General features: G+C 39.4%; 2 protein-coding genes across 2 annotated transcripts; one reads left to right on the top strand and one right to left on the bottom strand.

Moving 5' to 3' along the window:
- The first annotated feature begins 20819 nt into the window (after positions 1–20819).
- On the top strand, positions 20820–36236 carry LOC104241128 (WD40 repeat-containing protein HOS15-like). Its single transcript, XM_009796043.2, has 14 exons — positions 20820–21012; positions 26699–26844; positions 26938–27307; positions 27461–27555; positions 27671–27717; positions 28551–28701; positions 28821–28884; positions 31599–31757; positions 31868–31989; positions 32652–32726; positions 33558–33611; positions 33725–33798; positions 35355–35429; positions 35668–36236. Exons 1-14 carry the CDS (start codon positions 20952–20954, stop codon positions 35885–35887), a joined length of 1713 nt encoding a protein of 570 aa, XP_009794345.1. The 5' UTR covers positions 20820–20951; the 3' UTR covers positions 35888–36236.
- A 3624-nt stretch (positions 36237–39860) lies between these two features.
- LOC104241127 (G2/mitotic-specific cyclin C13-1-like) lies at positions 39861–42360 on the bottom strand. The gene is made up of 4 exons (XM_009796042.2): positions 41816–42360; positions 41021–41253; positions 40455–40926; positions 39861–40364 (listed from the first exon to the last, which is right to left on the bottom strand). Exons 1-4 carry the CDS (start codon positions 42188–42190, stop codon positions 40290–40292), a joined length of 1155 nt encoding a protein of 384 aa, XP_009794344.1. The 5' UTR covers positions 42191–42360; the 3' UTR covers positions 39861–40289.
- Positions 42361–72089: the final 29729 nt, after the last annotated feature.

The raw sequence follows: 72089 nt of genomic DNA, 5'->3' as shown, positions 1-72089 counted from the left end.
ATCACCTCTTACCTGGCAGCAGTTCTTCGTTCTCTTTCTGGAGAAGTACGTGTCGCAGTCTAGTAGAGAGGAGCTGCATAGGGAGTTTAAGTGTTGTGTTAGGGAGAGATGACTGTAACGCAGTATGAGATGAGGTTCTCATAGTTAGCTCGTCATGCTATTTGGTTGGTTCCGACAGATAGAGAGAGGATTTGGAGGTTTGTTGATGGCCTCATTTATCAGCTCTGTATTCTCATGACAAGGGAGATAGTGATGGGTGCTACTTTCGAGGAGGTTGTGGACATTGCTCGTGAGATTGAGTCTGTTCGTCGCCAGGAGCGAGAGGAGAGGGAGGCCAAGAGGCCTTGAGGATCTGGTAGTTATAGTGGTGCTCTGTCGAGAGGTCAGTTTCAGCATGGCAGAGGTCGTCCCTTCAGGCATGCTCAGCTAGCTCGCCCAGGTTATCATGGGGAGTCATCGGGTCATGGTTCTCACAGTTCTCATCAGGGCCAATCATCACTTAGTGCCCTTCTAGCTCAAAGTTCATCTCGTGCTCCATCAGTTCTGGGCTCTTCTATGTCAGGTGCATCTGCTAGTCACTCCGATGCAAGGGGTTCCCTTCAGTCCCCTTCTCCAGCACCTGGGAGTTGTTATGAGTGTGGAGAGATGGGCCATATATGGAGGCAGTGTCCTCGTCATCTTGCGAGTTCATCTCAGTAGAGGGTCAATCATCGGCTTCAGTGCCAGTTACTTCACCACCACCCACCCAGCTAGCTAGGGGTGGAGGTCAATCAGCTAGGGGTCGCCCTAGAGGGGGAGGTCAAGCATGTGGCAGTCAGGCCCATTTCTATGTACTTCCAGCTAGACCCGATGTTGTTGCTTCCGATGCTGTCATCACAGGTATTGTTTCAATTTGCCACAAAGATGCCTTTGTATTATTTGATCCCGGTTCCACCTTTTCTTATGTGTCATCATACTTTACTTGTTATTTGGGTACACCCTGTGAGTCTCTTGCTTCACCTGTTCATGTATCTACACCGATGGGCGATACTGTTATTGTAGACTGTGTGTACCGATCGTGTGTGGTGACTATTGGGGGTCTGGAGACCTGAGTGGATCTTTTATTATTATGTATGGTGGATTTTGATGTCATTTTGGGCATGGAATGGCTATCTCCATTTCGTGCTATTCTAGACTATCATGCTAAGACAGTCACATTGGCTATACCAGGTGTGCCACGAATTGATTGGCGAGGTTTGACTGATTATGTTCTCAGTAGAGTGATCTCATTCTTGAAGGCCCAGCGTATGGTTAGGAAGGGTTGTCTTTCGTATCTAGCCTTTGTGAGGGACGTCGGTGTAGAGACTCCCATTATTGATTCTGTTCTAGTTGTAAGGGATTTTCCCGATATGTTTCATGCAGACCTGCTGGGCATTCCACCAGACAGAGATATTGATTTTGGTATTGACCTAGTGTCAGGCACTCAACACATTTCTCTTCCGCCATATCATATGGCACCAACAGAGTTGAAGGAATTAAAGGAGCAGCTTCAGGAACTCCTTGATAAGGGGTTTAGTGTGTCACCTTGGGGTACGCCAGTTCTATTTATGAATGCCCCAGCAACGTTCATGCATTTGATGAACGGCGTGTTCTGGCCTTATCTCAACTCATTTGTCATAGTCTTCATTGATGATATTCAGGTGTATTCGCATATTCAGGAGGAGCACGCGGAGCATTTGAGAGTTGTGTTGTAGAGATTGAGGGAGGAGAAGCTTTATGCAAAATTCTCCAAATGTGAGTTTTGGCTCAGTTCAGTGGCTTTCTTGGGGCACATGGTGTCCAGCGAGGGTATTCAGGTTGATCCGAAGAAGATAGAGGCGGTTCAGAGTTGCCCAGACTGTCCTCAGCCACAGATATTCACAGTTTTCTTGGTTTGGCGAGTTATTATCGCTGGTTTGTTCAGGAATTTTCATACATCGCATCGCCCTTGATCAAGTTGACTCAGAAGGGTGCTTCATTTGTATGGTCGGATGAGTATGAGGAGAGCTTTCAGAAGCTCAAGACATCCTTGACCACGACTCCAGTGTTAGTTTTGCCATCAGGTTCAGGTTCATATACCGTGTATTGTGATGTTTTGAGAGTTGGTACTGGTTGTGTATTGATGTAGGAGGGTAGAGTTATTGCTTATGTTTCTCGTCAGTTGAAGCCCCATGAGAAGAACTATCATGTTCATGATTTGGAGTTGGCTGCCATAGTTCACGCATTGAAGATTTGGAAGCACTACTTGTATGGTGTGTCTTGTGAGGTGTTTACTAATCATCGTAGTCTCCAACACTTGTTCAAGCAGAAGGATCTTAATTTGAGGCAGCAGAGGTGGTTGGAGTTGCTTAAGGATTATGATATCACTATATTGTACCACCCGGGGAAGGCCAATATGGTGGCCGATGCTTTGAGCCGAAAGGCGGTGAGTATGGGGAGTTTGGCATACATTCCAGTTGGGGAAAGACCTCTTGCAGTTGATGTTCAGGACCTGGCCAATCGATTCATGAGGTTGGATATTTCGGAGCCCAATCGGGTATTGGCTTGTGTGGTTTCTTGGTCTTCCTTAGAGTTTAACACGGTGATACTAGAGATGTGACTATTGGTGATGATGGGGTGTTGAGGATGCAGGGCCGGATTTATGTGCCCAATATAGATGGGCTTCGTGAGTTGATTCTGGAGGAGGCCCATAGCTCGCTGGATTTCATTCATCCGGGTGCCGCGAAGATGTATCAGGATTTGAGGCAACATTATTGGTGGAGGAGAATGAAGAAAGACATTGTGGGATTTGTAGCTCGGTGTTTTAGTTGTTAGTAGGTGAAATATGAGTATCACAGACCGGGTGGCTTGCTTCAGCAGATAGATATCTAGAGTGGAAGTGGGAGCGAATCACTATGGACTTTGTAGTTAGACTTCCACAGACTTTGAAGAAGTTTGATGCTATTTGGGTGATTGTGGATCAGCTGACCAAGTCCGTGCATTTCATTCCTGTATGTACTACTTATTCCTCAGAGCGGTTGATAGAGATCTACATCCAGGAGATTATTCGTTTGCATGGTGTCCTAGTTTCCATTATTTCCGATAGGGGCACTTAGTTTACTTCGCAGTTTTGGAGGTCTGTGCAGCGAGAGTTGGGTACTCAGGTTGAGTTGAGCACAGCTTTTCACCCTCAGACGGACGGGCAGTCCGAGCACACTATTTAGATATTGGAGGACATGTTGTGCGCTTGTGTCATTGATTTCAGAGGGTCATAGGATCAGTTTCTACCGCTTGTAGAGTTTGCTTAAACAACAGCTACCAATCGAGTATTCAGATGGCTCCATATGTGGCTTTGCATGGGAGGCGGTGTAGATCTCCAGTTGGTTGGTCTAAGCCGGGTGAGGCTAGGCTATTGGGGACAGACTTGGTGCAGGATGCTTTAGACAAGGTGAAGGTGATTCAGGATAGGCTTTGCACAGCGCAGTCAAGACAAAAGAGTTATGCTGACAAGAAGGTTCGGGATGTGTCCTACATGGTTGGCGAGAAGGTCCTATTGAAGGTTTCATCGATGAAGGGTGTTATGAGGTTTGGGAAGAAAGGTAAATAGAGTCCTCGGTTTATTGGGCCTTTTGAGGTGCTTCGAAGGATTGGGTAGGTGGCTTATGAGCTTTTTTTCCACCCAGCTTGTCGAGTGTGTATCCGGTATTTCATGTTTCTATGCTCCGGAAGTATATTGGGGATCCATCTCATGTTCTGGATTTTAGCACGGTTCAGTTGGATGGTGACTTGACTTATGATGTGGAGCCAGCAGCTATTTTGGAGCGTCAGGTTCGAAAGTTGAGATCAAAGGATATAGCTTCAGTGAAAGTGCAGTGGAGAGGTCGTCACGTGGAGGAGGCTACCTGGGAGACCGAGTAGGAGATGCGGAGCAGATATCCTCACTTGTTTGAGGCTTCAGGTATGTTTCTTGACTCGTTCGAGAATAAACATTTGTTTAAGTTGGGGAGGATGTGACGATCCGGCTAGTCGTCTCATGAGTTACCACTCTGTTTCCCCCATTTCTGCTTCTTATTGCTTTGTCTATCGGCTCTATATGTGATCGGGTTGGTTGGTTCGGGTTCGGAAAGGATTTGATAAGGTTTGAGACACTTAGTCTCTTTTGAGGAAGCTTAAGTTGGAAAAGTCAACTGGATATTGACTTATGTGTTAGAGGGCTCATACGTGAGTTCTGATGGTTCGGTTAGCTTCGGGAGGTGATTTGGAACTTAGGAACGTGATCAGAATGAGTTTTGGAGTTCCGGAGTAGATTTAGGCTTGAATTGGCAAAATTGGATTTTTGGCGATTTCTGGTTGATAGGTGAGATTTTGATATAGGGGTCAGAATGGAATTTCGAGAGTTACAGTAGTTCCGTTGTGTCATTTGGGATGTGTGTGCAAAATTTTAGGTCATTCGGACATGGTTTGGTTGGGTTTTTTATCAAAAGCATAATTTAGAAGATTTTGGAATTCTTAGGCTTGAATCCGATACGAATTTGGTGTTTTGATGTTGTTTTGAGCGTTCCGAAGATTAGAACAAGTTTGAATGAGGTTATGGGATATGTTGGAATGTTTGGTTGAGGTCCCGGGGGCCTCGGGTGAGTTTCGGGTGGAAAATCGGACCATTCCATGATGTTTGGAATTGCAGAAATTGCTGATCAGTGTTGTAGAGAAAATGGCCTTCGCGTTTGCGAGTAGGCCCTCGCGTTCGCGAAGGGTTAGCTGGTGAAGGATGGAATTTTAGCCTTCACGTTTGCGAGGAAGGCTCCGCATTTGTGAAGGGCTGAGGGATTGAGCATCGCGTTCGCGAGTGAAGCTTCGCGATCGCGTAGACGAAAGTGGTCAACTGGGTTCGAGGTCAAATTGTTCATCGCGTTCGCGAGTGAAAGGGTGTGTTCGCGAAGAGTTGTCTGAGGAAGCATCGCATTTGCGATGGGCAGGTCACAATCGCGAAGAGGAAATTTTGGTCAAAGTTGGTTTGTGCTTCGCGAATGCGAGGCGTTGACCGCGTTCGCGAAGAAGGATTTCAGGCCTGGGCAGAATGTTTAAATAGTCGTCTTGTCCGCGATTTTGGGGTTTATTTCCACCATCTTTGATCATTTTTGGAGCTTTTTGAAGATGATTGAAGAGGGATTCAAGGGGAATCACTTAAAGGTAAGATTCATGGACTTAAAACTCGATTCTTATGTGAATTCCACCTAATTAATCATGGAAATTAAGCCTAAAATTGAAGAACTAGAGCTTGTAATTGGAGACCTAGAATTTGGGATTTGAGGGGTCATTTGTGGTTGGATTTTGATGCTATTTCTATGAATGAATTGGGGGAGTGATAAGGAATCTAGTGATGTGAATTTTATCGGAATCCGAGACGTGGGCCCGGTGGTCGGATTTTGGTAATTTCGGGATTTATGTTGTAAATTGATTATTTTTGCATGGGCTTTGTTCCCTTAGCATATTTGACGTCGTGATTCTGATTTTGGATAGATTCGACATGAGTAGAGGCCGATTCGAGGGGCAAAGGCGTCGTGGGCTAGAGTTTGGACCGGATTGAGGTGAGTAATGATTGTAAATGATGTTCTGCGGGTATGAAACTTTGGATTTGCACATCATTGTGCTATATTGAAGTGATGCACATGTTAGATGACGAGCGTGGGGTCGTGCACTGTTGGGGATTGTGACTTAGTCCATCCCGAATGACTATTTTACCGCATATTTGACTGAAAACTATTTGCTATCATTATATTGTGGGATGAATGCCATATTTGGGCTTCGTGCTAACTATTTGAACCCTTAGGGGATTTTTATTGATATTTCCTCACTGTTTTGACTTTATACTTGAACTCAGTCATGTTATATTCTACTACTTTTCATAACTCAGCCATGTTTACTCTACTTTAACACTTAAATGATGTTTTAAAAGATATTTTGGGCTGAGCACTATGTTTTACTGTTGCCCGACTGGTTGTGAGATTCTGACTGAGTAAGGCCGAGGGCCTATGTTGTGAGGAAATACTGATTGTGATATGAGGCCGAGAGCCTAGTGATGACGCCACGAGATGGCTTGATACTGCGCTTGGGCCGTAAGGGGGCCCTCGAAGAGTCTTCACACCCCCAATGAGCGCAGGTACCCATTGTGATGTGAGATATAGCCCGAGGGGCTGGTATTGTTCTGAGATATTGCCCGAGGGGCGGATTTGTTGACATTGTGCCCGAGGGGCGAACCTTTATGTGTTTATATTTCTTATTTGCCTGTCATTTTGTTTAATTGTTGAAAAGGCATTTCATGAAGTTTAAACTGAACTTAAATGATTTTACATATCTTTACTGATTCACTATTTCTACTGATTTCACTACTTCATTATAGCCTGTAATGTGCCTTACGTGTTTTCATATTTCTCAGTCGTTTATTTATGATTATTACTCACTGAGTTGGAGTACTCACTTTACCTCCTGCACCCAGTGTGCAGATTCAGGCGTTGCTGATCCTGCTGGCGAGAGTTGAGAGCTCCCGACAGACTTCAAAGTTCATGAGGTAGCTGCATGGCATCCGCAGTCCCGTGTTTCTCCCCCTTACCTCATTTCTTTTCCCATATTAGTGACTTTGTAATAGCTCTGTAGACTTTTCAGACTTGTGTTAGAATCGATAGATGCTCATGACTAGTGACACCCCGATATCGGGTTGTGTTGGGTTTTATTTCCGCAAACTGTAATGTTCACTGCTTACTCTTGGATTATTTACTACGTTGTAGACTTAATTCTTATTGTTTAACTGCTTAAAACTGAAATGGGAAAGTATCGGCTAGACTTGTCTTCACGAGAGGCGCTATTACGACCGGGCCCGGGTTTAGGGTCGTGACAAATTCCCATAAAAAGAAGTCCGAAATAGACCCCTTAATTGGGGCAATTAATTAACGGTCAGAATTGGGACTTAAGTAAGGTAATAAATCAACATCAAATCATATAAGGAGTCCATCAAATCCCCAATACTGACAACTAATTAAGGCAAGGGTAATTAGCCACAATAAGTAAACAAGTAGAAAATCCCGGAAAATAATGATTTTAACCAAGAAAGAATCATTCAAATTCCCTAAATAGGAATCAATTAAGCGATAAAATCCCCAAGAATACTGGATTTAACAGGAAAATCACTCAAACCCAAAATAGGGTCGGTTAATATGACTAGTTCACAGAAAGAAACATAATAGAAGAAATCAGTGTTACCATCAGAACATCTAGGGTTCACACATACAGAAGTTAACCAAACACGTAAAGAGATAAACAGATAAAATATTGAAAGTAGAAAAACCCTCTTGAAGAGGAGTCTGGTAAGAACTATAATTTGAAAACACTTAAATAAGGAAACAACCATGGAAAACTTGAAAGCATGTCAACACACAGAGATTCGAACAACAGAAATCATAGAAATCGAAATCTAAAGTAGCGTAGTGCTTTAAAATCAGTTAGTAGTAAAGAAGTAAAAGAACCTAAATAAATAGCCATGGAAGTTTGAAAATACTTTAGATACCCAGAGGTTCGACCAACAAAGAACAAGAAAACAAATCCTAATATAACAAAAATGTTCAGAAATCAATTAATCAGTAAAGAAATGAAGGAGCCTTAAGGAAAAAGCACTGATGAACTCAGCTCATTCCAGATCTACAAGGATCTGGACGGATTCAAAGTCCAAATACTAAGTTTCAAAGAAAAAGAGAGGGTAAAGAGAATTTGGCCCTTGAATCAAAGATTTGAGCCGTGAAACATTGATAGAAAGCACTCACAACCCATAGACAGACTTTTTGAAGAGTTTTGAACGAGATCTGGACTAGATCTCTTCGAGGTCCTTCCACAAAAACCACACAATCGAGCAACCAGGGCAGATAGGAGACAAGTAGAGGCCTCGTACAGCCATGGGAAGCCATATATCGGGTAGGAATCAAGGGATTAGGGCTGGTTTTGGGTGGCGGCGGATAGGGTTAAGCTTGGTTTCAGAGAGAATTAGAGAGGAGAGGGTTTCAGGGCGACTGTTTGGTGAGAATGGTTAGGTTTGGGGGGGTCATTTGGTAAATTTGGTAAGAAGTGATGGTGGTTGTTGATCTCTAGGATCAATCGCCAGGATTTAGAGGGTTTGGGGCCGGGTAGGATTTGGTTTGGGCCTGGTCTTGGTGGGATAGGGGTTTGAATTTTTTAATTTGGGCTAAATCCGAAAAATAAGAAGGCCATTTATCAAATACCTATTTAATTGATAAAATAATTTTTAAAAATAGCTAATAGGTTGTAAAAATAATTTTCATGCCTGGAAATATTTTAAAATAATTACTTAATATTTTAAAAATATAAAAGACTATTTTATGGCAACATAATATAATAATGCATGCATAGGCTATAATTGCAGTAATTGCAATTGCATCCTAAAAATATAGATGTGGTTATTTGTGAAATAATTGAAACTCAATACAAATGCAAATGATAAAATTAAGTCACAAAATTATTATAAAACTATTTGTGATGCAATCAGTGATTGTTTTATAAATAAAATGCTGGGAGAAATTAATTAAAATGTTTTTAAAATGCAGAAATTTTATGAAAAATATTAATTGATGCCAAAGCATAGTATTGAAAATATAAAGGGAAAAATTGGGTATCAACAACAGTTTGAATTGCTTTAATCATATCAAAGTGGTAAATGATTTTCTAAAAGAGTTAAACTTCGTTTTCTCGACTTGTAAAAGAGAAATTGACACCTCCTTGAATAATTGTTTCCCTGATAAGGTCTTGATTGACTGTTTGAATGGGTGTGCGTCGCATGTATGATTCGCGAGAGGGGTAATAGATGCATCTATGGTTCGCGTCATTCGACCCTCTGGCAGTACACAGTTTAAATATTTATTGGATTGGGCCGAACGACCTCGGCATGATTTGGGCATGCTTGTATTGCTTGCCTTGAGATTCATAGATGTTTATATTTGTTCTTCCTGGCCTGAGATAAATGTATGAATGATGAAAATGAATTTGGAAATTTCATATAAATGAAAGAATTGTTTACTTGCCTCATACTATTGAGTTACAACCATTTTTATAAAAATCCTCAATTTACTATATTATTGGTATATTATTATTGGACCACTAGTAAGTGTCGAAGTCGACCTCTCGTCTTTACTTCTTCGATATTAGACGAGATATTTATTGGGTACACATTATTTTTATACTCATACTACACTTGATGTGCATTTTTGTTGCACAGTCTCATGTATGTCTAGTGGCCTAGTTTGGCGCAACAGCATGGTTGATACAGAGACTAGGTGAGCTGCACTCCTCGAGATGACCTGCAGCCAGCAGAGTCTTCTTCTGAGTACTGTATTATATTTTCTCTACTGTCCAATTTGTATTCCGGACAGTTTTTGTATTATATGGTTTCCTAGAAATAGCTCATGCACTTGTGACACCGGGTTCTGGGATGATTATGGGATTATTCATTATTAAGTTTGTTAAAGACATCATTTTTATTTCAGTGAATTTCATTATTTATTGTTTAATGTATAAAAGAAATGATTTCAATAAAGACTAAAATGGGAATTTAATTAACTTCTTGGTGTTGGCTTGCCTGACAGTGGTGTCCGGCGCCATCACGACCCTTAGTGGATTTTGGTTCGTGACAACATGGTATTAGAGCACTAGGTTCACGTAGGTCTCACGAGTCATGAGCAAGTCTAGTAGAGTCTTGCGGATCGGTACGGAAACGTCTGTACTTATCTTTGAGAGGCTACAGGGCTGTTAGGAGCACTTCCCTTCTTGGTTCCTCATCGTGCAGTTTGATTCCTTTTAGGCTTATGTCTTTGTTTCCTTCCTATTCCATCTTACGCGATGTGAAGCGCTTATTATAAATTAGGAATTGAGGAATTTTATTGGTACTACAGATAAGGTGCAGGATGTTTCTCCCTGCGAAGTGGTTTGGGCTATTGTCGTCACCTTGCGGAAGGATATTCTTTCATTTTAGCTCAGTAGCTGTACTTCTGAGAGCTTTGAGGCTATACACAGGTTGCTATGATGCTTATGAATGGTTATCGTGTAGTATTGATGTGATGGTAGGATGCTTGCCTATGTATCGGTGCAATGAATGACTTGAAAGGAGGTTTACTTAGAGCACGATTCAGAGATTCAGTATTTTATTTTCGGTGGAGGAAAGGCAATCAGACTAAACTTGGTGTTTTCGAGTGTGGTGGAATTTTTATCTGCGACGTGGTGTCGTCGTCCTCGATTGAATATATTAAGTTCGTTGGTGTTATGGTCTTCTATAATTTGCCTTTGGGCAGGATATTGTGAGATAGTATTGGAGAAGTGGCTGTCAGAGATCATAGGGTGCGGTGGTTTAGGATTGAATGGGTATTTATAATGCGACGGCTCGAGAAGGATGATCTTCGAAAAGGGTTGAAGTTAGTAGCGATGTACCGGTTCAAGTGCTACAGAGATAGATATTGATCTAAGGCAACAACTAGGCAGCAAAGGATGAGGAAGGGCATGTGGGAAGTATCAGGCGGTGGTTAAATTTCTAGAAGGCCAGGTGTAAGAAGCGAAAGTCGAGTAGTTGCTTAAAGGAGTGAGTTTGACCAAAGTGGGAGAGTGGCATAGTAGCATATGAGTTCAATGGCAGGATAACTACACACCTTGAGGAAAAGCTTAGGGTGATTTGGGAATTTTAGCGAACGGTGATTGAGTCCACGGGCTTAATTTGAAATATTGGCTATTATACAGCGGGAGATTGGATGCAACTGAAAGGGAGTTGCTTGATACGAAGAAGGATGCAATATAACTTTAAATTGGAAGATATTGTCGCACATTTAGTTGATGTCCATAAGAAGTGAACGGACTAGTACAGTTGGTGAATGAGCACGGGCTCAGGATGAGTTATTGATGTCGTAGTGATTGTACCCCGTGCAGCGATGTTGGAAGATGTCGGCGTGTAATTTCCACATGTGGGTTATCTTCTGTGAGCAGGTCAGTGGTCGCATAGTTCACGAAGCTTCTGTGAAGGATTTTGTGGACTATCCAATAAGAAGTCGAATATGTGAACGTTGCTAGAGATTCAAAGTGTTTATGAAATGCTAATAGAAGGATTTCGAGGAATTTGGCGGGTTAGTTGTGTAAGATCATGTCAACAATGAAGAAAGAATCTTGGTGGGTTCCAGAGTTGTGTAATAGTAGCTTCAAGCTAAGTGGGAGGGTCTTACCCCCTACGATTAGGTTGCATGGTTATCTACTTATGGGGTTCGGGTTATTGGCATATTGGTGAGTTATTACAGCTAAGGGAAAAGAACATAAGTGGTAATTTGAGCAAAAGAATTGATAAAGGTGTGTTATAGTTGGCCTTATTGACTCATGTTCAGGCTTTGGGAAGATTCAGGATTTATACTTCGTACAGAGGTGATTTACAAGGAAAGTGATTCAATCGGGTGCTTCATTGAGATGGGTGTTCATGTGCCAGCAGAGCCTTGGAGTTGATCATATTTGGAACCAAGGCAGAGTGGGTGACTCTCAACAACGGTCCTAGTGAATTTGAAGGTTAAAATGCGGTGCTTAAGGATTTCAAGCCCTCGGTGTGGTTAAGAACCGAGCTTTTACAGCAGATCGTGATAAGAGGCTCTGAATGTCCTATGATAATTTTGGCTTGCAGTGTAGCATTTAAGTGAATGAGAGAAACAGACTTCGGATTCATAGAGGGATTATTGGAATGGGTGTATCAATTGAGGATGTGAATATGCGCCCAAGGAAGGTATGAGAAGTTCGTGGGATTTGAGACATCATGGTCTCGTGATACAAGGCCACTAGGGATGAGTGCGAATTGAGTGTGTGATGTGTTGAATGGAGTTATTATTATTTCTAAGGCAATCAAGGAGAAATGGGAAGAAGTTAGATCGGTTAGCCATAGTGGAATTGGCATATTGGTGGTAGTGATTAGTTCCTTTAGCGCGATTAAGTTATGCATGTGATTCATGACGGCGTGTGAGGCTTGACGGCCGCCGTGATTGATTTTATTTAGAAGTATTCAAGTATTATGGCATGTTATGTATAAGCGGATCCCAGAAGGGTTATGGTGGTTCAGACCACTACTTGAGGATTGGAATGTCCTACGGTTATGAGAAGTTACTCGTGTGTTGCTAGGGTTCTCTTGGAATGAGTTAAGTAAAAGTTTCTAGGTGATGAAGTGTTCACCCTATTAGTGGTTGAGGAGTTATGATGAAATTCTTGCGCTATAACATATTGGCTTGTTAGGTGGAGCGAGCGGTATGGGATTTGAAAGTGAGGATCTAGGTTGTGGTTCGGTGTTTGACGAGGATGTCACGAGCTCGAATGAGCAGGAAGGGGAATTGGGTGTTTGGAGTAAGCTAGTATTGTCTTCAACGTCACCTGAGATTGGTATTTTTGTCGGAGGCTTTGCATCTTTGTTACGGATTCTTTATATGCTTTACAACATTAGTGTGACCGGTGGTATAGATGTGTAGACTCATTATCTAGTGCGGAAGGTAGTGGGAGCGTACCTCACGGGAAGACTGTATAAGTGTGACATGTAGTCACTTGATTGATTAAAGATTTAAACAAAGTGTGAAGATTGTGATAGTATCACTAATTTGAGAATTTATGCCTGGAGGGCACGCAGTTTATTAGGTTATGGACTGTGGAGGTTTACTTCGATTATGATGGTTGTTCTTGTGAGTTAGAGGAAAAAGGGGTATTTATGGACCCTTGAAAGGTTATTTGCCTAGTACAATGCGATCATAATCGGCTTGTGGTCTGGGAGTGGATTTAAATATGAATATGGGCTTTATATCAGGCTAGATGAGTTCATTTCAGCATATCACTCCTCGTGGAGGAGTATTCAGACATGGGATGTTATTTCATCGTCGGCTATTTCATGTAATACTATATGGTGCCGTGTGAGTTGCAAAACGGCTTGATAAATTTCTTATGTGTTGAGGTTCTCCGTAGCGATGGCGTTGTGTGAGCAGGATGGCTCTTGAGATTCAGGTCATATATCGCACCTCTATTATGCTTGAGTTTTGTAGCTTATGGTGTTATATGTCTCCGTAAGGATGGTATTAGGCACTTAGCGTGATTGTGGCCGATATTCGATATTTAGTAGTAGTGAGCAATTTAGCTCGATGTGTATATCCTTATGTGAGTTCTATGTGTATATCAGATGGTACGCCGCCATAGGTATGTTGATTGGATCGGGTTGCATGCTGCAACGGTATGATGTTGAGTACAGATTTCTATATTCTAGTTTCTGTGTGTTTTGTTTCCCATTTTCTGAAGAAAGTTCATATTAGTTGCGTGAGTTGAATAGTCCCTTCCAGAGTTCGATTTCCTTATGTATCACGTTCAAGTTTGGGGCATATCGGCACATTTTGGCATCATATGAGACTTTTGGTCATGTCTGGGTAGCTTATTGCCTGAGCAGTTCGTACTGGGTGAGACAAGATTGTTGGATCTAGGAGCAGTGTGATCGGATTATATGAAGTATATTAAAGAGCAAATACCATTATTTAGTTCAGAATGAAGTAATGATTCTTGTTAGGAGTATAGACTCAATGGTTTGTCGACTCGGCAGTTGGTTATGAATTTCTACACATCTCTTCCATCGTGGTGGTATTGCAAAAGTTGGGACAAGATTTATATATGTCATGAGGTGCATTGTGAGCATCAGATTCGAGAGATATCGGTTATTATGATCAGAGAATGTTATTATGGTCCGTGAATGATGTGGTGCATGGTGAGAATTCAACAAAGGTATGCAATCTCGTATTTGTGCATCGTGTAGTGATTGATACGGTATTCGTAGGTTGGAAGCAGGCATGGCAGAGAATTCCAGATGTTGGAACTGGGCTCTAAGGCTTATATGCCTAAATGAAAGAGGGTATCTTCAGATTTGATCGAGCTAATGTGCTCAACTAAGTTGTGGTAGCACGGGTAGGTGCACGAGGTGTTAACTAGTAATTTCAGACTACTCCAGCGCAATTGTCAGCACGTTCGAGGACGAACGTATGTTTAAGTGGGAGAGAATATAACGACCCGACCGGTCATTTTGAGCTCTAGCGCGTCGTTCGGCAGTTCGTGGTCGTGATCATCTTCACTTAAGGTATTATAACTTGTACGTGTGGTCGGAATTGAATTTCGGGAAGATTGGAATTGAATTGGAAAGAAAATTCTCATTTCGGAAGCTTTAAGTTGAAAGAATTGAGTAAGGTTTGATTTATGAGTAAACGACCTCGGAATCGAGATTTGAAGGTTCCAACAAGTTTGTATAATGATATTGGACTTGGACGTATGTCCGGATCGAGTTTTGGATGACCCGGAAGCGTTTCGACGCCTATTGTGGAAGTTAGCATTTTTAGACGAATTTCATAAATCTAGATTGAAGCGCATTTCAGTGTTATCGATGTTCATTTAGGATTCTGAGTCTGGGAATAGCTCTATATGGTGATTCTGGCATTGGGAGCGCGATCGGAAGTGGATTCAGAGGTCCGTAGGTCATTTTGGAGTCGTTTGGCTAAAGTTAGAAATTTGGAAGTTTTTGAGAAGTTTGACCGGGAGTGGACTTTTTGATATCGGGGTCGGATTTCGATTCTGAAAGTTGGAGTAGGTCTGTAATGTCGAATATGACTTGTGTGCAAAATTTGAGGTCAATCAGACGTGATTTGATGGGTTTCGGCATCGAAAGTAGAAATTGAAGTTTCAAGTTCTTTAAGTTTGAATTGGGGGTTGATTCGTAATTTTAGCATTGTTTGGTGTGATTTGAGGGCTCGACTAAGTTCGTATGGTGTTCTAGGACTTATTGGTATGTTTAGGTGAGATCCCATGGGCCTCGGGTTGATTACAGGTGGTTAATGGATCAAGGTTTGGAATTGAGGAGCTGCTGAAGTTGGAAGACTGTTGGTGTAATCGTACCTGCGGAGTGGGCACCGTAGGTGCGAGCCCACAGAAGCGAGAAGGAAGCCGCAGAAGCGAAAAAGGACTGGAGAAGGGGAAGTCGCAGAAGTGGACGTTTGGGCACACCTGCGGGCGCGCAGGTACGAAGGTGAAGGCCGTAGAAGCGGGGAAGGGTGCAGATGCGAAGAAGGCGTTGCAGAAGCGGCTAATGGACCGCAGATGCGAAAGTCGCCTGGGCAGAAGGGTTCTTTTAAAAATCGGGAGTTGGCCATTTTTCTCCCATTTTTCATTTGTCTTGGGGCGATTTTGGAGAGTTTCAAGGGGAGATATTCTTCAAATATCACAAGGTAAGTTGTTCCCACTCATTATAAGTTAAATACATGATTTTGATACAGATTGAAGTATGAAAATTATTAGAAACTTGGGGTTTGAGGAAAACCCTAGAAAATTGGTATTCTTGAATTTTTGGCCACAATTTTGGACATGAAATTGAGAGTAAATTATATATTTGAGTTCGTGAGGTTGTGGACAAACTTATCTTCGAAAAGTTTCGGAATTGGGGCACATGGGCCCGAGGGCGATTTTGTCAACTTTTCGATCGAGGTTAGAAATTATTATAAATTGGATTATTATGAGTAATTGAACATATATTACTGGGTTTGCATAATTATTGGCTAGTTTTGGAGCATTGTGCATCGATTTGAGTCTTCGGAAGGGCGTGAAATGCTGGTTATGAAACTTCGGAGCGATGTGAGTCTCCTTTCTAACCTTGTAAGAGGGAATTGTCCTCATAGGTGAATTAATTGGATATGTGCTTCTATTAGTGAGGGCTACGTATGCACGAGGTGACGATAGTCCGTGCGTAGCTACTATTATGCTTAAGTCCGGGTAGTCCAGGACCCAAAAGCATGCTTTACTTGAAATAATTGTAACCTTATTGACAGTTTGAATTGCTTTAATTGTATCGAAGTGGTAAATGATTTTCTAAAAGAGTTAAACTTCATTTTCTCGAATTGTAAAAGAGAAATTGATACCTCCTTGAATAATTGTTTCCCTGATGAGGTCTTGATTGACTGTTTGAATGTGTGTGTCTATGTGACCTGCATCGCATGTATGATTCACGAGCGGGGTGATTGTTTATTTATATTTGATTGTGTCGCATGTATGATTCGCGAGCGAGGTAATAGATACATCTATGGTTCGCGCCATTCGACCCTCTGCAGTGCATAGTTTAAATATTTGTTGGATCGAGTCGTACGACCTCGGCATGATTTGTGCATGCTTGTATTGCTTGCCTTGAGATTCATAGATATTGATATTTGTTCTCCCTGGCCTGAGATAAATGTATAAATGATGAAAATGAATTTGGAAATTTCCTATAAACGAAAGAATTGTTTACTTGCCTCATGCTATTGAGTTACAACATTTTTTTATGAAAATCCTCGATTTACTATATTATTGGTATATTATTATTGGACCACTAGTAAGTGTCGAAGTCGACCTCTCGTCTCTATTTCTTCGAGATTAGATGGGATACTTACTGGGTACACGTTGTTTTTGTACTCATACTACACTTGTTGTGTATTTTTGTTGCACATGTTTATGTATATCTAGTGGCCTAGTTCGGCGCAACGACATGGTTGATACAGAAACTTAGGTGAGCTGCACTCCTCGAGATGACCCGCAACCAGCAGAGTCTTCTTCTGGGTACTATATTGTATTTTATCTACTGTCCAATTTGTATTCCGAACGGTTATTGTATTATATGGTTTCCTAGAAATAGCTCATGCACTTGTGACACCGGATTCTTGGATGATTATGGGATTATTCATTATTAAGTTTGTTAAAGACATTATTTTTATTTCAGTGAATTTCATTATTTATTGTTTAATATATAAAAGAAATGATTTCAATAAATACTAAAATGAGAATCTAATTAATTTCTTGGTGTTGGCTTGCCTGACAGTGGTGTCCGGCGCCATCACGACCCTTAGTGGATTTTGGGTCGTGACAATGTCAGCTTTGGAGAGCTATCGATTTCAAACGAAGACCTTTATGATATTGATCAGCACCGTAGACGCTATGGAACGCTATTTAGGATTATGCTAAGAAAAAGCAAGAGCTTGGTGCAATTTGTTAAAGTGAGGTAACCGAAAGATTAGCAAGAATAAAATGTGCACCAGCTGTGAATGAGAGAACACAAGTCCGGAAAAGGAAGAATTAGTTGCCCTTCTCAGTAGAAAAATTATAGTTAAAGTGTTTAGTTGTAGCTAGGTTGATGTAAAGTTGTAGATAAAATGTTAACTAAGAACAAGTCAGCTGCAATTTATTTGTGGCAGATTGTGATACAATTGTTTTATCTTTTTGTTTTGTTATTTTGTCTAGATATTCTACTACTTAGAATAGAAAATATTTGTGGCTTTTTTTAGTTGAAAGTTGTTAGTACTTGATCTCGATATTGTACCTATATAATTTTTTTACAGTTTAACTACAATTATGTCTACAACTGTTATACAAAAAAAATATAATCCATTCAATTTAAAGCAGTGCTGTTAGTGAAAAGTAATAAATATACTCAGTATTTGAACATAACAACTACAAACCAATTGCATTAAGAGTTGAAATCTGTTTATCAAATATTTCATTATAGGAGAAAGTCTTTATTCAAATTGGCAATACAATTACAACTTCCTATGTCTTAAAGGACAGATTATCATCAACAATACTCAGGAAAAAAAAATCTTGTCAGTTACCAGTTTTTATTTCCTTTTGGGAGCATTCATACAAGATCATTTGTTATTCCCTTCTACGATGCAGTTTCCGCATGACACCTTGTACTTCTTTGCATTCACTTCATCATATGGTTTGTATCTTTGTTTTTGTAGTCTCATTAGTTGTCTTTTCCCAGTAGGTGGTATTACAACTTCTTCAGCTATATGTTTTGGCACATTCCATTTGCTTTCATCAGGCAGCGAGTCTACTGGTATTTCATACGTCTTCAAAAGACTCTCCCTCGTATAATAAAGAGAACAATAGTTTTCATATGACTCGTTCCTGTGCCTCAAAGCCGCCAAAGCACGTGATATTTAGTTTGATGGAATCTATGATCTGATGTTACTACTATAGCTTACTCTCATCTTTTGTGTAATGTCCTGTTGTCCTGCAACTCTTTGTTATATTTTTTCCCAAGGTATGTGAACGTACCCTTTGAATTCAATAACTTTTCATTAGTCCAACATTCAAGAAGAGTCCTCATGTTCTCTAATTGTTCTACTACGGGCAGCTCTCTTGCGTCTTTTGTTACCATATTCAATGATTCTGCAATGTTTCATTTCATCGTCCACGTTCTGTTGACCGTATCATGTACTCGAGACCATCTATGATAGCCAATATCGTATAGGTATGCTTTAACATGCGTGTCGATCTCTTTAATCTTTGACATTCTTTCAATAAATTTATCAAGTGAGTATGATCGTGCCATGGCAAAGTATAATTCGCTTAACTTTAAATGACCCTTCTTGAACCTTGACCTTACATTTATCCAAATATGCCACATGCAAGCATAATGTGGCATGCTGGTATAAACAGTAGATGTTGCCTTCAAGATACTCTTATTTTGGTCTGAAACAACATATATATTTGGTTTTTCACCATATGCATGTTTGAATTGCTCAAAAAATTACCTCCATGATGCGTCATTTTTTGAATCAACAACAACGTATGCCAGTAGTAATATGCTATCTATCACACATGTAGCAAAAAGAAATTCAATTTCTGTAATAAAACTTTAGAGTGTAAAAAATACGGACTGATAAACAACTTTATAGCAATATTTCTACAATTAATCTACAATACTTGTTGCATCCATTGTGCTAGTTGTTAGCATGATTTCTCTATATGCCAACTTCAAGAAGGTGCCATCAACTACTACAACTGGCCTACACTACTTTCAACCCTTGATGGACGTACTAAGTGCAACAAATGCGTACAAGAAACAGTCATCTTCACTCTTCTGCAATTTTACTACCGATCCCGAATAAGTCTTCTCCAGAATATATAAATAACTCGGCAAGTGACTGTAGGAATCAGCAGGGTGACCTCTCAAAAATTCCAAAGCCTTTTTCTTTTCTCTCCAAGCTTGCATGTATGTTAAGATCACACCATGATCCGATAATATATCAGTTTGTATGTCTTTTGGTGTGTGTATTGTCTTAGGATCCGCATATTTTGGCATCACCATGCTGGTCACAACCATGGCAGTAGCTTTGTATTGTATGTATATGTTGTCCATCAAAGAGCATGTGTGCAAGCTGTTGAATTTTCTAACCTTGAACAATGCTGATTCGTTTATGCTGGTGGACTTGAAGTTCCACATACAATTGACCCAACACATACGAGGCAGTAGCTAAAACATAAAAATAATTAAAAAATGTTATGAAAAATGTATCTACAAAATACGAGGTTGTTTAAGCATAAAAATCTTATATTAAATAATTTATATACAATTTATATACAAATAAATTACAAATTATACAAAAATATGAATTTGACAAATGAAATGTTCCTACCTTCTTGCACTAGACTTGTTCACCCTAAATTGAAACTTATTCATAACAGAATAATGCTTCATTGCACTGACAATTATTTGTTTATCTTGGTAAACTTGGCCTACTTCAATAACATTTGGTGTATGTTCTGTTATTATGATACTTTCATATTCCACAATTGCCGGAGATGTTGGCATATCAATCAACTCCACTGTTCCTAATACTTATCCAATAGTGTTACAATTCTTTGACAATTGTACCACGAAGACATACGATAATCAGATGAACCTACACTCAATTAAAAGAATCTACAATTCAGACCTGTGTATATTAATGTGTTCAGTATTTTGACAGAATACTTGAAGAGGCATAACAGTTGAACTACATTTGTTGTGTAGTATTATTGTAGATAAGTTGTAGTAAATTGTAGAACACGTGAAATCGACACAACATCAGCACTGAAAAAATAGAGCAAACCTGCAATTGTGCTCGAATTTGAGATACTGTATTCCAAATCGAAATCACGCATTGTTATACACAACAAATACATTCCTAAGCTTTTGTTTTCCTTTTTTGTCTCCATATATATTCGAATTCCTATATCGTTCCGAATTTTCATTGGTGGACAACGTTCGTTGACAGTATATTTGATTTCGATGATTTTTGCGGAGGTATCGATTATTAGATGCTCTACAATTTCCGAATTCAATTGACTATAATTTGAATCTTCACTGACTACAATTCCATCAACATCAAAGTCTTTGCATCTCCCAACGCTATCCCAGTGATCATTTAGCTGGAGCATAATCGCTAATTTTGACATTATGTCGCAAAATTCACTACAATTGTAGCTAATTGTTTGCAATTTTTTTTCAAAATCTTCGTTTATGAAAACCCAAAGAAAATCAAAGAATAGAACTTGATTATCAAAGGAATCGTCGTGATAGTAAGAATCTACAAATACAATGGCTTGATTAAGGTGCGATGATTGCGTTGGTAAAATCTCTGAAGAAAAATACGCGATCCCAGATTCCCGCGTCTAAATAAGGAAGATTACCACAGAAAGGATTCTAGTTTAAACAAATGTATATATTTTGTAGGTAAGAGTTTTTTAGGTCGGGTAAATAACTAAACGTGAACATTTTTGTTAATAAAGTTTGGAAAACTGTATAGGAATTAAAAAAAAAAAACTAAACCATATTAATGGGCTGGGCGGCCCAAATTTAATAACCCAAAAAAGGCCTGCACACCGAGGGTATTATAGTCATTTCGGTATTTACAGTTGATTCCTAATTCTAAACGATGACGATGACCTTTGGTGCAGAAAAACACATCTAATTATAATAACGTCTCTCTCTCTCACACACACACAGAGCCTCTTTTTCGTTTTCACTACTCTCGGGAGACAAAGCACATGGTGTTTGTTTTCGCCGGCGTCGAGTCGCAAGGATGATCTCTATTACCTCATCGGAGCTGAACTACCTCGTTTTCCGGTACCTTCAAGAATCAGGTATGTCCTTCTTAGGGTTCAATTAATAATTGCTACCTCAAAAGGTTGGCTCCTAGTGAAGCCTTTGCTTTAGGCCCCGATATTTTGGGGCCCCAAAAGATATATTTTCTTATGTTATTTTGACTTAGACAATATTGAAATTCGGAGGCAAAAAAGTACAAAATCTTTATTAGAACTTTGAATTGAATTACTTAATTTTTTATGTTAATGAATATTTTTTACCACAAGATCCAAAGTAATATATATTTCAAACACATGATTAATATTGTATTAACTTGAATTACCCATTTAATATTACTATCAATTTTTTGTTGTGAACTGTTTTCTTGTATAAGTACTATAAACAAAAAAAAAAGAATTTGACTTTATGTCACTAATTTTGTTGACCCACCATTGTTTCCTCATGAATTATATTTTTTGGATTTTGAACTTCACGTTCAACTAGGTTTATAGGTTAGGTTATGTTTTGCCTGGTTTTGTTCTTGAACACTTGTTTACATTACCCTCCTTGCCAACTTGTTTGGCTTGTGTTGCTTATGGAATGCAATTTGAACAATTTGAGGAGTGAATCGGACTTGAGTAATTTATATTTTTCTAATTATAACTATTGAGAAGCTATAAGGAAAGATCTATCCCTATGTGTGTTTTTGGAAGTCAACAACAACAACAACAAAAAAACCTGTATTATCTCACAAAGTGGGGTATGGGGAGTAGAGTGTATGAAGACCTTACCCCTACCTTGTGAGGGTAGAGATGCTATTTCCGGTAGACCCTCGACTCAATGTAAAAGTAAAGGAAGCAAACACAACAAGTAGTATCAGCAATCAGATAAGGTGATAAGGTGACAGAGTCATAGAATAATCGAAGCGAAAGGATCAACATATAGTAAAAGAAACGTATGGATAAGAAGGTATGAAAATGAGAGATTAATAGCCTGTTTGGCCAAGCTTCTTTTGAGGCGGAAGCACTTTTTTTGGGTCAAAAGTGCTTTTTTTCTAGCCCCCAGGGCCTAGTTCAAGTGGCAAAGGGTGGTGGATTTGTGTCTTAGGTAATGGGTTCAAGCCCCCACACCATGCAAAGCAAAGCCTAGTATTTAAGTGGAGAAGGGTAGAGGGAAGTGAGACTCAGATGGTTCGGGCACATTCAGAGGAGGAGCACTGATGCACCGGTGAGGAGGTGTGAGCGACTGGCTGTAGTGGGCATGCGGAGAGGTAGAGGGAGACCTAAGAAGTATTGGGGAGAGGTGATCAGACATGACATGACACGACTTAGGATTACTGAGGACATGGCCCTTGATAGGGATTTATGGAGGTCGAGCATTAGGGTTGTAGGTTAGGGGAGAGTGTGAATATTTCTACAACACAATAGAGGGAGACTATCCAGTTAGGAGTTAGACTAGGAATGTCATTGGTCGTCTATTGAGGCAGGGCTTTACCTTCTAGTTGTACTATACCAGCCATCTATTTCGTATTTTCGTATTTTCGTATTTAATATCCTATATTTCATATTTCATATCTCTTATATATTGTTGTTATTTTTATTACGCATTTTTATGGTACTAATATATCATCTCCTATTGTTTTTTGAGCCGAGGGTCTCCTGGAAACAGCCTCCCTACCCTTCGGGGTAGGGGTAAGGTCTGCGTACATATTACCCTCCCCAGACCCCACTTGTGGGATTATACTGGGTCGTTGTTGTTGTTGTTGTTGTAAGGGTAGAGGGGCGGACCCATTATCCACCGAGTTTTGAAGGCTGGGGCTGGTCCAAAGGATCGGCCCCAGACGGATTTCTCGGTCATCCAAAAAAAAGGGCTTTTTTCTAAAATTAAGGTGTTTGGTCAAGCTTTTGAAAGGAAAAAAAGTGTTTTTGAGGAGAAGTAGAAGCAGTTTTGAAGAAGTAGAAAAAAGTAGTTTCTTTCCAAAAACACTTTTTTAAGAAGCGCTTTTGAGAAAAATACACTTAAAAGCAGTTTTTTAAAGTTTGGCCAAACACTAATTGCTATTCAGAAGTGCTTTTAAAATTAATTAGCCAAACACAAACGGCTTCTCACCAAAAGTACTTTTGAGAAAAGCACTTTTGAGAAAAAGTACTTCTCAAAATAAGTTGATTTTTGCAGCTTGGCCAAACGGGCTATAATACTAATGCTACCAACATGGAAAGGAGACACTCCCGTTTATCTACTAACCTTCTACCCTACTTGGCATGACGAAAGTCATAATAACATTATTTATCCCTGTATTATTGTGTTATTCCAGTTTTGATCCCTATAATATTTGACTTAGTGCATTTAACCTTCAGTTAAAGAAAGTGAGGGATTTTAGTCCCTCACTAATGGAAGCGAAAGGTCTTTAACAGAAAATCTACTACTAGGAAGGGTGATTTGAATATTATGCATATTACTCTTTGGCTTAGAGGTTACTGTTTTCAATTTGATTGTACATAACGCATTCTTAGTTGTACAAAAATAATATTCAGGTTCATTATTACAGACTCACGTGGCAAGCTACATGAATATCGAGTCTAGATCATTAGTCATTGCAAATTCACGTGATAACACCATGAACCTGTACATTTACCTATGAACCATACGTTTCTTTTCTAAATTTTTAGTCTTTAAATGCTCTTTTTGCTTGAATCAATATGCAACGCTTAACTAAATTTGATGAAACCTCAAGAGGAAACTCATGGCTAATTTCTTATTAGAGTGTTTTTTCCCTTCGATTTTGTCAAATTTCGAGTTCTCTTCTCAATTTTTGCTCAGTTCGAGCGAGGATTCTTGCAGTTTTTTCAATTTCAATCTTTCTATACAGGCTCCGATCAAGCTGATTTTGTTGTTAAAACTTTATTATTTCACTGACTTATCGGACGGATGTTGTATATTTGCACATCTGAACTTGTTTCTTACAAATGGAGGGTGCATGGCAATTTAGTTGTTGGCTAAGGAGAACGAAAGTAGAAATAATGAAGGTGTAGTTTGTAAGGCCAGACGAGGTGGCAATGTGTATTCGTGATTCCGACGATTGAGTAGCTCCGTTCAGTTCCACCTTTGGGGAAGATGTCATGGGAAGATATTTAACCTTTTCAAACAGAATTAGGTTATTTAAAAATATTTTAACTATTATACCTAAATTGCCCCTTGTTGTATTAACATGTTGTTTTTCTCAATCAAATTTCATTAGTGATTGGGCTAGAATCACCCACTTCATTTGATTGAAGGTTAAAATTGCTTAGTTGAATATCACAGGGACCGAAACTAGAAATTAGTCATATCACAAGGACGAAAATTGCTATTTTCCCTATTTTCCACAAGGAAGTCATTTTCGATCAAAAGGATGAACATGACTTCCTTTGCTCACCAAAAGGGTCTGTTAGTTTTCAAGGAAGCTTGCATGCTCAGTTTCTTCTTTTTGTTATCAAAGGAAGAGATAGAACAATGAGACGATGTTTATATGGCTTCAAGCAAATGCAGGATAGAACAATTTGTAATTTTGTGGCACTTTCAAAAGCTTGCATTAGGGTAGGTTATTTACAGCCCTTCCCCGAAACCTCTGTGAATGCGGCATGATTTGTGCATCAGGTTGTTCCTTTTTTGTGGCACTTTCAAGTGATTTGATATGTGATGGATCTTATTCCCTGAGAAAGGCAAACTTCTTGTTAACTAACGAGTTTGATGTTAGCTTTCAATTTATGATTGTTTTGCACACCTTTATTAATAAATGTTTCGGTAGATTGGAGGTTTCACCGCGAATGTGTTTGAAAAGGATATTTCTAACCTAGCACAAAAATTCTGCTTCATCCAATGTGAATTATGGCCAAACCACATATTGTTTTCTACATAATATCAATTAGTTGAGGGTGGTTATTTTAACAAGCTAAAAATTGGATGGCTAATTGAGATTATATCTTTCTCGTTTGATTTGGACATGTTCCTTTGAGAATAGTTTCTGTTCGATGTAAATTTTCTAGGCTCAATAGAGTACTTCATGTTCATGTGCATGTTATGTTATTCATTTAGAAGCAAAGTAGTTTTTTTGGGATAATCGTGGTGTTCGGTCCCGCGAGCACCTCGACTAATTCCATGGGGTACCTGCTACCTCCCACTAGTACATGTATCATATAATTCTATCCATTGAGGCATGGACAGATGAGAGAAAATCATCAAGTAGTTTTGCCTCCGGTAGGATTTGAACTTGAGACTTCATGCTACTTAACGCATTTCATTGACCACTAAGTCGCACCCTTGTAAGGGTGCTTATCAGGCGGATAATTACGCTTATCGGTTCGGCTTATCCGTTATTGGATTATAAGTGTAGTAATCCGCTAGCCATCCAATAAGACAACTGGCAGATTGGTATCAGATTAACGATTATCGGGTGGTTTATTGGCTAAACCAAATAGAAATTTTTTGAACAATTCTAGTCTTGTGAATACCAAACGGCCAAGCCTGATAAAGTGTCTCGACTACCTTGTTAGTATGTACTGCACTTTAGTTTACCAAGCTTGTTACCATCTGTTGTTGCTATATGATAGTCTGTCAAACACTTTGTAGTTTGTACTGCATTAATGCACTTATTATAAGTATATTTTTTTTTTTATAACTTTATAAGTATTTCTTTTGGTTGCATAGCTAACTTTTTTATGTCAAAAAAAAAAAGGAAAGATTGAAAACCGGTCAAACTTATCGAAAACTTATATACAATCAAGCATGTACATCTAGGTGGTGTGTTTATATATAAATCCTTTTGAAGTCTTCAGAGGTGGTAGTTCCACATATAGTTAATGGGCATAATTAAAGATATGTATATGTAAATATAAAAATTCTTAACGGGTTAACGGTTTATCCAATAAGAAAATTGAGATAAACCGCTCCCAAATCGTTAAGCCGTTAATTATAAAATCTCAATCCTTTCACCAACTGTTACCCCGATTTCTTTTGGTTGCATAGCTAACTTTTTTATGTCAAAAAAAAAGGAAAGATTGAAAACCGGTCAAACTGATCGAAAACTTATATACAATCAAGCATGTACATCTAGGTGGTGTGTTTATATATAAAATCCTTTTGAAGTCTTAAGAGGTGGTAGTTCCACATATAGTTAATGGGCATAATTAAAGATATGTATATGTAAATATAAAAATTCTTAACGGGTTAATGGTTTATCCAATAAGAAAATTGAGTAAACCGCTCCCAAATCGTTAAGCCGTTAATTATAAAATCTCAATCCTTTCACCAACTGTTACCCCGATAACCTGATACCAATAAGCGAATAAGCCATCGGTCCGATTAACAGTTACGGTTCGATTTTGAACGGCCCTCCTTGGGTGTAGAAGCAAAGTAGTTGCTAATGAAATAGTGTTGTGTCAGTTGATCCTTTTTCTTGGGTCTCCTCTTCCTTCTCCTTTAGGGACAATAATTCCATGAGTTTGATTGTCATTCAATTTTTTTGTGATTTTATTAAATTAATCAAATATACATTCCTTGTAAAATTGTTGCTGTGATGGACATATTTGGTTAAATGAACCCTTTTATGTTTTAGGTCTATTAGGTGATCACTCTTATTTGGTTCTGTCTATTTATCCATTCTCAGTTAAAATTCTCTTAAATTTTTCTGTTTTCATATTCTTAGTCACCACTCCTTATTGTTTTTGCTATCAATCTTGAATCTCCTTGTTTCTGACTGCTTTACAGGGTTTACGCATTCAGCATTTGCTTTAGGATATGAGGCGGGGATTAATAAGAGCACAATAGATGGAAATTTAGTTCCCCCTGGTGCTCTGGTTACCTTTCTACAAAAGGGAATTCAGTATCTTGAATTGGAAGCAAATTTGAGCAATGTAAGTGCAAAATTCGTGATGCTTGTCATTTGAGTCCCGAGTCCAAGCTCTTTTTAGAACTTCAAACTGACTGATAATAAATAAGGCATGCAGGATGACACAGATATGGATGAAGACTTCCAGTTCTTACAACCCATTGATCTTATCACGAAGGATGTATATGAGCTGCAAAAAATAATAAAAGAAAAAAAGGAAAAGCTTCGGCAAGATAAACCTAGGGGAAAAGACAAGGATAACAACGTCCATGAGAGGGAGCATGGACGAGAACCTGCTAGAGAAAGGGCGAAGGAAAAACAATTGAAGGAAAAAGAGCAAGATCGAGATCAGGAGAGAGAGAAGATTGAGAAGGATAAGGAGAGAGAGAAAAATAAGGACAAAGAAAAACCACGTGAGGATCTCATGGACGCGAAAGCCAATGGAGATAAAGATGTTGTCAGACATGAGGAGAATGGAAAGACTGCAGGTATTAAATCTCAATATCCTAATCTTTATGAACTTTACAGCTGCAAGCCATCCTGGAATATGCATGCATCTGATACATTTGGTTTGAATTTTGTTAATCACATTATAAAGCATAAAATTCTTAATCACTTGACTTTCTGGAGCTGCAAAACAGATCCAGAGCCAATGGAGGTTTGCACAAGCTCTACCTCGCTGCCATGTGAAATCCCGAGTTCTGATGTAATGGTTTTGGAAGGCCATACATCCGAGGTATGATTAAATATAATCTACAGCTTCTCAAATTAGTATTATTCTCAATTTTTAATTTGGTAAATATTGTTGGTATTAGCATGACAATATTGTGTTGTTCTCAAACTTATCACAGGTTTTTGCATGTGCCTGGAGTCCAGACGGTTCACTTCTTGCATCTGGGTTAGCACATTAATATCTCTTTTGATGCTGCTCTTCTATAGGAGTCCAGTGATATTTCATTTCTATACCCCTACCTCGTATTATTCGTTGAGCTTTAGCACTTTGGAAATGGTCATTATTCTTTTCCAAGATAGGTGAAACTTATTGCCCTCCTTGACTGCTTTAGACTTTATTGTTATGTAGTCTTCTTGGGGGGAGTAGGTAACCTTGTTTATAGTCTAAACAGCAAAACACCACACCTTAGGGGTAAGGCATACCATAGAAACAACTTAAAAGGATTTCGTCCAAGTGAGAAATGTATGCCCCAGAAGTAATCACCGTCTATGAGCTTAGTAGGATAAGGAGATACTATCTGATCAGCAGGGCTTTCTGTTGAATAAGGAAATAAATATATCATTGCTATCTTGAATGGAGATACGAGGAATGTGCCATACCAAGATGGTTGAAGATATTTGCAGAGACAACCATTTGTCTTCTAAGAAATCCTGCTTGACTGCATGTGCTTTTTTACATGGAGGAGTTGCTTTAAGTTGTACATTGAATTTGTCACTGGAATGCCAGCATTGACTTGAATGTTTGCAGTTAATAATATCAACATTTAAGCAAATAATTCATTTAAAAATGAGATTGTATTACACCTAAATCTAGAATAGTCTGAAAACCAAAATCTCGAACAGTGTGACATACTAAAAACCAAAATCTTGAACAGTGTGACATGCTAAAAACCAAAATCTTGAACAGGGTAGGCTTACATCTATAGGGCCAGACCGGTGATACATTTACTTTTAGGATTACCTTTTCTTATTGCTAATTATATGAAATCCTCAACTCAGATCTGGAGATTCTACTGCTAGAATTTGGACAATTGGAGATGGTCCTTGTCATTCTCGTATGCAAAATGGGCCTGTAGATGTCATGGTATTGAAGCATTTTAAAGGTCGAACAAACGAGAAAAGCAAGGATGTCACAACACTCGAGTGGAACGTAAGTATTTTGGAGATTATTGTTGGCTTCTCTTTTTTCTTTTCTGCATGTCTTATGAATTGCCAGTGCTCATGTACATTCTTATTAAATCTTGTACTTATGACTTCTTCCCTGTGTAGGGCGAGGGAAACCTACTAGCAACGGGTTCTTATGATGGTCAAGCTAGAATCTGGAACCGAGATGGTAAGCTATCTTGTTTTAACACTTTCTGTTTTTGAACAATGGGGTATCGGAAAATGCAACAGATAAGTTGGTACTGAAGATATTGAATGTATGAGTACACCATTGTGTGGCAGGGAAACCTATGTTGTATGATCTTTTTATTTTTTTGGAGAAGAAGTAAAGTAGTTTATTGTTGTAGCACCAAGAGGGTGCTACTTCACATCATCTGCAAGATACATAATTTTTCGAACTGTACTACAATATGCATGATAACTTATATAGTTGAATCTAAAAGGCTGTAACCTTTCTGAAATTGGTAGCATTTTCATATGAAGGATCGATCTTTTTGAAATCACGTTACTACCGTACTCAATTTCAATGCCGTTCATCCCTCATTTCTCCTGTTCTTATTCAACTTCCCTTTCTAGAGGCAAGCCTTATCAGAATCCTAATACACAGCTTTCAGGAAGGCCTGCAAATTTTCCCCCCTGAAGGACTATGAGGCATCATGGTTTCAATTCTAATAAGCATGTGAGAGAACCCTTTTATCATCCAACAACCTTCATAGAATTTCAAATATCTATTACCTTGAAAGGGTAGTTTGAATAACATACTAGCTACAGCGGCTGCCTAACTTATGCCTACTCATTGGAAGGTAGCCTCCTGCATATCAGTCTCCAAAATTGAGAGAGCCGTGAATCGCCTATAAGACCAAAAAGATGATCTGCATCAGGAGGGGTTACTGGAGGCCAATGAAAGGATAGCTGCAGCTAGATACTAGCTACAGCAGCTGCGTAACTTGGCCCTAGGGCCTTGGTTTAACGCCATAGGTAGCATAAGTGAGATGTGTCGTAGTTCCCGTCACAAGCTCGATTCCTACTAGGTAACCAAGTCTGTTTTTTAAGGTAGGGGACAGGCTCAAAAAAACCATCTGCCTTGTGCTACTCATTAAGAGGTAGCATCCTGCACATTAGTTTCAAATTTGAGAGAGATGTGAACCTCTTTTAAGACCAGAAAGTGATATGGATCAGGAGCTTGCCAATGCATCCAGGGGTGTGGTCTAGTGGTGAATAAAGTGGAATGAAAGTCATATAAGTCCAAGGTTTACATCCAACCAGAGGCCCAAAAATGCGAGGTGATTTCTCCTTCTCTGCCTAAGTCTTGGTGACAAGGTTACCCTATAAGGTAGCAGGTACCTAGTAGAATAGCGAGGTAGGCGCAAGTTGATCTAGGTATCACCTTTATAAAAGTTAAAGAGATTACTAGAGATTAGTGTGGCATTGACAAATAGCAATATTCTTATCAATGTCAAGTCATTTGAGCAATTGTTGGCAAGCACTTCACTGGCTTCTTGAGGGAAGCTGTGGAAGCCTCCTACAGTATGTGCTCGGATACGAGTGTGGATCTAGAAGTCGGATTAGTCATCACCTAAATCATAGGATTTCAGAGATACAAATAGAAGTATGGGTACTAGCGTTAAGAGACAACCATTAATATATATTGCAACATATATAAGTATATATTTTGAAATTTTTATTGAAGTTATTAAATCAAAGCTAGTATAATTAAATTCTTGGTAAAACTTAATATTTTATTCATAAGTTTACCTCATATAGCAATGTGTGTGTGTGTGTGCCATAAACCATCTTTAAAGCAAATATCTAATCAACCTTTACTTCTTGGCCATAGATGTAGTCAAAGCATCTAATAGCCTGTTTGGCCAAGCTTCTCAAATTAATTTATTTTGAAAAGTGTTTTTCAAAAAGTACTTTTGGTGAGAAGCAGTTTGTTTGTGTTTGACTAATTAATTTGAAAAACACTTTTGAGCACCAATTAGTATTTGGCCAAGTTTTTAAAAAGTTTTCTAAGTGTATTTTTCTCAAAAGTGCTTTTGGGGAGAAGTTACTTTTTTCTGCTTCTAAAAAACCGCTTCTGCTTCTGCTCAAAAGCACTTTTGGTCAAAAAAAAGCACTTTTGGCCAAAAAGTTAGGACGATCAATTCCAGTGTGGATCCTCACCCACACCCACACCCAAGTCTTTTGGATCAACATGGGTGTGGCAACTGGCAAGGAATTCGAAGGATCTGGGCAACACTGCTCCTACTAGAAAAAACTGTGAAGGGTGTATGCTTATTCTGGGCTACACCCTTTGATGAATTGGCCTAGACTCTTAACAGTAGACCTCCTTGTCTCAACATCTTTGAGTGTCCTTCATATGCAGCCCAAAAATGGCCGAAGAAAATGAAGAAATGAATGAGTTTCCTGGAAGATCAATAACTGATGAGATTATTATAGTTACGGCTTCAATATATGTCATGCTGTGTGAGCCGAAGGCCATCTCCTCCGGCAAGTATAGCAGATTCATACTGGTTTGCTGAACAATAAGCTAATTCTCTTTCAAAGGGGTCTGCAACTTAATCCGAAATGTTAATCTAAGTCTTTGCCCACCTGATTAAAAAAGCATTTGCAGAAATCTCTTTCTTCTACAAGTTGTAAGTGGTGCATAATCATGGTGTGTGGTCCAATTTCGACTTGTTTTTTCCTTTGTGTCTCATGGTTCCGTCCATTCAGAACTTGTTAAAAGATATCAAACTGGATTCTTTTGTCAAAAAATTAACTTCTGTTTAGGTCTTTCCTTGCTAATTGTTTGCGGCATCTGTAGTATGATAGTATCTTATGGCACCAAACTTATATGCTGGTATTCATGATCGATCTCACGAGTCACTTCATATCCAGGGGAACTGGTAAATACTCTAATCAAACATAAAGGGCCTATCTTCTCGTTGAAGTGGAATAAGAAAGGTGATTATCTCCTTAGTGGTAGTGTAGACAAAACTGCCATTGTGTGGGATGTAAAGTCAGGCGAATGGAAGCAGCAGTTTGAATTTCATTCAGGTGCTTTTCCTTTGTTCTGATTTAACTATGCTCCTAAGCTTTTTTTCCATTACTCACTTTGATTTCTTCTGTTTCTTATTTCTCATTATTGATATATAACTATATTCCAGCTCCGACTCTTGATGTTGATTGGCGAAACAACAATTCCTTTGCAACCTGCTCCACTGATAACATGATTTACGTTTGTAAAGTTGGAGAGAGTCGGCCTGTCAAAACTTTCTCAGGACATCAGGTGATGCTCCAGTACTCTTTTTTCCTTTTTGGTAGGAAAATTGTTCCATATGTGGTTATTGATTGGTTACCAATTGCCTGTAAATATTATATTGGAGCTGGTCTACTGTGCACCTCTGGGAGGCACAGGGGTGGACATATTAACTCTCTTGAGGCTTATGCTCATCACATCATAAAATGCTCTTAAAATGTGTCAAAGGGAAAGTCTAATTGTGAACATATCGTAAAACATATTTACCTCTGTTGCCTTGGTTGAATACCTGATTATTAAGATACAACTTGTATTCATTGTATCTCGATGCCTGTGAGGTTGTAACTTGTAGGTAAACATATGGTAGTGAGATGATTGGCTAAAGAATCTTTTGACCCCTTTCTCTGGCCATGAAAACTAATGGTTTGACTGCATGATGATTTCTCAAGCATTTGTATTATCATGCAACTGTGCACGACAATTGTTCGGACAGTCGTTTCTTTTTCATCTTTTTGGAATTTCACCCTATAAGTTGAAAGCTGTAGTTCTAATCTTTTGTGTTCTAGATCATACCAACTATTTTGTGATAAGTCCCATTCAGATGCAAAACTTTAGCATGATAAATAATAAGTAAAATTATGGTGTCCTCTTTTTATGAGCATTACTAAAAGATCTTATCTTTGTGATTGCAGAGTGAAGTCAATGCAATCAAGTGGGACCCCTCAGGCTCCTTGTTGGCATCGTGCTCTGATGACACCACGGCTAAGGTAATTGCTAACATACTCTTTCCTTAAATTAATAGCAACTCCACAGGTTTCAGAAAAGCACTGATTAGGACAGTCTGGTTGTGTTGTCTGCACTAATTACCCTCGTGTAGTTCCCTAAACTCTGAATTTAGTCATTACAGATTAGCTGATACAAATACATACTATTCCTTGTTCTCCCTTCTGATAATTCTGCTCCTGTCAGTTATTTCTCTCTTGGGAGGTCCTGATTGATAGAACATATTCAAATAGTTGTGTGAAGTCTTGCATCTGTAAACAAATTCATGCTTAACTAGGTCTTGCAAAGAACGTGATAAATTTGTTTTCTGATAATCAATAAGCTTTAATTATCACCCTTAACCTCTTACAACAACAATTACACCTCAATCCAAGACTAGTTGGCTGCTCCATTTTGGGCCTGTTTCTCTCCACTACTCAATTTGTTTTTTAGGACAAATTAATTCTGTAAAACTTGGGATACTCTAAATTTCCCACATGTCCGTACTTTGTCGTACACCCTTAACCTCTGATGGAAAAAAAGAAAGAAGGTGTGGTGCTTAACTGCTTTAATGTAGAAAAATCCATTTCAACCTAGATTCTGGAATACTAAATCAGTAATCCTAAGCTAGTTCAAAAAAATATCTAGTTCAAACGCATTCCAGAACTCCAGGTTCTGATTAATTAGAAATAATTGGTAATCAAGGAAGAGACTAAGTGAAAGTTGATTTATAGCTTCACTTCCTTTAAGATAGTATTTCAAATATGTTGTTTCGAAAAATCACCTTCAATTGATGCTCTGTGAAATTGGTCGATAACTCTCATCTGGTTGTGCAGATATGGAGCGTGAAACAAGATGCCTGCGTGCATGATTTCAAAGAACATGCCAAGGTGCAGCATTTAAGTTTATATACATATATACTGAGTTATTCCTCTTTTTCTGTTTTTGTTTTATTCGCTTAATCAGATCAGAGATCAGTGTTTTTACAGTATTAATCTTTTAGGAGATCTATACCATCCGATGGAGTCCAACTGGCCCTGGTACGAGCAACCCAAATCAACAATTGTTGCTGGCCAGGTAAATACTCTGCACCATTACATTGAGGGTACGGAAGTAGGCTACAATCCTACATATTGCCACAGGTCATACGTTGGATGACCTGCTGCTTCTACCATAATGGTCTGGCACGTGGTGGTAACTTCAAGGCTCTTCTTTCTACCAGATCTAGTTCTATTATTATAAGCCCATTTGGATTAGTTGATTGTAAATAGCTGATAAGTTTGAAATGCTGAAAAGCATTTTAAGCGCTGAGCTGATTTTTAAAATAAGCATTTATGTGTTTGGATAGAAGTGTTGAAACTAATAATAAGCAGTTGATGTGTTTGATAAAAAAGTGTTGATAAGTTATTCCTATGTTAAAATGACTAAAATACCCTTGAATTTTTTCAGAAGATTATAAATTAAAATATTTCTTTGTAAATAAAAGAATTAGCAACGAATATGGGATGAAGAGAAAGTCGGGAAATTTATTTTGGGAAAAGTATTTTCTGAATTAGAAAATATTATTAAGGATAACCCCGTAAAAATGTTGGTCAAACTAAAAGTGCTTATAAGCTGAAAAGCCCATAAGTTGGGGGTGACCAACTTATGACTTATGGCTGATTTTAGTTTATAAGCTCTTGGTTTATAAGCACTTTGGGTGTTTATCAAACGCGTAGATAAGCCAAAAGGTGCTTATAAGCCAGTTTGACTAGCTTATAAGCTTAGTCAAACAGACTCTATATCTAACTGATGTGGGTCTAAGGGATGGTAGTTTTATATGTGGACTTAGTTTTGGTGATCTAGAGAAACTAACAAAGTGACAATTATTGCTTTAAGCGTCATTCCTCCTCTTATCGTAGGTTGTTTTTGCTCATCCATGGCAAATATAACGTATCACACTATCACTTTACCATTTGACGCTTGTATTTCTCTCAATGCTTTAATGGTGAAAATGGCAAGGTAGCGATCCAAGCAGTTGAACCAACCCTATCGTCATCGACATAGCCTTCGAATTAAGATCAATCCTACTCTTATTTTTCCACTCCTTAAAAGGCAATTATTTAGTATTGGAAAGAAATGTGCCAGTGGTCGGAATCTTCTGGCAATTATCAGATAGCCGACCCTGACTAGTTTGGGATTGAAGTATACTTGATTGATCGACTAATTTTTATTTTTATTTTTTAAAAGTTGGGGGAAGTTGAGAGATAGCTTCCCCGTAATTCTCTCTACACTTCTTATATTTCATAGAGCTGCAATGTCTCCAGAGACATGATCTCCGCACATTAGAAATTCTGTTATTGGTTCCTATTCTTTCTTTACTAGTGCTGCCCTGTAATTTAAGATCAATATGTCTTCATTTAGTGACATTTTTAACATTGTCTATGAAATAACTTGCGTTTGTCAAGTGTGCTTGATGTTCTATAATCCTTCACCTCCAAGGGGATAATCCGGGCATCAGACAATGAATACCTTATTTTGTTGTACTCAAATCTTATAATTCTTTTTGATTCGATGTGCCTATTCTTTTATCTTCTAATTATTATAATTCTATGTGCCTATTCTTTTTGCTGAACTTTTAATTTCCTCTGTAGTGCCTCTTTTGACTCCACAGTGAAGCTATGGGATGTAGAACTTGGCCGTCTCCTTCACAGTCTGAATGGCCATAGGTAATGGCTGTAATTATGCAGTTGCTTTTTATGTCTTTTTCGGAAAAAAAGGTGTTGAGGTGATTGAACCTTCTAAAAGGTCTCATAGAAGAAGTCATTGCTGCTTTAACAAAAGCAGTTATTAGAATCGTCAAAAGCAAAGATAGTTAGTACATCTTTAAATATTTCTATTGTTCTTGTTATGTGTGACTGGGATTTTTGTTAGTATTTATTGGGGCTTTTTCCATTGTATACCCAGGGATCCCGTGTATTCTGTTGCATTTAGTCCAAACAGCGAGTACTTGGCAACCGGGTCATTGGATAGATGCTTGAACATATGGTCTGTGAAAGAGGCCAAGATCATAAAAACTTACAGTGGAAATGGTGGAATCTTTGAAGTTTGCTGGAACAAGGAAGGCAACAAGGTTGCTGCTTGTTTTGCGGACAATGTGGTCTGTGTCTTTGATGTTCGGATATAGATGTTGTGGAACAAACAGGCAAAGATAATGTTGAAGATGGTCGAGATCGTTTAAGCACTTGGAACAAGTAATACCTTAATTTGTGACAGAACTCTCCTTGGACGTATGTACAATTGTAGGACAAACTGAATATTCAACAAATCATATTTGGAGTACATTGTAGATAGTGCAGGTAAGTATTATGGCACTGACGTAGGTTTAGGTTTTGGCAGAGCTGAAACTGTAATTACTGACTGTTGCACTGCGTTGAAGTGAGGAAGCTGCAGTGGCAGTGACCGCACTGTTATGATTTATTTGTTGCTCAAATGCTGACATTGAGTTGTTTAATTTCATTGTCCCCCTAGTATCAGGTTGATGTTCTTTTTGTTACTTCCCGTCCTCTATTGCAAACTCTATGACTATGAGACACGGCTAAAATAGTGCACACACTCGTACAACAAACTGGGTTTGGTATTTGAGTAACAGAGAATGGAAAAAATAAAAATAGAATAGGTTTAAAATAGTATCTTAAATATAGTTTTGATCTTTTGAGCTGAGGGTTTATAGAAATATTCTCTTTACCTTCATAAGGTAGGGGTAAGTTTTGTGTACATATTACCTTAGAACCTACTTGTGGGATCTTTTAAGTTTGCTAGCATCAATTTTTGCAACATGTAGCTGTTGATTTAACGAGAAATGTGAAATAAAATAATTTAACTAGAAACACGAAAAAGTTTCGTCAAATTCCAAAAAATTATTTTCTTATATTCATATACTGTGTGGTGTTCTTGGTACTTAGTAGGAAAACGAGGCAGTATCTTGAAAAAGCACCTCTCACAGCGCAAGGGGGGTCGAAATTTATAAAATGTGTTGGGTACCCGACTTCTTTTAATATGGAACCTGAAAAAATCCATGAAATGAGCGGAGCGTTACAACTTTCAATATTATGCGATCACGTTGTGAAGGATAAAAAATTTGGAATATAAAAATGCGGAAAAATTATAAGGCATTGTCTTGTTCCATTGCATAAATCTACGAAAGTTCCCCATTTTCCCAATAATGTGAATTCATGGCAATGAATTACGACTATTTGCCAGAAATTGAAAAGGAACTAGGTATGATTTATTGATAAAATGCAGGGAGATTGCAGTCTTAGTTTCGCCATTCCAGTTGGTTTGGACGTAAGTTTCGTGTCTAATATTTGCTACGTCTTTGTGTACAAGGTGAATAGGCACATGACACGATATTTCTCAATTGGGGCTTTAGAGATTTTGGGCAACAAAGTCTTAGCTCTCATGTCCACTACTGGCTGTTAAATGGTGGCTTCCAATTTGCAACATTTGACATTTTCAATGAGCACCCAATCACGCCTTGTGAATTGTTCACATTACTAATGACTACGTAATACCTATTTTAATAGCTCTTGCTGTTTAGTTATATCCAGCTGACTAAAGCACGTGAAGTTTTAGTATTTCTGTCGCAATCTTAATTCCCTTTGGTGTACTGGTGGTGGTAGTGTGTACTGGGATTAATTCCTCAGATTTTGCAGAGCTAATGATAAGTGCTCCGGATGGTATTTTTAGGGCAATAAAAGATCAAAACTCTACACTCGAACATAAGGGATCATTTCGACTAAACAAACTCTTATAGGAATAATATTGAGCTGAAAATAGTAAAATTTAACGAAAAATGAATTCGGTCTTTCAGAATGCCATGAAATCCATAAAACCGAACAATTATAGTGGCAGCCTTGGTAGTTTGGTAGGATTTGTGTTTAAAACTAAATTAAAAGGTCAAAATAAACAAACAAAGAATTTAAGAACATCAATAAACAAAGAGGAAAATGAAACGAAGCTTTTTTTTTTCTTTTTACTCAGACCGATTAGTGCATTTATTAATAAATAAATATATGTTATTTTATTTTACTTTCCTATCACATCCAATGGTTTAACCTAAAATCCGTTTTTGTTAGTACAATATATAAATGGGGTATCCACGAAAACACTGCCGAAAAGAAGGGAAAAAATACTAGAGGTTTTCGAATTCAAATTTTTGTAGTAAGTAATTGAGGATTTGAATCTTCAATGTGACGAAAATCTTGAGGAAATCGTCCAAAATGATACTCTGTCTCTCCCAATTGTTGATCAAGAACATGTATCTGATTTGGGGTGATATTTGAAATTAAAGAAGAATATGAAGTTGCACGTTGTGTTTCAATTTTTGGATAAAATGCTTGTTAATATGTTGATCAGTATAAGCTCATTAATTATTTTAAATAGGTGGTTGCTTTGTCATTTGGAAGAGCAAGATGTTACAATCATTGATGGATCAATGGGGGACGAAAGATGGAAGTCGATATGAACAACGATTTGGGTATTGACCCAGCAGAACCTTCAGTTGGAGATGTTGCTTGAATTGGAGAGTAGAGTGAAGATGTTCCAATCGATGGATTAATAAAGGATGAAAGATGGATCAGGGTATTTGCCCTAGCAGAATCCTCAATTGAGGTAAAATTAAAGAAGATTGAAATTGCGCGCTGTGGTTCAATTTTTGGATAAAATGCTTGTTAAGAGGTTGATCAATACAAGGCTATAAGCACATAAATTATTTTAAATAGGTGGTTGCTTTGTCGTAACCGTAAAATTGCATGAAAGGGGCGAAGAAGTGCTTCAACTAACACCTCTTGTATTCCGCATTTTATCTATCAAAATTATGGGACTATCAATTGGCTAGCTAGTAAAATGTCAGCAACAAATATTGTCAAAGGTGAGTCTCGAATCTTTAAGATACTTTGTTGCCTTGGTCTTGTTTATGATTGATTTATCAAATTGTTGACTTTCTTTAAACTTATATTTTAACATAGGTTAAGGTAGTGAATATGAGACCCTCAGTTACAAGGGCAACACAATAAATTAATGTCCTAATGTCAATTTTTAATAAATGACATAGACATATACACGCATGAAAAAAGTTAATGTCGCCTTTTTTCTTCGTACTTTTTGTTTATAGTGAAATATTTCTACAAGATATAAAGCCTTTAAGTTACAACAAAATTTGATACCAATATTATTATTTATATTGGTAATGATTAGTTCATATTTACAAGTTGGCATGTGTTTGTAATATATTATCTTGGATCTTGTTATAAAAAGGTTATTTATTAATATGAAGATTTGAGTAGTTTAATAAAAAGTTCTAAATTATTTTTACTCAAAAATAGGCATTTTTTAATAATAAAAAATTTGTGCTTTCTAAACAAAAATAAAATCACAAAAGGAATTTTACACCACATGACGGTTTAGAGCATATTTTTTATAGACACTTTCAAACAATAACCCAACTAAACAAAAAAAAAATATTTTGTAAAAAAGAAAAATGTGAAAAAATAGAAGAAAACAAGAAAAAATGATGTCGATGCATGTAACATCCGCAGGCCATGAAACTGGTTAAATATGTTCGGAGGTGGTATTAGCTCCACTTTAAACAAGAATAGTGAGTAATAAGTCGCCCGTAAAATTAAAGTTTATAAATGAGTTTTCTGAACAAGCTTAGGGAGTAACTTATGAATTTTTCATTTTTTATTCAATGTGTTTGCTTTTGTAGCTGTATGTATGACTTTTCCGAACAAGTTCATTTCATGAAAAAGATCCATGAAATGAACAGAGCTTCATGACTTTCAAAATGAAGGATTAATATCATGCAATTCCATAGTATAGGATAAAAAAAATTAGATCATAAAGATTCCTAATGTCAAAGTGGTATCAACAGTATGGAGTTTCAAAATGAAGGATCAAATTTATAAGAGCTATGTGGTTTGAAACATATAGATTCTCCCAAATATGTAGAATTTACACCTATCGCAGAAGTAAGATCACAAGAAATCTGAAATCTTCCGCCATTTTAGTAACTTTATCATCCTCATTGGATTATTTCCAAATACAATTATAACACAGTATCCAAGAGTTGTCTGATGCACATAGTTTCTTTTCTTCTAAAAAAAGGCAAACCTGAAAAGAGTAGTTGTTGCGATGGGTACACATACTAATGTAGATGAACACAATGATTTAATTGGGCAATCTGTTCTTTTATCTGAAGCTATTCAGGCTTTTTACATGATTGATTTCTCTGTATCAAATACTACCAAACATCATCCCTGGAATACAAGACTTGTAAATGGAATCAATAACTTCACAATCAATTCAATGGTTCTGTTTCTAACCGACCTACAAAATCTAATCAAACTTATCTTACTAACTACCAGTTAGTAATCCTAACACCACATACATCTGAGGACTGCAAAATCTACTAAAACAAACACTATGTCCGCAGCATCGTTAAAGCACCATTAGCCAGATATCCAGTTTAAGCAAAACCAAGAACACAGTCTACTCCTTCCTATTGTATGTCCAAGCAGAAGCCTAATTTACAATTGTCTCATATCTTCAAAGAATGAAGCTGGTATTTCCACTGGAGAGGTCAACGATGACACACACTTAAACTGTAAAAAGTAACTCACAGGTCAAGTTAGATAACCAAATTAAACAAAGCATCTACAATATTATAACCAATGACCATCTTAGATTAATACCTTATGCTGCTTATATTTGTCCCTCACAGCCGCTAAAGAGCCTCCTCTTCTACTTAATTGCAAGTCGTGTAAGATAAGAATACATTCCTTCAAATCCGCTGCTTTATATCCCGAGTATTGTTGAAGAGCCAAACTCCAAGGATGTGTATTAGGTTGTAGTGTAAACCTCGAAAGGAATACCACAGCAGCAGCCAGCAAAGAAGGTACGTATTTCACACAGCTATAATCCAATATGCTTAACTCCGCTAGGTAATAGCCCAAAAACTCCAACTGCAAATTGGGGGTTTTATAATCTTCTTGAGCAACCCCAGTAAATCTTCTGAGAAATGTTTTCACTGTGGGATTTCCCATCTCAAAGTTGAGTGTTTTAAGCACATCAGCTTCCATTTTCACCACCTCTTCCTTAGTATATGTGTTATCCGTTATGTAACAAAAATCTTCAACATGTGGTGGACTAATCTCCTCATACTTCCTGTAAATTACCAAATCAGAATACACTCGTGAGCAAAATTCATAAACACTCAAAATTCCAGGAGTTAAATCCAATGCAAAGCTAAGATACTTACGCAGAAATGAGCATTGACGAAACACCCAAAAGCTGAAGTTTTTGCCTGGTGATGACATTTGTTGATAAGAATCTATCGATGTAGGAAACAGCAAGATATAAAGTGTCTGAAAGTAGCTTGTATTCCTCTGCAACTTCCACTAGCCAATCGACTAATACCCCTCTCATGTTTGGGCTCAAATCCTTCTGAACTTTCTCTAAGTAATCAGGCAAAGGTCTCCTCTTTTCCTCAATCTGAACACAAAACCACCAAATTTGTCAAAACCCAAATTTCAACAAAACACAACACCGAGCACCATTACAGCCAGACAAATTCAATATTTACTTTTTCTAGTCAATATACATAGATTAAACATTAATTATACACAACTACACATATATTATACATGAATTATATATACATTATACATGTGCTGGCTATTTTAAGTTTAAGATATTAGATAGACAGCTATTTGGGTTAATTCTTCTAGATCGATCGAAAAGCCAATATTCAAATAATTCATAAAAGTAACTACATTTCAATCTCCAAGATCCTATTTTCAAGCATGTCTATTTTTACAAATTAAGGCAGAAGAAACCAAATCAATTTCTTTTAAGTCACTAAACAACAACAATAACCACGCCTTAATCCCAAAATATAATTTTTGCTATATAAACCCTCACTATCTAATTACTACTACATTACTGATCTGAAACAAGTCAGCTATATGAGACATAATTAATCAAATGCAAAAACATAATAACAATATGAAGTAAATAAAAGAGCTCAATTTAATTCAAAGAAAAATATACTAACCTCCATTTTACGAAGATAATCATATATATCAGAAACATAAGCACTACACATCTGAGGGTCATCGTAATTAGCATCAACATTATCCACATTCAACTCCTCCTTATCAATTTTACTAGTCACAGCCCTTTTCAGTTTCCTCTTAGATTGCTGCTGCTTCGATTTGGGTTGTTTTTTAGGCTCAGTGTTCAAACCCTTAATTTGACTCACACCCAGATTAGAAAAATTCTGAATCTCGCCCAAAACCACCCGTTTCTTACTAGGGTGTTGTTGTTGATGTGAGGCCATAGCCTCTGCTGCCCTTTTCTTGGCTAGCCGTGTAACTCTGCCACAATTTTCTAAATCCGCCATTATTGCCTCTTTCTCTTGCTTCTTCATATGTAGTTGCAAGAACTAACAAAGAAAAGCAAGAGAAAATTAGTTGAATTGAAGATTTGACGAACTGGAGAGGAAAGAAATGAGAGGTTTATTGGGTTTATAAGCCGCCAATATGTTTGTTTGGATTTTGGGGGCTGTTTTAAAATTCGAAGTTTGGTAAAATTTGGGTGGTTTTCCCTCCCACCCACTCCCCCGGCTGGTACCCAAACAGTGCAAAATGTATCAATTTTACAACTGTTTAGTATATTTGTATTTTTATAGCAAAAACAAAACGCGCCCGCGCCCCAACAGAATTCAACCGCGCTAATTTCCTTTTTAAGATTTCAAATGAAAAGTGTTAAATATACTACTAAAAAGAGTGATTTTACTCTTTTTGTAACGCTTCTTTTAACCATATTCAAGGTAGTCATTACTCATTACTTATATAGCCTTATTGGAGTAACTTGTTTGGCTAATTTCTTTTGAAAAAATTGATGTTCTTAAAAAATTATTTAGTGAGTTAGGATAATTGACCAACTTTTTGAGGAAAGGGAAGTGACGTTCAGATGTATTTGGCGAAATTTTCAAAATTCACTTAATTTGGAAAGTGTTCTGTAAAATAAAGATTCAAAAAAATAGTTTAATAGCATCTTGTGTTTAGCCAAATCATATGAGAAGTGCTTTTGTTAACAAATAATTTTTGTTTGACCAATCTCTTCAAAAGACGATTTTACTGCAAATTACAAGAAATGACATGTAAGATTTATTTTACAAATAGTACTATTATTTGTATAATTTAAAATAATTATTATGAGAGACATTGAAAGAAAGATTGAGATTTATGAAAATTTTCTCTTGTAATTTTATTCATAGTACTCTGTTCTTTATATGCAGCCCTATCCTATAGATAGATACAAAGAATGTAAATAAAATATTCCTATACACTTGTCATATCTTCTAGTGGCAAATTGTATAACTAACTTAACAGAGAATTATTCTTTAAAATGTGGGCATGTGCTCACTCACGTGTAGAAGCTTCCAAATCTTTTGTCAGTTGTATCACATGGATGGCTCAGATTTCCCTTCTCCTCCTAATCCAGTGGTCACCATTAGATCTTAGGATTATAATATCAAAGGCTATTATGTTGACACGTCACATAACCAAAAGCTTCAGACATAAGTCCAAAACTTCCTTTGGAAACTCTGAAACTTTATGTTTTTCTTCTTCGCTGCATCTTCTACTTCTTTCTTCTTCTTCTCCCTTGTATCTTCTTCGTCCATTAAATTGTCACGGGGTTCTGTTCTTCAACATGCCCCCTCAAGGTGAAGGGGAGAGAATGGACCCCCAGCTTGCACAAAATACTCCGATGAGAACCTCCGGATAAGGGTTTGGTAAATAAATCGGCGAGCTGAGATTCCGATGGAACAAAAGAGAGAGATATCAAACCAGAGAGAAATTGTTGACGAACAAAGTGGAAATTCAGTTCCACATATTTGGTTTGTTCATGATAGACGGGGTTCCGAGCTATATGAATCGCGGCTTGACTATCAGAGTGAAGAGGCATGGGCAAAGTAGGGTGTACTGTTAGATCTGCCAAAAGGCGAACATGCCAAGTAATTTCTGTCGTGACTCGACGCATTGAACGATATTCAGCTTTGGCAGATGACAAAGAATGGAAGCTTGTTTCTTGGATTTCCAAGAAATAGGTGCACCGCCAAGGGTAATGAAGAACCCACTCACTGATCGTCTAGAATCACGACATGATGCCCAATCAGCATCGCAAAAGGCCATTAAATCAAAAGAAAGGTGTAAAGATAATAGAATGCCTTGTGAGGGATCTGTGCGAAGATATCTTAATACTCGTTGAGCAGCATAAAGATGAGAAATACAAGGTCTTTGTATGTATTGAACTAGAGATAGAACAACAAAAGAGAGATCGGGTCGGGTGTTCGTCGGATAGTTGAGTTTACCAACTAAATGGCGATAAAGGCTTGGGTCATCCAAATGAGGTCCCAAATCTGCCTGAAGCTTAGTGGAAGGGTCCACTGGTGAAGAAATCCGAGTTCATGTACAATTGAACTCTTATAGTAATTCTAAGGTAAATTTCCTTTGGCTGATGATGAACCCCTATTTTTCTCTGAGTATTTCCATGCCTAGAAAATAGTGAATATTGCCTAAGCGTTTCACCTTAAATTCTGAATGAAGAAAGTCAGTAATATGTTGTATCTCTGTTGCATCATCTATGTGAGTAGGATATCATCCACATATACTGCTATGATAGAAACAAGATCTCCATTCACTTTATAGAACAGAGAATAGTCATTGAGGGAACTAGAATAGCCTTTAAAACTCAAAGTACCTGCAAGTCTGGCATACCATTGCCTGGATGCCTGTTTTAGCCCACAGAGAGATTTCTTCAGTAAACAGACTTGATTTGGTTTAGGTGGAAAAACACCCGTTGGAAATTTCATATAAACTTCTTCTTGCAATTCTCTATGGAGGAATGCATTATTCACATCAAGTTGTGACACTCCCCAACCTTTCTTCACAACCACAATCAAAAGACACCTTATGGTTGTCATCTTTACCACAGGTGAAAAAGTTTCAAAATAATCAATTCCTTCCCTTTGAATGTCCCCCCCCCCCCGACTACTAACCGAGCTTTCAATCTTTCTACAGTCCCATCTGAGTGATGTTTGACCTTGTACACCCACTTACAGGGTAAGGCTTTCTTCCTTGTAGGTAAATCTACCACATCCCAAGTGTGGTTTAATTGTAATGCTGCAATTTCTGCTTCCATAGTTGCTTTCCTGTCACGACCCTGTAAGCACGTGATTTTTGACCCTCCCCGAGAATTTTCACATTTTCTTTAGCATAAATATGAAATTGGGTCTAATATAGCCATTTTAACTATTTTACTTTATTTCGTTGCAAAAAGAAAAAAAATCACAAAATATATATATAAATTTTAGTTTATGTATTTCTCATAAACTTGAAAAATACAAAAATTGTACTTTATTTTGGTACTTTATATAAATTCGAAAATTACAAAAAAATATAATTCGATTAATGTTTTGTAGTCGTTTTAATTTTGGAAAAATACAAAAAATATTACTTTATATTTTTGTCTTTATTAAAAAACGAAAATTACAAAAAAAATAATTTTATTAATATTCTATAGTCATTTTAACTTTGAAAAATACAAAAAATATTGCTTCATATTTTATCTTAATATTTAAAAAACGAAAATTACAAAAATAGTTTTATTAATATTTTGTAGCTATTTTAAATCTTGAAAAAATATTTAAAAAGATATAGTTTTGTTTGAATACTAGTCTTATTTTTGGTAGTTATTTTGCTTACATAGGACTAGTTAAGCAACGTGTTCCTATTTCTCGGGTCCGGGCAAAAGAATAATATTCGGGTTCAAACTACCCGGTTTTAGGCCTAATTTCGGACCTAACCCATAATAAACCGTGTCCAGGACATATGGGGAACCCCACCACGCGTGGGGGACATAAACCTTGAACCCCACCACGCGTGAGGCTCATTTTTCTTGGCAAAACATTACAAAACACGGACAAAGGCAAAAGCATGGGAGGACTTTTGAAAAATTTGGAAGAAAACTATTGTTCCTCTTTCTTCTTCAAAAGAAGAAAGAAAGAAAACCGACCCTCGACCAACAGCTTCCTCTCCATCGACGAAAACCAGAAAAACCATCGTCGACCACTGTTCATCTTCTCCAAAAGGAGAAGAACAAAACCCTAACGCTCCCTCCATTGAAGTAACCCGTCACCTCCACGTCCAACCACCATCAACAAACCGCCATTGTTGCCGTTGCGAGCTCCCTCCGTCGACCACTGCCCCAAACACCACCCTGACACCACCACCAAACAGACTTCTCCACCTCCAGTCGCACCCCCCAACGTTTGAAGCCCTGCAACCTTTCGTCGCCACCCTCTCACGTCCAAACTCCAAAACGCCACCACCCCACGTCCGTCGACCACCAGCTCCTCCCCCCGTTGTCAATGTACTCCAAAAACACCACCCACAACGTCCAAACATCACGTCGCAACCAGTTCCCCCCAACGCCTGAACCTAACCAAACCCTACCCCAAAACCACCTGCCGAGCCAAAAATCCAGCAAACCTCGTCGTCACCCCCCCTCGTCGGAACGTAGGCAGCTGTTGCTGTGTTCTTCTACCCCGTCACTGTCCCTCGACCCCTCCTGCTTCATCTTTTCGCACCAAGCTGTTGGGTCGAGAAAGGTCAGTAGCAGCGAACATGGCAGATTGTTAGCACTTGCGGGTCCGAGTTTTCTATTTCCATCGAGGTCGGCTTTGGTTCGTCGAGGTCCGGTACGTCGAGGTGTTTGTCCGAGTTTCCGTCGTTGTTCAGTGAGATCCGGTTTGAGTTCCGTCGGGGCGCTATTTGTCGTTCTAGGTTTGTCGAGGTTCGAAAGTTAGTGTTCTTCGTCCTTTGTTTCATTTCGTTCGATTCGCATATTATGGTTTAAGATGAATGTCAACAATGCAATTTTCGTTTTTTTTGTTAAAAATGTTCATCTTATGATTAGTTACTGCATATGCTTAAAGTAAATGTGAGAACATATTGTGAACTTAAGTTTTTTTTTACGAGAATGTCTACTTCTATGCATATATTTGTGTTTATTAAGGGAGCAATTTGACATCCGGTGATTTGTTGCGAACATATGTGCTCGCATATATTATGTACTCTCGTTGTAATGGGTATGTGAACGTCTGAATAAAAAAAAATCATGACTACTAGCGTTTAAACCTTATTTCTCATTTGTTAGTAATGGAAGTTGGGTTTAATAACAATAACAATACGTTAGCAAAGTTAGGAATAATAGGAACCCTATTAAAATTCTTAGAATTCGGGACAGGCCGCTTAGCGAATTTCACGGTCTTTCCAAAATAACAATACGTTAGTTGCTTTAAGCGCGTATTTAATAATGTTACCTTCTTAACTCGGGTGCACATTTATGTGACCCAAATCCAAGTCTCAACGGAGTCGAAATGTGGTTCTAATCACGGGTACATTGATTGTGACGTGGTCTGAGACGCATTTCCATAACGTTGTAAATTCTTAAAAAAAAATAATAATAATAAAAATGAGGCGAGCCTCACCAAATAAAAGGGACAAATTGCGGGGCCCTCACAAAATATATGTATTAAATACTTAGATTCCGGGACGGGCCGTTTAGCAAATTTCACGGCCCTACCCCAAAATAATAATGCGCTAGTTGCTTTAGGCGCGACTTTAATAATGATATCTCCCTAAATTCGGGTGCACATTTATGTGGCCCAAATCCAAATCTCAACTGAGTCGAAATATGTCAATAACCACGGGTGCATTGATGTAACGTGGTTCGAGATATGTTTTCACGACGTTGCAAGTCCTATAAAAATAACATTGAATGATAAAAGCGGTTAAAAGATAAAATTGGCACATAAGTTCACATTTGTATAAAATCAGATAATCAAGCCGAATATAACAGTTGAGCGACCGTGCTAGAACCACGGAACTCGGGAATGCCTAACACCTTCTCCCGAGTTAACAGAATTCCTTATCTAGATTTCTGGTACGCAGACTGTAATATGGAGTCATTCTTTTCCTCAATTCGGGATTAAAATTGGTGACTTGGGACACCCTAAATCTCCCAAGTGGCGACTCTGAAATAAATAAATAAATCCCCTTTCGATTGTCCATTAATTGGAAAAAACTCCCTTGCGCCCCATCGGGTGCGGAAAAAGGAGGTGTGACAGCTCTGGCGACTCTGCTGGGGATCTCTTTACCCAGAACCACTGGTTCAGGGTTAAGAATTCGAGCTTAGAATAATTGTTATTATTTGGCTTTATTTATTATCTGATTATTACATGTTTTGAGCCTAATGTGCTAAATGCTGCTTTTACCGCTTTGATATTATTTGAACTGTATATAAATTGTGCCGAAACCTTTCTCTTCTTACCTCCGGGGATGTGCTTACTGGTTGAGACTCCCTATTCTGTTAGTGTCATACCCTGAATAAAAGAGGCTCGGAAAGTTTCTAAGCCGGCTGGCCTTTTGGTTCCCGGAAAGGAGCTCCTTCCTCAGCTCGAGTTGTCCGCTCGGGTACACTGTCTAGAACACCGACCCAGGTTTTGAACATAGAATAACGTGACTTCATGCCGGATCCCTAGTAGGAACGTTTGTTTGCATCATGTGCATTTGACTTAGGGGACTCAACACAGGGGTTGGGTCCGTCTAGGACAAGCAACCTGAAAATAATAGACCATCCTGAGGCATCCTATTTGTTTTCCGTGCATTTATTTTGTCTCGTTGACCGGTGTTTGAATATTTTGAATATTGTGAAATTGAAAAAAAAGAAATAGCGGTTAGGGAATTGATTGTTTATTTTTGAAAAAAACCTAATACACAAATACTGTCAAAACTCTGCCGAAATTTTGAGAAAATGAAAAAGTGTCTTATTAGTTTGTTTTATTAAAAGCAAGGGAAAAATAGAAAAAAAGAGTAGTGGCTTTGTCTTGTTTTTCAAAAAAAAAAAAAACAAATTAGAAAAAATAGTTTGTCTTGCCATAAAAATGAAAATAAAAAAAAGAGTCTTGTTTTGAAATGGGTTTTTATTTATTTATTTGTTTATGAAAATGCCAAAATAAAAATAAAAAATAATAAAGTAGTTTGTTTTTTTAAAAAAAATTAGTTTATTATTTGTTGCAAATATATATATATATATATATATATATATATATATATATATATATATATATATATATATATATATATATATATATATATAAATCCAAAGGTTTTTCATTATTTCCTAAAATGTATATATATCTTTATTTGTTGCGAAAATGTTTGTCTTGCAAAGTCTAGAAAAGTTCTTTTAGACTCCCAGTTTTCGAAACAAAAATCCAAAAATATTTTCCGTTATTGACTTCTTTAGAAAGTTTTTTTTAATTATTAAAAAAAAACATATATATATATATAATAAAAAGAATCCGAAAATATTTTCCCTCTTCTTTAAATATTGAAAAGAAAATTCAAAATTCAAAAATATTTTTTTAGAAGCATTTCTTTTATTAAAAGTAGAATTCCAAAAATATTTTCTTTTTAGAATAAGAGAAAAAACAAACAAATGAAAATTCAAAAATATATCTTAGAAGTCTTTCTTTTAAAAAGAAAATTAATACTTCCTTTCTTCTTTTAAAGTAGTTCTTTCACAAAGATGATAATAATTAAAAAAAAAATGTTAGTTCATTTACTTATTCATGATCAGCCCGAACTACGCGGGTTTGATTCTCACCGGATGTGAGATACGTAGGCAACCCTCATCGGGACCAACCCCACCTTTTGCTAAAAAAGCCAAAAATAAATAAATAACAAAAAGTATATGTCAAATTTTAATTTTGGTGATGTTGTTTTGTCATAAATAGCCGAATGTTCCCGAATGGGACGCCGGAAGGCTGACTTTGCATAAACAGCCACCCTTGGGTCATTTTTTTGGTCCAGTCGACCCACATAGCCTTAAAAATCTTCGTCCCCGAGGCATTGAAAGGCCGTGTTTGCAATGTTGAATTTTCTATTTTTGAAAAATGATAAAAGAGTCATAAACAAGTCCGGGTGATGCCGCTTATGTCAAAAATGGCCAAATGTTCCCGAAAGGAACTCCGGAAGGGTGCCTTGGTACAGACGGCCACCTCGTTTTTTTCCCTCACACAACCTTAAAAATCTTCGTTCATGAAGTGCTGAGAGGTCGTGTTCAGAAATCCTTTTGAGAAAAATCGTATATATTTTTGTTTTTTATCAGAATAAGTTTCGTTTGTTAAAATCTTATTAATAAATGTGCAGAATGAGCACGACTCCAAATGAACCCTTTTCAATCATGAATAAAATCCCCCTCCAATTGCGGCTCTGGTGGAATGATTTAGGCAAAGAAGGGCATGACGAAATCAAGAAGCATCTGAAAGGCCTCACGAGTTTGTTGGATATCAGGCCACGAGGAGATATCATAAGGGCACTAGTCCCCCACTGGGATCCTGCGCACAATATCTTCCATTTCTCGGATTTTGAACTTACCCCAACTTTAGAAGAAATAGCAGGGTATATCGGCAGCGCTGAGACTCCTTTGAGGAACAAATATCTGATTGCTCCAAGAGTTGTAGCAATACACCAGTTTCTGGACTCCTTAAAGATAGTCAGAACAATTCATAACCCTGACTTGGCAAAAGGTTTTTGCAGCATGAGTTTCATATATCAAAGATATGGTCACATAGGAGGATTCGACAAGCCAGAAAACCAGTTGTGCAGCAAAAGTAATCGTCAAAAGTGGGAAGAACATAGACGGATTGCTTTCATGATAACTTTCTTAGGACTACTAGTATTCCCAAGAAAAGACGGGAATATTGACATAAAGATAGCAGGGGTCGTCAGTACGTTGCTCACACAGAGAGATAGTACGTTGGCGCCCATGATAGTATCTGATATGTTCCGGGCTCTCACGTCTTGCAAAGCCGGAGGAAGCTTTTTCGAGGGTTGCAATTTGTTGTTGCAAATGTGGATGACCGAACACCTATGTCACCGAGCCCAGTTTCTGAGCCATGGATCCGCTGAAAAGACCTGCATAGAGGAGTTCTATACCAGAGTTAATGAGACCTACCTACCGGAAGGAGTCACAGCATGGACCTCATATTTCCATACCCTCAACGCCAGTCAAATACAGTGGGCGCTAGGATGGTTACCGATCGACGAAGTCATATACATGCCAGCAGCCAGGCCCCATTTTCTCTTAATGGGACTTAAGAGCATTCAACCATACGCGCCGCATCGGGTTTTAAGGCAACTTGGGAGGTGTCAGATAGTGCCGAAAGACGAGGATCTAAGCACCCAGGTGATTGAGATCAGTCCCGACGGCCAGTTTCCTGAAGCAAGGGTTCGCCAAATTTGGAGCCAATGTCAATACTTAGAAGCAAATACTTGTGTAATGAATCGGGCAAAAGGGGAAGTTTCGCCCGGGTATCAGGCCTGGTACAAAGGGGAGACATCATCTGGAAGACCGACCAAAAGACCTCACCTGCAAGAATTTGCCAAATCTTCACAAGAGCAGTGGGGCTGGTTGGCCAAAGAGCGGGAATATCTTGCCGAAACAGGCAAACTGAAGCAACAAGTTCAGGATATGAGGTTTGAATGCCAATTACAGTCTGCTGCCCACAAGGGAGAAAAGAACAGATTAATCAGAGAAGGCGAGATCCTCAAAGCTCAGATCCGGAGGATGAAAAAGGAGGCTGATAACCAGCTGAGAAGCCGGGCGGATAAAAGATTGATAGCAGGGTTAAAGGATCAGGTTGCGGAATGCCAGGAAGATTTGGAAAGAGCCAAGGCTAGCACAGCAAGATTGCGGACCAAGTGGGCAAAGGGTACAATGGCCCGGAGGCAGCGCCTGCAACGAGTCATAAGGGATTATGAACTGAGCATCGGGACATTAAGGGAAACGAATGCCTCTCTTCAAGAGAGGATCTTCAAGCAAACACGAGATGCCCAAGCCGACAGAAGGCGATGTTACGATGCAATGACCAGAATGGAAAGACAAATGGAGATGTTCCAGGATCAGCTTGCCAACAATGCGCAAACACTAGGATTGAAGAACCGACAGATAAGGCAGTTGTTCGCAGAAAGGGACAACATTCGAGGAAGGATCGACGAGATTGGGCATTACATCTACATGAGATGCCTGGCATGCGAGCAAATGCCTCGGAAGACCCTCCTTGTTTCCATCATGGGTTGCGTCCACCGAATCATGAATGAGTTGAAAAGCCTGCAGAGGGACCTCACACCAAGGGCCGCGGAAAGGCCGAATGATGCCTCGCGGGCCCCTAAGTTGGAAAATTAATCTTTGGTTGAGTCTTGTTTATTTGGCTTTGTTGCTTTTCCATATGTTGTTTTCTTTTCTTTTAGTCAAAACGGGTTAAGAACTGTGGAGTCTGTACTATTGCTATTCCTTGCTTGAAGTAATTTGTAATAGCAAAATTTTGAGAATGAATTTAACGATTTCACAAGAATTTTGTGTTTCTTTACTTTAAGGCAGAACTACGCCTGGTCTGATTCGCGCGGGGACGTGATACGTAGGCAATCCCCATAAGATTCGACCGCTTTTAATAAAGAAGGAAAAGAAAATATAAAAATAAAAAAAGGAAAAATAATAAAAACAAAAAAAAGAAAAAAAAAAGAAAAGGGGATAAATGAGCAAACCGGGATGACGCATGTTGTTTAAAGCAAAGCATGTAGAAACGGTTAACTGCCTAGGAGCATTGCATCCTCTATGTGTTAAGATTAAATCCGTTAAACTCTAACGCTAACGAAGTTTGTTGTTGTCTGTTGAGACAGTTAGTTGTTAAAGAATTCTGGCAACCCACCCTTACCAAACCAGATCCAAAGGACCGGTAGCAATAAGCATGACTACTTCAGAGAATAGTAATGAGGAAGAGAGGCCGATGAGCCAGTTGCTAAAAGAAGCGATGGAAAATATTGAAAGGATGGAACTAGAGATGAATGCAATGCAGCTAGCCATAGCCAAAACACAAAAGAGCCCTGAAACACTGGGGCACATGCCGGAATACCCTCATTCTGGCCCTTCCACAAGCCGCCCAAATCCCCTTTATCATCAAGAAAGAAGCCCTCATGATTCCCAAGCTCCACCACCCCATCAACCTCTCCCAACACCCAATATTCCCATTTTTGTGGGACCAACATCAGCCCCTTTGCAAAGAACGACCAGTGAGCCATTGTTTCAGGCTCACGATACACAATACTACCCCCCCGAGCCTACGTTTCATGCCCCCGAACCACAAGCTTACAATCCACATTTGGAAGTACCGGCAGAGATTGAGAAGCCGGCTAAGGCCCCTGAACAGGATGAAGTATTGAGAAAGTTCAAAAGCCTGGAGCAGTCCTTCAGGAACTTGCACGGGCTGGGCAATCAAGTCAGCGTAGCATACAAAGATCTGTGCCCTTTCCCAGACGTCCAACTCCCGGCTGGGTTCAAGATGCCTAAGTTTGATTTATATGAAGGGCACGGTGATCCCATGGCACATTTGCGGGGATTCTGTAGCAAAATGAGGGGGGCAGGCGGCAAGGATGAGCTGCTGATAGCTTATTTCGGCCAAAGTCTGAGCGGATCTGCACTAGAATGGTATACCAGGCAGGATTCCAGCAGGTGGTACACGTGGGATGATCTGGCGCAGGCTTTTGCGGGTCATTTCCAGTACAATCTTGAGATAGTCCCCGACCGTCTCACATTATTGAGAACTGGGAAGAAACCCGGGGAAAGTTTTCGCGAGTTCGGGTTCCGCTGGAGAGAACAAGCAGCTAGAGTCGATCCTCCCATGAGAGAGGGAGAGATGGTGGACTATTTCTTGCAGACATTGGATCCAACCTACTTTGGTCACTTGGTGACAACGGTTGGAAAATCCTTCAACGAGGTGGTCAAGATAGGGGTCATGATAGAAGAGGGTCTGAGGTCCGACAAAATCCTGAGCTACTCGGCACTCAAGGCAACGACCCATGATATTCAGAGCGGCACGGGAGGTGCGCTGAGAAGAAAGAAAGAAGAAGTTGCCTCGATCGAGGCAGGAAGTTGGTCCGGATCTGGCAGGTCACACTACAACCAACCCAGACCTCACAGGACAAACTACCCATACAACCCACCACAAAATTTCTATCCACCTCGAGAACCACATTGTTCCGTACACCAGGCCCAAGCATACACTCAGCCTCCGGTTCGCCCACAATGGCGCGCGCCGGCTCCCCAGAACATATATGCACCACCACAAAACACCTATCCTCCACCGAGGGCGTATAGAAACCCTTCAGGGGCAGGCTTCCGGGGAAATCCAGATGCTAGGAATGACAGGTTGCGGAAGCAGAGAACTTTCACGGAGTTGGGAGAAACCTACACCGCTTTGTTCCACAAGCTGAGGCAATTGGGTTTGGTTAGTCCTGTCCAGACTCGAGAACCAAATCCCCCACCTCAGAATTTGGATCGATCAATAAGTTGTGAATACTGCTCAGGGATGCTCGGGCATGACACCGAGAAGTGTTGGAAGTTAAGGCATGCCATACAGGATCTTATCGACACCAATAAGATCGAGGTCCAGACACCAGAAGCTCCTAACATCAACCAAAACCCACTGCCAGCGCACCACGAAACTCACATGATTGAGTTGGTGTGTGAGGGAGGAGAATTGAGAAAACCCTCACAAACAGTGATGATGATCCAAGCCGCCCCGAAAGAAGTCTCAACCAGTGGAGGAACGAGTGTACAGTCGCAGGGAGAAGGCATCAAGCCGGTAGTGATATTGGGAAAGAGCCCGTCCGCCATAACAAGCAAACCCGAGCCAAGCAAGTTGGTAATACCAGGGATCCCGCCCACACCGGCGGTCGTGTTGAAAGGGGTATGTAGAGAACGGGTGACCATAAAGCCTGTGGTCCAGCTGCCGATGATTGACAGCAGGGTTGTGCCTTGGAAATATGAAAAGGCGGTGGTGATGTACAAAGGAAAACAGGTGGAAGAAGTCAGTTGTGAAGCGCAAGGGCTGACTCGATCAGGTCGATGTTTTGCTCCGGTGGAGCTAAGAAGAACCAACCCAGTTGCAACCAAGAAACCTGTGTCCGAAGAAGAGGCTGAAGAGTTCCTGAGGAAGATGAAAGTACAGGACTATTCTATGGTCGAACAGCTGAGAAAAACACCGGCCCAGATCTCACTGTTGTCGTTACTGATCCATTCTGAGGAGCATCGTCGGGCCCTGTTGAAGATATTGAACGAAGCTCATGTACCCAGTGAGATTTCTGTAAACCACCTGGAAACCATTGCCAGCAAGATTTTCGAGGTGAACAGGGTAACATTCTCAGATGATGACCTGCCGGTGGAAGGTACGGAGCATAATAAAGCTCTATACCTAGCTGTCAAATGTGAAGACTCGGTGGTAACTCGAGTATTGGTGGATAACGGCTCAAGCGCCAATATTTGCCCACTATCTACCTTGAACCAGTTAAAGATCGACCACGGAAGGATCCACAAGAACAGTATCTGTGTCCGAGGGTTTGACGGAAACGGAACAGCTACTGTAGGGGATGTTGTACTTGAACTGACCATTGGTCCGGTCCTGTTTACCATGGAATTCCAGGTGTTGGACGCCACAGTATCTTATAACCTGCTGTTGGGACGACCCTGGATTCATGCAGCCAAAGCGGTGCCTTCCACCCTACATCAGATGGTGAAGTTCGAGTGGGAAAGACAAGAGGTCGTGTTACACGGCGAGGATACAACGTGCACCATGGGCGGAACCATTGTACCTTTCATAGAGACCGCTGATGACAAAGGTCCTTGGGTCTACCAGATTTTCGATACAGGGTCGGCCAACAAAATTTCTGAAGGAGAAATCATCCCGCACCCTAGGGTAGCTGCCGCAACAGTCATGATGGTCTCAGAAATGCTGGGTAATGGATTTGTGCCAGGAAAAGGCCTGGGAGTCGAGCTTCAAGGGATTGTCCAACCTGTCTCCCTTCCTAAAAATCTGGAAACTTTCGGATTGGGGTTCAAACCAACCGCAACAGATAGGAAGCAAGCGCGAAAAATGAAGAAGAGGGTTTGGTTTCTGCCTAAACCAGTGCCACGTCTCTCAAGGTCTTTTGTCAAAGCAAGTGCCAAGGTGTCACCGGTCCCAAAGATTCTAGGACCTTTGATCGGTATAAATGAAGACCTGAATCAGAGTTTTGAGAGGCTATTCGCAGATGTCAGTGTGGTGGAGGCTGGAGAAGGTTCCAGCAGAGCAGAGATACAGTTTGTGGGGCCTGAGGCCAAGACCAACAATTGGACGGTTACTCCTCTTCCTGTCCGAGGGGAGTCTTGGTAGTAGGCTTTGATTTATGTTTTGTGTGTTTTGTTTTGTCCGGATTATTCAAGGGTGTAATCCAAATTTTACTTTCGTTTTGTAAAAGTGTGAACCCTTTTATCCCGCAAGTTTAATAAAGTTCTTTTCTTTTGTCCCATTTTAATTTTGTTTTGTTCTTTTTCTTTCTGAACAGTCCTCTTTTTACTGGTTCTAATGACATGGCATGCACATCGGATCTTCGACCTAGTCTAATAAATCAATCTGAAACCGACTCAATGATGCAAGAGGTCGTTTGTGACGATGAATCTGAATGTGACGAAGGGGAAGCCTTCGAAGAGATAAACCAAGAACTGTGCCAATTTGAAGAGAAACCCAAGCCTAACCTGAATGACACTGAGGCTGTGAATCTAGGAGACGCTGATAACGTCCAAGAGACCAAAATTAGCATCCACATTGAGCCGAATGTCAGAGAAGAATTGATCAAAACCCTCATGGAATTCAAAGATGTTTTTGCATGGTCATATGACGATATGCCTGGATTAAGCACCAATTTAGTGGTTCACAAATTGCCCACTGACCCGGCATACCCTCCGGTCAAGCAAAAACTAAGGAAATTTAAAACAGAAATGAGTGTAAAGATCAAAGAAGAAGTGATTAAGCAGTTGCAAGCGAAGGTCATTCGGGTCACTCGATATCCCGAGTGGTTGGCCAATGTGGTACCAGTCCCAAAGAAGGATGGAAAAATCAGGGTGTGCGTCGACTACCGCAACCTCAACAAAGCAAGTCCCAAGGACAATTTTCCGTTACCCAACATTCATATCCTGATCGATAATTGCGCTGGGCGCGAGATCGGATCCTTTGTGGATTGCTATGCGGGTTATCATCAGATCCTAATGGACGAAGAGGATGCTGAGAAGACAGCGTTTATTACGCCATGGGGAACCTACTGCTATCGGGTAATGCCGTTCGGGTTAAAGAACGCCGGGGCAACGTACATGCGAGCAATGACTGCTGTGTTTCATGACATGATACACAAGGAAATCGAGGTGTACGTCGATGATGTGATCATCAAATCTTGGCGTCAGGAGGACCATGTAGCAGACCTAAGGAGATTTTTCCAAAGACTCCGGAGGTATGATATCAAGCTTAACCCGGCCAAATGCGCATTCGGGGTTCCATCAGGAAAGTTGCTAGGATTCATCGTCAGTCGACGGGGGATTGAGTTAGACCCATCCAAAATTGAATCCATCCGAGATTTGCCACCGCCAAGGAACAAAACAGAGGTAATGAGTTTGCTGGGTAGACTCAATTACATCAGCAGGTTCATCGCTCAACTCACAGCAACTTGTGAGCCCATATTTCGGCTGCTGAGAAAGGATGCTGCAGTAGGTTGGACGGCAGAGTGTCAGGAGGCTTTCGACCAAATCAAAGGGTATCTGTCTAATCCACCCGTATTGGTCCCGCCTAAGCCCGGGAAGCCCCTAATTCTTTACCTGACGGTCTTGGAAAATTCATTTGGTTGTGTGTTGGGGCAACATGATGACACAGGAAGGAAGGAGCAAGCCATCTACTATCTTAGCAAGAAATTCACAGTACATGAGGTCAAGTACACTCAACTCGAGAAAACATGTTGCGCCCTAACTTGGGTAGCTCAGAAGTTGAAACACTACCTGTCTTCGTATACTACTTATCTCATATCCCGCTTGGACCCATTGAAGTATATCTTTCAGAAACCTATGCCCACGGGAAGGTTGGCAAAATGGCAAATTCTGCTCACAGAGTTTGATATCATCTATGTGACGAGGACGGCCATGAAAGCCCAGGCGCTGGCAGACCATTTGGCAGAGAATCCCGTTGATGAAAAATACGAGCCCTTAAGAACGTATTTTCCTGACGAAGAGGTGATGCATACGAATGAGTTGGAATTACCTGAGGAACCGGGTTGGAAGCTTTTCTTCGATGGAGCTGCAAACGCAAAAGGGGTTGGAATAGGAGCAGTACTCATTTCTGAAACAGGACGGCATTATCCTGTTACGGCTCAACTACGCTTCTATTGCACCAACAATATGGCCGAGTATGAGGCTTGCATTCTGGGTCTGCGCTTGGCTGCTGACATGGATGTCCAAGACGTCTTGGTCTTGGGAGACTCGGACCTCTTGGTACATCAAATTCAGGGTGAATGGGAAACACGAGATCTAAAGCTCATACCATACCGACAATGCTTGCATGATCTGAGCAAGCAATTTCGATCGGTGAAGTTCAAACACATCCCGAGAGTTCACAATGAGGTTGCGGATGCCTTGGCCACCTTAGCATCAATGCTGCACCACCCTGACAAAATGTATGTTGATCCTCTACACATCCAGGTCCGTGATCAGCACGCCTACTGCAATGCCATAGAAGAAGAAGCAGATGGCGAACCCTGGTTTCATGATATCAAGGAATACCTCAGAATGGGGATATATCCAGAACATGCCTCTAGAGACCAAAAAAGAGCCCTTCGGCGTTTGTCGAATGGTTTCTTCCTCAGTGGAGGAGTATTGTACAAAAGGAACCCCGGATTTGGGATTGTTGAGATGCATAGATGCCAGTCAAGCAACGACGGTTATGGCAGAGGTACATGCTGGAGTTTGTGGGCCACACATGAGCGGATATGTATTGGCAAGAAAGATCCTTCGAACAGGGTGTTATTGGCTCACCATGGAACACGACTGTATCACTTTTGTGAGGAAATGCCATCAGTGCCAGATACATGGAGATTTGATTCATTCTCCGCCAACAGAGTTACATACGATGTCAGCACCCTGGCCGTTTGTGGCATGGGGCATGGATGTCATTGGGCCCATCGAGCCGGCAGCATCCAACGGTCATAGGTTCATTCTAGTGACCATTGATTACTTCACCAAATGGGTTGAGGCTAAAACCTTCAAATCAGTAACCAAGAAGGCAGTGGTGGACTTTGTTCACTCCCATATCATCTGCAGATTTGGGATCCCAAAAGTGATCATCACGGATAACGGTGCGAATCTTAATAGCAGCTTGATGAGAGAGGTATGCCAACAATTCAAGATTACACACCGCAATTCCACCCCATATCGTCCCAAGGCGAATGGAGCAGTCGAAGCAGCCAATAAGAATATCAAGAAGATACTGCGAAAAATGGTGGAAGGGTCCAGACAATGGCACGAGAGATTACCCTTTGCTTTGTTGGGTTACCGCACTACCGTCCGAACTTCCATAGGCACAACTCCTTATTTGTTGGTGTATGGAACTGAGGCCGTAATACCAGCGGAGGTCGAAATTCCGTCCCTCCGAATTGTCGCTGAAGCCGGGATTAATGATGATGAATGGGTCAAAGCTCGATTGGAACAGTTGAGCCTGATAGATGAGAAAAGATTGGCAGCAGTGTGCCATGGTCAGCTGTACCAGAAGAGAATGGCAAGAACATATAATAAGAAGGTGCGCCCCAGGAAGTTTGAAGTAGGGCAGCAGGTATTGAAGAAGATCCTCCCACATCAGGTCGAGGCAAAAGGCAAATTCGCCCCAAATTGGCAAGGGCCTTATATCGTGACCAGAGTATTGTCCAACGGTGCTTTGTGTTTGACAGATGTCGAGGGGAGATGTGTCGACATGGCTATCAATTCAGATGCAGTCAAGAGATATTATGCATAATTTCTTTAATTATGGCAATTGTTGGTTTATTTGTTTGTATTTGGCATTTATTGGATAATGAGATGACGGAGGCAATTCTTTCTTCTATCCAAACACTTTTAACCCTTGCTTCCCCCTTTGAGCCTTAAGTAATTCTTTCATACCCCTCTTTTGGAATCACTAATGGAAAAGACATGAAAAAAAAAGAAAAAAAGAAAGAAAAAGAAAAGAAAAAGAAAATGAAAAGAAGGAAAAAAAAAAGAAGAAGATAAAATCACAATACAAAACCGTGGGAACTACGTTTGACATGATTCCTCAAAGAGGATACGTAGGCGCCTCACGGCTCGGTCATAGTATGCATCATAGCGAATATAGGATGCATAATGTACATAGTGTGCATAATAGGCACAGTGTGCGTAACGCACATAGCGCAACATAAGTGTAAAAAATAAATTCCCCAAGCAAGAAAACTGGGGCAGAGGTTATGTTTTAAGTTCCAACAAAGGTTTGATTCCAAAAGTTGTAGCACATCACCCATCAAATTATTTTCATTTTTATAGCCTTTCTTTAACTCCACACCAAAACCAACATCAACGTCCAAAAGACCTCCCGATCAATGTTCAAGAGATGTCGAGTCAGGCAAATGAGGCCGAGAATAATACACCGATCCCCAGCAAAGAAGAGGATCGTAAGACTGGGAATGAATTGATGGTCAAAGGAATCCCCAGAAGAGAGGGTCGTATCTACAACGCCCCGATTCCTCGAAAGAAATAAAATGAGAGAGTCTTATCGGTGAAAACCTTCACAGGCACCGAGAGGCGATGTAAGATGAGGGATATGAAATGAGAGAGTCTTATTGGTGAAAACCTTCACAGGCACCATAAGGCGCCGGGAGATGAGAGAAAAGAGAGAGTCTCATTAGTGAAAACCCCTCGAAGGGCACTATGAGGCGACAAGACAGATCCACAAAAGCTACCACATTCGAAACGAAATGGACACTCCTTTATCATCCCCAGCAAATCAGACCATCGGGAAAACCCATTGGTACAAATAGACTGGGTCGGGAATCTGTGATGCACGTCATGATCACGGGGACCAGTCAGGTCCTCCAGATAAGTTCTTTTGAGTTTCTTCTCCCACCAAATATTGGTTCAGAAAGACTTTCTCCTTTTTCTATCTTTTATTTCTTTTCCTAAAAATTGTCTTGAAAGGATTTTTCAAAGCTTACTACCAGAAACCGGAGGGGAATTCACCCAATGCAGGATATTACAAACAGTCTTAAAAGCCGATCCCAGGCAATGCAGTGATCGTGCCCGGCAATTTTGGAGGAAGTAAGCTCCTAAAGGGAGTGGTGTCGGGAGTCAAAAGCAGACTCCCACAGCATGTGCTTAAAGAGAAAGCAGAAAAGGGGATTAATTGAAAGCCAATCTCCAGCAGGCTAGAGACCCCCAGCAGGCAGCTCTGCCCACTAATCAATTATGGGGACATAGAGCAAGAAAAAGAGAAGAAAGGAAAAATCATCCGCCCGAAGGGCACCCTCTACCACCACGATGAAAACTAATTAAATCCTTTTGTCTGCTGCAGGAAAACAAAGGATTGACGATGGTGGCAAGATGCAACGCCAGGGAAGTCACCAAAAACCGGGGCAGAAAACTTTCTACCGATTGTCGAAATTTTCTCGGAAGAACGGGGAAACAATTTCAAATACATTTAAGTTCTAGGTCGCCCACCAGTAAAATGCGGGAATACATTTAAGTTCTAGGTCGCCCACCAGTAAAATGCGGGAATACTTTTAAGTTCTAGGTCGCCCACCAGTATAATGCGGGAATACTTTTAAGTTCTAGGTCGCCCACCAGTATAATGCGGGAATACATTTAAGTTCTAGGTCGCCCACCAGTAAAATGCGGGAATACATTTAAGTTCTAGGTCGCCCACCAGTATAATGCGGGAATACATTTAAGTTCTAGGTCGCCCACCAGTAAAATGCGGGAATACTTTTAAGTTCTAGGTCGCCCACCAGTATAATGCGGGAATACATTTAAGTTCTAGGTCGCCCACCAGTATAATGCGGGAATACATTTAAGTTCTAGGTCGCCCACCAGTAAAATGCGGGAATACTTTTAAGTTCTAGGTCGCCCACCAGTAAAATGCGGGAATACATTTAAGTTCTAGGTCGCCCACCAGTAAAATGCGGGAATACATTTAAGTTCTAGGTCGCCCACCAGTAAAATGCGGGAATACTTTTAAGTTCTAGGTCGCCCACCAGTAAAATGCGGGAATACTTTTAAGTTCTAGGTCGCCCACCAGTATAATGCGGGAATACTTTTAAGTTCTAGGTCGCCCACCAGTATAATGCGGGAATACATTTAAGTTCTAGGTCGCCCACCAGTAAAATGCGGGAATACATTTAAGTTCTAGGTCGCCCACCAGTATAATGCGGGAATACATTTAAGTTCTAGGTCGCCCACCAGTAAAATGCGGGAATACTTTTAAGTTCTAGGTCGCCCACCAGTATAATGCGGGAATACATTTAAGTTCTAGGTCGCCCACCAGTATAATGCGGGAATACATTTAAGTTCTAGGTCGCCCACCAGTAAAATGCGGGAATACTTTTAAGTTCTAGGTCGCCCACCAGTAAAATGCGGGAATACATTTAAGTTCTAGGTCGCCCACCAGTAAAATGCGGGAATACTTTTAAGTTCTAGGTCGCCCACCAGTATAATGCGGGAATACATTTAAGTTCTAGGTCGCCCACCAGTATAATGCGGGAATACTTTTAAGTTCTAGGTCGCCCACCAGTAAAATGCGGGAATACATTTAAGTTCTAGGTCGCCCACCAGTATAATGCGGGAATACATTTAAGTTCTAGGTCGCCCACCAGTATAATGCGGGAATACATTTAAGTTCTAGGTCGCCCACCAGTATAATGCGGGAATACTTTTAAGTTCTAGGTCGCCCACCAGTAAAATGCGGGAATACATTTAAGTTCTAGGTCGCCCACCAGTAAAATGCGGGAATACTTTTAAGTTCTAGGTCGCCCACCAGTAAAATGCGGGAATACATTTAAGTTCTAGGTCGCCCACCAGTATAATGCGGGAATACATTTTGTCTGTTCATTCCATATTCTAGGTCGCCCACAAGTATAAATGCAGGCATGTCATTACCAATAGGAGGCGCACTTCCTCAGTTTAGTTTCACCATAGGAGACACACTTCTTAAGTTTAATCTTACCAATAGGAGACTCGCCTGTAGAACGGAGTTTGTTGTATGACAAAGAAAAGAAGTAATCAGGCGTCCACCTGGAGAATAAGGACAAAAGAGAAGAAGAAATCATGCGTCCACCTGGAGAATAAGGACAAAAGAAAAGAAGAAATCAGGCGTCCACCTGGAGAACAAGGACAAAGAAAAATAGAAATCAGGCGTCCACTTGGAGAATAAGAACAAAGAAAAATAGAAATCAGGCGTCCACCTGGAGAACAAGGACAAAGAAAAGAAGTAATCAGGCGTCCACCTGGAGAATAAGGACAAAGAAAAATAGAAATCAGGCGTCCACCTGGAGAACAAGGACAAAGAAAAGAAGTAATCAGGCGTCTACCTGGAGAATAAGGACAAAAGAGAAGAAGAAATCAGGCGTCCACCTGGAGAACAAGGACAAAGAAAAATAGAAATCAGGCGTCCACCGGGAGAATAAGGACAAAGGAAGGAAGAAATCAGGCATCCACATGGAGAACAAGGATAAAAGAAATAGAAATCAGGCACCCACCTGGAGAATAAGGGAATACAATTGAAGTATTGAAGTCAAAAGCCCGCTCATATGAGAAAGGAGCACACTTAGAATCAATAAAGCAGAGGAATACAACAGGAATCCCCAGCAGGAAGCAATAAAAATCCCCAGCATTCACAAAAGGCTGGTCAAAAAAAACCACAAGAAAACAAGAGGAGAAAAGAGGGGAAAAGAACCCAAGGTACGGAAGTGGAGAACAGATGCGGTCCGCTCAAGAACTAGCACCTACAACTAGCAGTATCAAGGTTCAAATCTGAAGTCTGTATGAAGCACCATTCAAGACTCAAGACCAAGTTTCAGAAGACTTACAGATAGGAATCCCTGTAACTAGTAGCTGATAGGCTTAGTTAGTCTTTTTCAGTCTTCATTTTTTGTTGTAACGACAGGACCGCGGACCGGAACCTCAACGGAACGGCACCTCGATCGGCTCCTCACCTCGGTACACTTTACCATCTCTCTCATTCCCGAACTACACGTGGCCTGATTCCTGTATAACCAAGGATATGTAGGCAGCTCAGATACCAGGGCTCGGTCACATTCCCTCCCTTTCCTTAAGTGTAGTCCGTCCAAGTAATGGTCGGGTCAAAAACACGTCTAGTCGTTCTTTGTCGGAAAACTCTTCGTGTTTCCAGTCAAAGAGGGGCAGCTGTAAGCACGTGATTTTTGACCCTCCCCGAGGATTTTCACATTTTCTTTAGCATAAATATGAAATTGGGTCTAATATAGCCATTTTAACTATTTTACTTTATTTCGTTGCAAAAAAGAAAAAAAAATCACAAAATCTATATATAAATTTTAGTTTATGTATTTCTCATAAACTTGAAAAATACAAAAATTGTACTTTATTTTGGTACTTTATATAAATTCGAAAATTACAAAAAAATATAATTCGATTAATGTTTTGTAGTCGTTTTAATTTTGGAAAAATACAAAAAATATTACTTTATATTTTTGTCTTTATTAAAAAACGAAAATTACAAAAAAAAAATAGTTTTATTAATATTCTATAGTCATTTTAACTTTGAAAAATACAAAAAATATTGCTTCATATTTTATCTTAATATTTAAAAAACGAAAATTACAAAAATAGTTTTATTAATATTTTGTAGCTATTTTAAATCTTGAAAAAATATTTAAAAAGATATAGTTTTGTTTGAATACTAGTCTTATTTTTGGTAGTTATTTTGCTTACATAGGACTAGTTAAGCAACGTGTTCCTATTTCTCGGGTCCGGGCAAAAGAATAATATTCGGGTTCAAACTACCCGGTTTTAGGCCTAATTTCGGACCTAACCCATAATAAACCGTGTCCAGGACACATGGGGAACCCCACCACGCGTGGGGGACATAAACCTTGAACCCCACCACGCGTGGGGCTCATTTTTCTTGGCAAAACATTACAAAACACGGACAAAGGCAAAAGCATGGGAGGACTTTTGAAAAATTTGGAAGAAAACTACTGTTCCTCTTTCTTCTTCAAAAGAAGAAAGAAAGAAAACCTACTGAAAAAAGAAAAACGACCATCGACCAACAACTTCCTCTCCATCGACGAAAACCAGAAAAACCATCGTCGACCACTGTTCATCTTCTCCAAAAGGAGAAGAACAAAACCCTAACGCTCCCTCCATTGAAGCAACCCGTCACCTCCACGTCCAACCACCATCAACAAACCGCCATTGTTGCCGTTGCGAGCTCCCTTCGTCGACCACTGCCCCAAACACCACCCTGACACCACCACCAAACAGACTTCTCCACCTCCAGTCGCACCCCCCAACGTTTGAAGCCCTGCAACCTTTCGTCGCCACCCTCTCACGTCCAAACTCCAAAACGCCACCACCCCATGTCCGTCGACCACCAGCTCCTCCCCCCGTTGTCAATGTACTCCAAAAACACCACCTACAGCGTCCAAACATCACGTCGCAACCAGTTCCCCCCAACGCCTGAACCTAACCAAACCCTACCCCAAAACCACCTGCCGAGCCAAAAATCCAGCAAACCTCGTCGTCACCCCCCCTCGTCAGAACGTAGGCAGCTGTTGCTGTGTTCTTCTACCCCGTCACTGTCCCTCGACCCCTCCTGCTTCATCTTTTCGCACCAAGCTGCTGGGTCGAGAAAGGTCAGTAGCAGCGAACATGGCAGATTGTTAGCACTTGCGGGTCCGAGTTTTCTATTTCCATCGAGGTCGGCTTTGGTTCGTCGAGGTCCGGTACGTCGAGGTGTTTGTCCGAGGTTCCGTCGTTGTTCAGTGAGATCCGGTTTGAGTTCCGTCGGGGGCGCTATTTGTCGTTCTAGGTTTGTCGAGGTTCGAAGGTTAGTGTTCTTCGTCCTTTGTTTCATTTCGTTCGATTCACATATTATGGTTTAAGATGAATGTCAACAATGCAATTTTCGTTTTTTTTGTTAAAAATGTTCATCTTATGATTAGTTACTGCATATGCTTAAAGTAAATGTGAGAACATATTGTGAACTTAAGTTTTTTTTACGAGAATGTCTACTTCTATGCATATATTTGTGTTTATTAAGGGAACAATTTGACATCCGGTGATTTGTTGCAAACATATGTGCTCGCATATATTATGTACTCTCGTTGTAATGGGTATGTGAACGTCTGAATAAAAAAAAATCATGACTACTAGCGTTTAAACCTTATTTCTCATTTGTTAGTAATGGAAGTTGGGTTTAATAACAATAACAATACGTTAGCAAAGTTAGGAATAATAGGAACCCTATTAAAATTCTTAGAATTCGGGACAGGCCGCTTAGCGAATTTCACGGTCTTTCCAAAATAACAATACGTTAGTTGCTTTAAGCGCGTATTTAATAATGTTACCTTCTTAACTCGGGTGCACATTTATGTGACCCAAATCCAAGTCTCAACGGAGTCGAAATGTGGTTCTAATCACGGGTACATTGATTGTGACGTGGTCTGAGACGCATTTCCATAACATTGTAAATTCTTAAAAAAAAAAAATAATAATAAAAATGAGGCGAGCCTCGCCAAATAAAAGGGACAAATTGCGGGGCCCTCACCAAATATATGTATTAAATACTTAGATTCCGGGACGGGCCGTTTAGCAAATTTCACGGCCCTACCCCAAAATAATAATGCGCTAGTTGCTTTAGGCGCGACTTTAATAATGATATCTCCCTAAATTCGGGTGCACATTTATGTGGCCCAAATCCAAATCTCAACTGAGTCGAAATATGTCAATAACCACGGGTGCATTGATGTAACGTGGTTCGAGATATGTTTTCACGACGTTGCAAGTCCTATAAAAATAACATTGAATGATAAAAGCGGTTAAAAGATAAAATTGGCACATAAGTTCACATTTGTATAAAATCAGATAATCAAGCCGAATATAACAGTTGAGCGACCGTGCTAGAACCACGGAACTCGGGAATGCCTAACACCTTCTCCCGAGTTAACAGAATTCCTTATCTAGATTTCTGGTACGCAGACTGTAATATGGAGTCATTCTTTTCCTCGATTCGGGATTAAAATTGGTGACTTGGGACACCCTAAATCTCCCAAGTGGCGACTCTGAAATAAATAAATAAATCCCCTTTCGATTGTCCTTTAATTGGAAAAAACTCCCTTGCGCCCCATCGGGTGCGGAAAAAGGAGGTGTGACAGACCCGAATTTCCCACCCTCGGGAGTCGTGATGGCGCCTACTAGTAAAAGCTACGCAAGCCAACCAACTGAACTATCTACCTTATTTCCATTTTTAATCCGATAACGGTTAAGAGCCAACAATTAGATAACAACAGAATTGAATAAGCGGAAAACTGCATTGTAGATATTTAATAATACTTCTAATACCAAACCATAACAAATCTACCCAAGACTGGTGTCACAACATCACAGACTGTCTAGGAGTACTACAAATAAAGGTCTGAAAGAAATAAATACAATACTGTCTCTGGAAATACATGAAAGAAACAGGAATAGTAGATTGAAGGAGACGCGCCAAGGCCTGCGGACGCCTGCAGGACTACCTTGGATCGCCTGATGAACAAGAAAACAGCAATCTCGCTGCGGTCCGAAGTCTACAACACTGGGATCTGCACAAAAGAGTGCAGAGTGTAGTATCAGCACAACCGACCCCATGTGCTGGTAAATGCCTAGCCTAACCTCAGCGAAGTAGTGACGAGGCTAGGACCAGACTACCAAATAAACCTGTGCAATATAGCGTACAAAAATAATAGGAAGAAGATAACAATGATGACAACAATGACCAACCAGTGATGTAAATAGCAGGCCACAAGAACACCTTAAATGTTTCTCAACAAATAATAGATACAAGTGCAATCAATTCATCAAGTCCTTCAAATATAAATCTTTCGCCTATAAATCCTTCAAGTAATAATCTCCAAGATAATATGTTTTTCAATGAATATATATCGAATATATTTCCTTTAAATAAAATATCTTTCAAATAAGCATCTTTCGAATATAATTCTTTCGAGTAAATGTCACCTTGTGACGCCTCATTCACTTAACATAAAGTAGAGTACAACTTCCAACCCAATTAGGAAATCAACAAGAAAATATGAAGTTATTTTTAGAAATCATTTGATAAAGAAGATACCTTTTTCAATTAAAGTACAATATCGAATGAATCCTTCACCTTTAATACGGGAAATCAATAAATCAAAACATAGTAGAAATTCCTTTTTTTTGTAAAGTACAACCTCAAACGGTTTAAGGAAAATTTAGTTGAGAAATCAATTGAGTTAAAAAAAATGTAACAATTGTTGAAATTTGGAGTATTGAACATATATAAAAAAAAGTAAAAATAGACTATCAAGAGAATTATAAAGGAATCAAAATCCAATCACTAACCAGAATAAGGGAAACAAAAGCATATTTCACTTTCTTTTCACATCTTGTTGCAGGTGTGCAACCCGATCCCATTTCATGTATCTCGTGGCAGGCGTGCCACCCGCTCCCATTTCATGTATCCCGTGGTAGGCGTACCACCAGCTCCCATTTCATTATGTCTTGTGGTAGGCGTACCACCAGCTCCCATTTCATTATATCTTGTGGTAGGCGTACCACCCGCTCCCATTTCATTATATCTTGTGGTAGGCGTACCACCCGCTCCCATTTCATTATATATCTTGTGGTAGGCGTACCACCCGCTCCCATTTCATTATATATCTTGTGGTAGGCGTACCACCCGCTCCCATTTCATTATATATCATGTGGTAAGCGTACCACCCGCTCCCAGTTACAAGCCAACAATAATCACAAGGAATCCCGGCAAGGAAACAAGAGCAATATAACAACTTTCCGGCAAGGGAACAATAATATTTCAACAACATCCCGGCAAGGGAACAATACTATCAAAACAAACATACTGGCAAGGCAACAATAATATCAAACAAACATCCTGGCAAGACAACAATAATATCAAACAAACATCCTGGCAAGGGAACAATGGTGATAATAACATATGAAGCGCAATAAACCACAACGGAGTCATAACAATTATAATACAAGACTCACGGACATGATCGACACCAACGTATAGATACTCGTCACCATGCCTATACGTCGTACTCTACAATTAACATGTAGCAATTAAGACACAACTCCTAATCTCTCAAGCTAAGGTTAGACCAAACACTTATCTCGCTTTGCAACCAATTCAAAATTCCAACAAGCTTTTGCCTCGCGAATTTGTTCGAAGCTTCAAATCTGGTCATAATAATTCAATATACTCAATATAAATCGTACGAATTAATTCCATATGAAAATACTAATTTTCCAACAAAATCCGAAATTTAACTCAAAATCGCTCGTGGGCCCCCCACGTCTCGAATTCCGACGAAACTTACAAAACCGATAACCCATTCAACCACGAGTTCACCCATACAAATTTTATCAAATTCCGATAACAACTCGACCTCCAAATCTAAAATTTTCATTTTTGGAAGATTTTGCAAAAATCTTGATTTCTTCCATTTAAATCCGAATTAAACGATGAAAATAACCATGGATTTATGTAATATGAACACTTTCGAGTATAGGGCACTTACTTGAGTTGAAATCGTGAAGAACACCTCAAAATCGCCCAAAATCCGAGTTTGAAACTCAAAAAAATGAAAAAAAAAACGTGTTGTTCGTCCTTTAACTACCCAGAATTTTTGGGGGCACTATTCATGCGTTTTTACTATTCACGGGATACTGTTCACGGGGTACTGTACACTGGGTACTGTTCATTGGTACTGTTCATGGGGTACTATTTCTGCAAATTTTCTGCTATTTTCCCAAGTCCGAAATCACTTCGAGATACCTCCGAAACACTCCCGAGCCCTCGGGGCTCCTAACCAAACACATGCACTAACTCAACAACTCAACAACATCCTACAAACTTAACCGTGCGATCAAATCGCCAAACTAACATCATATACCACGAATTAAGCTTTAAAATCCAAGAATTCTTTCAAATTTCATAAAACATCAAATTTTCCATTCTGAGTCCGAAACACGTCAAACGACGTCCGTTTTCAACCAAACTTTACAGAAAGTGCTTAAACCATATATAAGACTTGTACCGGACACCAGAACCAAAATACGGGCCCGATATTATCACTTTCTAATTAAATTTCATTTTCATTTTCCTTAAATATTTTCAGAAAATAATTTTACTCAAAAATTCATTTCTCGGGCCTGAGACATCGGAATTCGATTCCAGGCATACGCCCAAGTCCCATATTTCTGCAAATTTTTTGCTATTTTCTCAAGTCCGAAATCACTCTGAGATACCTCCGAAACACTCCCGAGCCCTCGGGGCTCCTAACCAAACACATGCACTAACTCAACAACATCCTAAAAACTTAACTGTGCGATCAAATCGCCAAACTAACATCATATACCATGAATTAAGCTTTAAAATCCAAGAATTCTTTCAAATTTCATAAAACATCAAATTTTTGATTTCGAGTCCGAAACACGTCAAACGACGTCCGTTTTCAACCAAACTTTATAGAAAGTGTTTATACCATATATAAGACCTATACCGGATACTAGAACCAAAATACGGGCCCGATACCATCACTTTCTAATCAAATTTCATTTCCATTTTCTTTAAATATTTTCAGAAAACAATTTTACTCAAAAATTCATTTCTCGGGCCTGAGACATCGGAATTCGATTCCGGCCATACGCCCAAGTCCCATATATTCCTAAAGACCTCCTGGGACTATCAAATCTTGGATCCGGGTTCGTTTGCTCAAAATATTGACCGAAGTCAACTCAATTGAGTTTTAAAGCTCTAATTCATAATTTAATCCATTTTTCATACAAAAACCTTCCAGAAAATTATACGAACTGCGCACGCAAGTTGAGAAATTATTGATAGCTCTTTTCAAGTTCTTAAAACATCGAGATGATTATTTAATTTAAAGATGATATTTTGGGTCATCACATTTCCATCCTGGGTGAATGGAAACTTGGGCATAGCTGCTACGTTTAGATATGGTAGAAAGTGAGTGAACAAGATGTTGATTGCAGAAAGAGCCCCAAAAGAGAAGACAGTAGGTGTAGGAGGCTGTGTGAAATAAGAAGTAGTGCGATTAGAAAGGATAATGGCATTGCACACATAGTCCTTCAAATAAGGAGGTCTTTGAGATATTCTGTCAAATTTCCTGATAGGTGGTGGTGGTGTAGGAATCACATTTCTGGACATTGGTTGAATAGGTGAATAGAAAGGAGTCTGGGAGTCTTCTAGGATTGGTGAATATTCAACTTCAAGATGAAGTGAAGAGTGTGAGTGAGATAGGGCTAGAAATATGTGTAGAAATTATGTCAAGATTAGGAGAATGTGGTGAGGAAACTGGAAGTAGATTATGTGAAGGAGAATCAAGAGTAGGACCTGAAAGTGAGGTATAGTGTGGTGCCATATCTGGTATAGGGTTATGGTTAGTGGAGTCAAAACAAGGAGGAAAGTAGGTATTGGAATGTGGTGAATGAAAAGAAAATAAATCTTCATGAAATTTGATGTCCCTGAAAACAAACACTCTTTTTGTCTCTTTGTCCAATACTTTGTAGCCCTTTTGACCTTGTGCATAGCCTAAGAAAATACAAGCCTTAGCTCTTGGTTCAAACTTTCCTCTATTTTGAGATAGAGTTAAGACATAGCATAAACATCCAAAACTTCAGAGAACCTCATATGTAGGTTCCTTCCCAAACAAAACTGCATAAGGCATCTTCTCTTTCAACACTTTGGAAGGGACCCTGTTGATTAAAAATGTTGCAATTAAAACACATTCTCCCCAATATTGAAGAGGAACCTTGGACTGAAACAGTAAACCTCCTGCAATTTCCAGAAGATGTCTATGTTTCCTCTCAACTATCCCATTCTGTTGAGTTGTGGCTACACAAGATGTTTCATGAAGAATCCCCTGTTCCTGAAAAAAATTAGATTCATGTGTTTCCTTTCTCAATTCCCAAGCATTGTCTGATCTTACTTTCCTTACTTTCTTGTTAAATTGCCTCTCTACCATGTAGATAAAGGACTTCAGGACTGAAAAAATATTGCACTTGGTACTTAGTAAAAAGGT

The sequence above is a fragment of the Nicotiana sylvestris genome, chromosome 4, assembly GCF_000393655.2.
Source record: "Nicotiana sylvestris chromosome 4, ASM39365v2, whole genome shotgun sequence".
Classification (NCBI taxonomy): Eukaryota; Viridiplantae; Streptophyta; class Magnoliopsida; order Solanales; family Solanaceae; genus Nicotiana; species Nicotiana sylvestris.
The sequence above is the reverse complement of the archived record's forward strand: the minus strand, read 5'-3'. Positions and strand labels throughout refer to the sequence as shown.

Bases quoted from the DNA above. Each gene is read 5' to 3' on its own strand.
- LOC104241128 (XM_009796043.2), top strand. From the start codon at position 20,952: ATGATCTCTATTACCTCATCGGAGCTGAACTACCTCGTTTTCCGGTAC. The intron at 31,758-31,867 runs GTGCTTTTCCTT...ACTATATTCCAG, and splicing joins GCAGTTTGAATTTCATTCAG to CTCCGACTCTTGATGTTGAT. The intron at 33,799-35,354 runs GTAAATACTCTG...TTTCCTCTGTAG, and splicing joins CAACAATTGTTGCTGGCCAG to TGCCTCTTTTGACTCCACAG.
- LOC104241127 (XM_009796042.2), bottom strand. From the start codon at position 42,190: ATGAAGAAGCAAGAGAAAGAGGCAATAATGGCGGATTTAGAAAATTGT. The intron at 41,254-41,815 runs GTTAGTATATTT...TTTTGTGTTCAG, and splicing joins ATTATCTTCGTAAAATGGAG to ATTGAGGAAAAGAGGAGACC. The intron at 40,927-41,020 runs GTAAGTATCTTA...GGTAATTTACAG, and splicing joins TCGTCAATGCTCATTTCTGC to GAAGTATGAGGAGATTAGTC.